The sequence below is a fragment of the Triticum urartu genome, chromosome 5A (genome assembly GCF_056163025.1).
Source record: "Triticum urartu cultivar PI428250 chromosome 5A, HENAU_Tu73, whole genome shotgun sequence".
NCBI classification, from domain to species: Eukaryota; Viridiplantae; Streptophyta; class Magnoliopsida; order Poales; family Poaceae; genus Triticum; species Triticum urartu.
The window spans coordinates 309,100,495-309,172,583 of record NC_141877.1 but is presented as its reverse complement, the minus strand read 5'-3'; the positions used below and the strand labels follow the sequence as shown (position 1 = coordinate 309,172,583).

At 45.6% G+C, this 72,089-nt stretch overlaps 3 protein-coding genes and 1 pseudogene across 3 annotated transcripts; 2 read left to right on the top strand and 2 right to left on the bottom strand.

The window, feature by feature from the left end:
- Positions 1 to 15,709: 15,709 nt before the first annotated feature.
- LOC147971182 (uncharacterized) lies at positions 15,710 to 19,027 on the bottom strand. Its single transcript, XM_087523856.1, has 2 exons — positions 18,292 to 19,027; positions 15,710 to 17,289 (listed from the first exon to the last, which is right to left on the bottom strand). The coding sequence occupies exons 1-2, from the start codon at positions 19,025 to 19,027 to the stop codon at positions 15,710 to 15,712; spliced, it is 2,316 nt and encodes a 771-aa protein (XP_087379982.1).
- A 13,016-nt stretch (positions 19,028 to 32,043) lies between these two features.
- LOC147971181 (uncharacterized) lies at positions 32,044 to 32,808 on the bottom strand. The gene is made up of 2 exons (XM_087523855.1): positions 32,659 to 32,808; positions 32,044 to 32,556 (listed from the first exon to the last, which is right to left on the bottom strand). The coding sequence occupies exons 1-2, from the start codon at positions 32,806 to 32,808 to the stop codon at positions 32,437 to 32,439; spliced, it is 270 nt and encodes an 89-aa protein (XP_087379981.1). The 3' UTR covers positions 32,044 to 32,436.
- A 5,769-nt stretch (positions 32,809 to 38,577) lies between these two features.
- On the top strand, positions 38,578 to 52,755 carry LOC147971180 (protein FAR1-RELATED SEQUENCE 5-like; the record flags this gene model as incomplete). Its single annotated transcript, XM_087523854.1, has 2 exons — positions 38,578 to 39,074; positions 52,338 to 52,755. Coding segments are annotated over exons 1-2 (915 nt in total), but the record flags the coding sequence as incomplete, so codon positions are not given.
- Positions 52,756 to 52,788: 33 nt separating this feature from the next.
- On the top strand, positions 52,789 to 54,120 carry LOC147971179 (protein FAR1-RELATED SEQUENCE 5-like; annotated as a pseudogene).
- Positions 54,121 to 72,089: the final 17,969 nt, after the last annotated feature.

The window sequence follows — 72,089 nt, the reverse complement described above, 5'->3', positions numbered from 1 at the left end:
ACCAATGAGGATGATGAACCACTCCGTGATGGTGTCTAGATTGGATCTGTGGTTTGTGGAACTTGCGGCGGCTGGAACTGATTTTCGTCGACTCCCCTAGGGTTTCCGGAATATTGGGGTATTTATAGAGCAAAGAGGCGGTGCGGGAGGCCACCGAGGTGGGCACAACCCACCTGGGCGCGCCTGGGCCCCCAGGCGCGCCCTGGTGGGTTGTGCTCCCCTCGGAGCCCCCCTTTGGTCCTTCTTTGGCCCAACATGTGTCTTCTAGTCCAGAAAAAATCTCCAAAAAGTTTCGCTGCGTTTGGACTCCGTTTGGTATTGATTTTCTGCGAAGTAAAAAACTAGCAAAAAACAACAACTGGCACTCGGCACTATGTCAATAGGTTAGTCCCATAAAATGATATAAAGTTGCTATAAAATGATTGTAAGACATCCAAGAATGATAATATAACAACATGGAATAATAAAAAATTATAGATACGTTGGAGACGTGTTAGCATCCTCAAGCTTAATTCCTGCTCGTCCTCGAGTAGGTAGATGATAAAACAGAATTTTTGATGTGGAATGCTGCCTAACATGTTCATCACATATTCTTTTCTTTGTAGCATGGACATTTGGACTTTTATATGATTTAAAGCAATAGTCTTGTTTTGACATGAAGATTTCAGTACTCAAGCATATCAACAAGCAACCATGTCTTTCAAAATATCAACACTAAAGCAAGTTATCCCTAGCCCATTATGCTCAATCATTGATCCATTCATGAAACATACTCGCATATTAGCTACACCCAATGTTCAAGTACGATCATAGTGCCCCTTAGTTGGTGCTTTATAAGATAAGATGGAGACTCAAAAATAAAAATTGCATAAAGTAAAAGAAAATCCCTTCGCATAGGGAAGTAGGGATTTGTAGAGGTGCCAGAGCTCAAAGCGAAAAAGATAGAGATAAAAACATTTTGGGTGGCATGCTTTTCATGTCAACGAAAACGATCAAGTATTTACAAATACTTTCCATGCTAGATATATCATAGGTGGTTCCCAAACAGAAAATAAAGTTTATTCCTTTTTCCACCATACTTTCACATTCCATGGCTAACTGAGTCCACGGGTGCCATCCATACCAACACTTTTCAAGGAATTTATTATTTGACAACATAAAGTAAATTCATTTTTCATTTCAGGACTGGGCATCCCTAATACCTTTGGCGTACTCTCGTACAATGACAAGTGAATAAACACTCATCTTGAGAATAACACATCTAGCATGGAAATATATCAGCCACCCCCTACCATTTCATGAGCGGTACGAGCACACACAAGAGAAGTTTATTTTGAAAAATTAGAGATGGCACATACAAATTTTCTTAGAACGGCAAAATAATACCGCATATAGGTAGGTATAGTGGACTCATATGGCAAAACTGGTTTAAGGATTTTGGATGCACAAGTAGTGATCATACTTAGTGCAAGTGAAGGCTAGCAACAGATTGAGAAGCATCCAACCAAGAAACAAAAAATCTCATAAGTGAGCATTAAGCATAACTAACACCGAATAGTGCACCACAAGTAGGATATAATTTCATTGCATAACTATTGACTTTCGTGCTTGCATAGGTAATCACAAACCATAACACCAATATTCTTACTAAAGCATAATTACTCATCAACATGACTCACATATTATATCATCATATCGCAAAACTATTACAAGGAATCAAGTTTATTTTGTCAAATGGTCTTCATGAAAGTTTTTATTATACCCCTCTTGAATATCTATAACTTTGGGACTAGTTTCATATGTTGCTTTTGATAGCTCAAACGAATCTAAGCGAAGAATGTGAGCATAAAAATTTCTTCTCTCAAAATAATTTATGTGAAGCGTGAGAGAATTTCTTCAAAGTTTTACTAACTCTCAAATAAATCTAAGTGAAGCATCACTGGTGCGCGTCGGTCCTAAACAAACGGTTTTAACCCCTTTCCGCGACGGCCTTCGGAACCGTTGCCAAGTGAGTGTGTGCGATAGGGGGTCCTTCCCACACGACCCAGAAACCGTCGGGGATATGGAACAGTGATCCAGAGGCCTTCCAAAATGTAATCGTGTGTGATGCAGCACACACTAAATTCTTTCGCACTTGTGGTATCGGTGATTAAGCATTTCTAATGACACAGTGAAACCATACGGTCTATCGTAACGAACCGTTTGGGAAACAATATTGTAACGCCCTCGATGCGGCTATATCTCCCACGTGTCGAAGCACGACTTAGAGGCATAACCACATTGAAAGCAATGTCGCAAGTGAGGTAATATTCACAACAACCCATGTAAATAAATAAAGGGTAAGGTACATAGTTGGCTTACACTCGCCACGTCACACAAATACATAAATAAGTCATTACATTCATCCAATACACTCAAGGTCTGACTACGGAACCAAAATAAAGATCAACCCCCAAATGCAACAAAGTCCTCGATCGCCCCAACTGGGCACCACTACTGATCATCTGGGAAAGACACGTAGTAACGATGAGAGTCTTCATCGAACTCCCACTTGAGCTCGGTCATATCATCTGGAGCGGTATCATCGGTCCCTGCATCTGGTTTTGGAAGTAATCTTTGAGTCACGGGGACTCAGCAATCTCACACCCTCGCGATCAAGACTATTTAAGCTTATAGGAAGGGTAAATGTATGATGTGGAGCTGCAGCAAGCGACTAGCATATATGGTGGCTAACATATTCGCAAAAGAGAGCGAGAAGAGAAGGCAAAGGCACGAGCGACAAACTATGATCAAGAAGTGATCCTAGAACAACCTATGTTAAGCATTACTCCAACACCGTGTTCACTTCCCGGACTCCTTCGAGAAGAGACCATCACGGTTACACACGCGGTTGGTGCATTTTAATAAGTTAAGTTTCAGGTTATCTACAACCGGACATTAACAAATTCCCATCTGCCCATAACCGCGGGCACGGCTTTCGAAAGTTCAAATCCCTACAGGGGAGTCCCAACTTAGCCCATCACAAGCTCTCACGGTCAACGAAGGATATTCCTTCTCCCAAGACAATCCGATCAGGCTCGGCATCCCGGTTACAAGACATCCTCGACAATGGTAAAACAAGTCCAACAACACCATCCAGATGTGCCGACAAATCCCGATAGGAGCTGCACATATCTCGTTCTCAGGGCACACCGGATGAGCAAGACGTCGGGTAGGCCAGCCCAGAGTTGCCCCTAGTAGCCCCGAACATCGCTCAGTTGGACCAACACTTAGAGAAGCACTGGCCCGGGGGGGTTAAAATAAAGATGACCCTTGAGTCTGTGAAACTCAAGGGAAAAGGCTAGGTGGTGAATGGTAAAACCAATGTTGGGCATTGCTGGAAGAGTTTTATTCAAGGCGAACTATCAAGGGGTTCCCATTATAACCCAACCGTGTAAGGAACGCAAAATCCGGGAACATAACACCGATATGACGGAAACCAGGGCGGCAAGAGTGGAACAAAACACTAGGCATAAGGCCGAGCCTTCCACCCTTTATCAAGTATATAGGTGCATTAAGATAAACAAGATAATATGATGATATCCCAACAATAAACATGTTCCAACAAGGAACGATCTCCAAACTTCACCTGCAACTAGCAACGCTATAAGAGGGGATGAGCAAAGCGGTAACATAGCTAAACAACGGTTTGCTAGGACATGGTGGGTTAGAGGTTTGACATGGCAATATGGGAGGCATGATAAGCATGTGGTAGGTATCGTAGCATAGGCATAGCAAAAGAGCGAGCATCTAGCAAGCAAAGATAGAAGTGATTTCGAGGGTATGGTCATCTTGCCTGCAAAGTTCTCAGAGTTGCCTTGATCCTTGAAAGCATACTCAATGGGCTCCTAGTTCATGTACTCGTCTCCCGGCTCTACCCAAGCAAGAACAACAAGCAAAAAGAACACAATCAACCACGTGCAATGCTCAAACAACATGATGCAAACATGGTATGATATGCGGGATGCGATATGTGATGCATATGCAAGATTTGGAAAGGAATGATTGAACCTGGCCTCAACTTGGAAATCCAAGAGTGCCACTGGAAAGGTGAGTTTATTTCAGTCGAAATCGATATAAAGATCACCGGAATCGGATGCACGGTTTGGAAATGGCAAGCAAAACAAATATGGCACCGGTCTGCGATAATCAGCATGAGACCATCTAAATGCATCAAGAACAACATGCTACAGCACTCCAACATGACAACAAAATACATGGCAGGGATCCACTCATGATGCTTGACAAAATATGAACACTGATCTACGGCTAATTCACTCAATAGCAAGCTCAAACAAGCATGGCAAAAGTGCAAAAGATAACAGGTTTCACACTTAGTGAAATAAACAGCAAGTCAGGAATTTATCATCAGGAAGCAATCTTTAGAGCATGAAAACTACATGCTACAGGAACATATCATGGCAAAGCAAGGCATGGCATGAAGCTACTAAACACATATAACAAAAGTCCCTTAGTGACCATGAGCCAAAAGGGATCATAAAATACAATCGCAAGCATGTGAACATAGCAAAAACATAAACAGATTCAGACTTAGTGAAAAACTGGAGCATGGCAAAACAGTTAACGAGTAGGCATATTTACGAGCTCAATGCACTCACTACGAGGCATTGCGTGACAAACTAAGCATACACCCAGCAAATAGACATGGCATAGAAGCTAGACATGGCAAGAACAACAACATAGCATGCACGGATCAACAACAATAAGCTCGGCAAAATCGCTAAACATGTTAACAATCTGCTAGGAACATTTTATAGCAAAAGTAGAGCTCGATTGACTCAAGCTAGGGTGCTCCATAATTGCAAACAAAGACATGGATGGATAGAGCATAACATTATCTACAAAACATCCTTACTGATCATGCTCAGAAGAGGCATGGATCACTAGGAAACAACATGAACATATGGCATAAAAATACCAGCAGGACAAGGACTTAGTGAAATTCTAAGTCCCTGAAATCAGCATCATTGAGTAAGCTACTTTGCATGCTTGTTCTAGTCACCAAAAAGATCACAAAAATACATGGACTACACCCCTGTAAAGATGGCATGGCATTCTTCAAAACACATGTAGAGCTCAGGATCATAGCATGCACACATTACTCGTGGAAAAAACGACAAAAGGCCATTTGCTGAAACAGTTCTGACATAATCATCACATAGCCCTCTTCCAACAGCATTTCGGGCATCAAGATGAGCTCAAATGAAAATGATGCAATGAGATGAAATGATGTACTCATCGAGACGGACATTTTGATATGCTACACGCACAAATCGGAGCTACGATGAGGAAGCTATGGCATGACGAAGTGTGCAAAATAATTAGGGTTCGGGCAAAATTAGGTCAACCTCACGATCCAAATCTGGATCCAGATCATGCACGGAAGCCGAGGATCGACGGAGAACACTGTAGCTGCCGGAGTTCGACGCGGGACGTCGCCGGACTTGCCGAGAAGGAGCTCACCGGGGTCGGGAGAAGGACGGGGCGGCCTCGGGCGTCGCCGGCGAGGGGCGCCGCGGTGGTGGCCGGCGGTGGCGCGGCGAGGCGCCTCGGCCGGTGAGCAGCTCCGGCCGGCGTGGGTGGCGGCGCGGCAGAGGGAGAGGTGGCGCGGCGAGGAGCAGGGTCGGGCGGCGGCTCCCCAGGCGGAGAAGACGAGGCGAAGGGCGGCGGCGCGGGGAACGGGCTCGGGGGCCGGCGCGGGGCCGCGCGGGCCTCGGTGGCGGCGGGTGGCGGGGAGCCATGTGGCAGCGCCCTATTGGCGCGGTGTGGCGGCGGCTGCGGTGTCCGGCGCGGCGGACATTGTCCGGCGGCAGAGAGGGGATTTGGACTAGGGTTAGGGGTGGTAGAGACCCGAGATTTTCGGGGAGGGACCTATTTATAGAGGTAGAGGGAGCTAGGGAGCTCCAAATGAGGTGCGGTTTGCGGCCATGCGATCGTGATCGAACGCTCTAGATGATGGAGGAGGTTTAGGTGGGTTTTGGGCCACTTTGGAGGGGTGTTGGGCTGCAACACACACGAGGCCTTTTCGGTCCCTCGGTTAACCGTTGGAGTATCAAACGAAGTTCAAACGACACGAAACTTGGCAGGCGGTCTACCGGTGGTAAACCAAGGCTGCATGACAAGTCTCGGTCCAATCCGAAAATGTTTAACACCCGCACATGAAAAGAGGTAGAAAGGGGCAACGGGTGACATAGGAACGCCGGAATGCAAAATGGACAACGGGGAAAATGCTCGGATGCATGAGACGAACACATATGCAAATGCAATGCACATGATGATATGATATGAGATGGATGAAAAAGACAAAAACACACGGAGACAAAAACCAGACAACGAGGAAATAAAATAACTTAGTGCCGGAAACGACAAGAGTTGGAGTACAAATAAGGTAAATTACGTCCGGGGTGTTACAAATATGTAAGGCACACGGGCCAACATATGAACTGTGTGCGATTTGTGCGCTATCGCACACGAGTTTTCTACATAACCCTTCTGCCATGCTAGACTCCATCGCACACGTTTTTCAACAATTACCATCTGCGATAATGTTCTATTGCAAACGGTTCAGGAGCCCCTTCGCACACATACTAGTGCTGCAGACCGTTTGTGATTTATTAGGTATCACCGACGGTTGCCACAAGAGTGATGTGTGCTTTTCGTTTGGGACCCCACGCGTTTCCTGAAAAAAATACGACTGGGATTGTATTTTGCATTGGGCATGGTTTACTCCCAGTTCTCGTGTGCGATAATGCGATATCACAAATGGTTCCGGAGAACCTGTGCACACGTAGTAGCGCTGCAAATCGTTTGCGATCTGATGTGTATCACCGACAGTTCCGCTACGTTTGACATATGCTTTCCGCTGTGGATCGCACACACTCATTTAGTTGAACTGTGTGCGGATCAATTGCCAGGTTAAAACAAAAATATCCCATTTTGAATCAGCACACAAAAAGCAAATTCACCACAATATTCAATTGAACAAGTAAACAAAAATATCTCATTTTGAATCGGCACACAAAAAGTAAATTTGCCACAATATTCAATTGAACAAATAGTGTCAACAGAAGAACATTCATCAGATTTCGCAACAATTGCAATTGAACATATGGTAGCTAAATTCCAATGATTTGTCCACACATATATGCATTACATAATTAATCATAGTGTACGAAATACAAAGACCTCATCAGATGGAAAACAATGGATCCATGCGTTATTGCGTTATATGTTTCGCGACTAACTCTTACTCAATGTTTCAGGAGAAGGCATGCTGAAATCTTCAATATCACCAGTGGGAGAGATGTAGTGATCCAGGAAGAAGTCGCTGATAAATCTCCAAACCATCAGCAATTCACCAGCCGGGAGCGGTTTAGGGGTCCTCGGTTTTAAGATGAGATGCAGTATTTTTAAGATCAGAATGTGTCGTATGAGTGGAGTAGAAGATATGAATTAAGATAGACTTATTGGTACTAATTCGCGAGGATCGTCACAACTATCAGTAGTTTTGTAGATGGAGATCATGTGTCTGCAAACATAGTATCCACAAAGGTTGGTCCCTGCTTCTTGCTAAGGACATTGAAATTTTTTGTACAAAATTAGTCATGTATTTGCCCTGATAGGAACAACCTAACCGGTGTTAGATGTATTATTTTTTCTTTGGACAAAATAGAAAGAGGTTTATTTAGAAGCTTGAACATTTGACTAGCGTAAGGAAAGGTATTTGCAGACTGTTGGATAAATTTTCTGAAAATAATGGATTTCGGTGTGTTATCGGAGAAACGATCTCGTGCTGCAGAGGTAGTTTCCTCTTGAATAGGTTCCCTATTAAAGTTTCCCATAATGCGAGCACACTGCAAATGATGATGAATTTTGACAACATCAATTATTGAACCATATATGAATGCAAATTAATTTCAACATCATAGAGTTCGATACCTATCCAAGAATTGTTGAAGATGCATCAGATCCTGAGCGTTTGTTGACTCTCTGAGAGAATCGATGTAGTAAACTGTGTTCTTGTTTGGAACAACGAATACCAATATCCAGTGATTGCTACATATTAATAAAGCCATGAACTTACGAATGATGTCGAAATCTGAAAGACAATGAGTGTATGCGTGGTTGTTTACTTGACTTACCGTTCATGATATGGCCAGAGAAATGATTCTGCATGGGACGTGTTTTCGAAGATACGAACGACCGTGTTAATGGCCCAGTCCCGTTGGTCCTTTTCATGTAATTTGTGCCATTTGCTAATACATGATCTATGAAATACACACTCTCACTTTGTCTTCTCTACGCGTTCAATCCCCTGAGAGGAATAAAATGCAGTTAGTTGTTTATCATTTACAGCCTTGTATGGAGAAGTTGATCAGAGTCTGTTAAGTACTTACAAAATCATGCATCTAACAAGAGTGGCATCGAGCACGTTGAAGATGAAGAAGAGATGTAAGTCTTCGAAACTCACAGTGATGGAACCAGCACCGTGTCGGAAATGATCTTTGTTGTAGTGGACTAGCAAATGGTGATGACCTTCTGACATTTGATCCATGCAATTTTCATGTAACTCGCGGCAACTGGAGCTGCACTCATCAAAGTATTCGCCAACAAGAAAATGACTGGACATGGACGTAATTGCGTGCTTCAAGTACGCTTGCTTTATTTTTAGCAAGCAACAAACGTACTTCTTCATCACCCATGGCGTCAGAAATAATATTACTCCCCGATTCGAACAATCTGCTGTTAATTTAGTTCTGGGCGATGAGTGATTTAAGTAAGAGGCAATCATTCTCTTTCCTCTTCACTCTCCCGCTGCGCTTCCTCGTGGTCGTCGGTGTAGCCTTTTTGGCCACTTCCTTCTTGGTACTTGAAGCATTTCTGGCAGAACATCTGGTTGCCTGCACGGTAGACTGCCGAGCAGACGGTGAAGCTTGGATGGACTGCTTAGCAGACGGTTTATCTATGCCGGACCGCTGAGCTGGCGGTGCTGCTGTGACAGACTGCTGGGCTGTAGGAGCAGAGGCATCAGACTGCTGACCATGCGTTGAAGCTATGTCGGGTTTCTGCGTAGTTGGTGCCAACTTTTCGGTGTGCTGAGGAGGCCGTGCCAACGCGTTGGTTTGCTGGGCAGGAAGTGTTGATGCATTGCTATGCTGATCACACGCCTGCGGACTGACGGACTGATGAGCAGTCGGTTCTGGACCTATAGACTGCTTAGCAGGCAGTTCCAAAGCATCAAACTGCTTAGCAGTCTGTTCCACCATGTTGGTCTGCTGGGCATGTGCTGCAGCTGGGTCTCCCCCTGTTGCTTCAGCGACCGGCATCTGAACCGATGGTGCGTCATAAGCAGTTGTAGGCCTTGCCATTGGCTGCTTTGGGGCAAAGGATGACATGGCTTGTACGCCATAAATTCGAGCCGGCTGATCATAGGTTGATGCATCAGCCCACGAGAGCTGTTGTGGCAAGGAGAGCGTCATCGGTTGAGGGGCGATAGTTGTTGCTCTTGGCGGGGCTTCAGGAATCTCATCGATGAACTCTATTTCCTTTCATGGCCACTCGATGTGATGTAACAGTGTTTCTCCGAAGGTCCTTTGCTCATTGAAGTCTCCTAGGACATTCTTTAGGGAAAAATTCATTGAATACATGCTTTACTTCAGTCATGTAGCACTTCACATAGCCCGGCTTCAATGGCACATTGTCCAAGAAGAGGCCATCTTCCAAGAAGGGTGCGCAAACCCAGGCTGTTGCACATTTTTAATGTACCTTCATAATGTGTAGGCACACCCTTCGGTCTGTCTTTCATTCCAGATAGATCAGATATAGTATCATCACGAGCAGCTGCAGTCTCAGTGTCGCTGGGGTCAGCTGATGCACAACTAATCTCGTGCAGTGTTGTCGCACAATAAGCAACATCATCCATGCCCGCCTCCCCTCCCATCTGCTGGCTATATGTCTGTGTTAGATACTTCTACATCATCATTGACTCCTCAACATCCTTTCGAACAGCCAGATAAATCTCCTTCTTCAACTTCTCAAACAATGCATTCTGCTTCATTTCACTCCTCGCTTTTTTCATGATGAGCCTCTCTTCTTTGCTAAGTGTGAAAGCCCTCTTGTGCGGGACATTAACACCTATACCCATTGCACAGCTAGGGGGCTCTTTTGTGTCCAGAGCAATGGACAGAATGTCACATGGCCCTAAGTTCTTGTAGAACCTTCCAAGGATCTTGGAAGCCTCTACCATCACTTCATACAGTTTGGCGCCACGTGCGTTTTCAAAGTAATAAGTTCCGTCATCACACCTCTTTGCACGTGCCTACAAGTAGTCTCTGGCGCGTTCGCCCTTGATTTCACTAAAGGCCGGATTCCCACCTTCCGATACTGATTCTTTGTCCTCCTGTTCCCATATCAATTTCATGTCGTAGTATCCTGCCACACCCATATGGTGGGGGTGTATGTTCTTCTTCTGAAGTTCTGATTGCTTGAAACTCTTCGCAGCAAACTCTGGATTTGCCCTGACCCTTTTGAATTCTGCCCAGTCTGCCTTTGTAATTTGGGGGTATGCGGGGATTGGGTCCTTGCCTTCACTCAAGTATTTCTTGTACAGCACGTGCTTCCAGTTTCTCCAAGCATCCCTAGCCTTCTTCAGTGCAGTGTGTTCCACCTGCATTCTCCACTGCTTTGGAACGTTGAAGTGATCCATGATCTCCCGGACTATCCTTTGCCGTGTTTCTGTGTCAGCCTTCCGAAACCCCAGCAAATTAGTGTTGAGCCTTGCCCTGCCAACAAATCCACACACACTCCTGAACCTCATGCGTGCTTTATCTGGTTTAGTTGGATCCCAAGACTTTAAATAAATCTCGGTTACTTCATATACACCTTTAGGCTGGTGTGTGGGCTTCCTTGGAGCGTTCCTCCGTGTCCTGGCCGGAAGGTTAATTACCGTAGCTCTATCTCGTTCAAGACTACTTGATCCCTCACAATCTGCTGAAGACCTAGGGTTGTCCGAATCAGATGAAGATACATGGCCTGAATGAGTGTTGTCGCTGCTACTCGGCATCTACAGAGAACACATGCGAAACTCAGGAAAGGAGGATAAGCATAAAACTAACAACTTGGTATCAAGCTTTCTAAACATGCCATGCAATAATTTAGAAAATGTACGGCTAATTTGTTAAGTTTGTGACACTCGGGCTCCCGCGATCTGTAAATAGGCAGTAACTTATTGGAACAAATACAACTTATATGTAGTAAGGAAGGTAGATAATGAACATATATACGCTCTCCGTTATTTATAGCCAATTTGGGAACATACAGAATGAAATTGAAAGAGGGATTGCGAGGAAATATGCCTCACCGCGATCGAGAGCAGTAACTAACAGGCTTCTTAATGCAAACCCAGCCGGACCACAGGAGAGGCAAGGGTCACTTCATCGATATGCTCGAGGGTGTCTGACGAGCAAACGAAGACGGCGAGGCATGGGCCGCCGCGTGTTGGGAACGGCAGTGGAGGTAGGCTTGACGCTGAAGAGCGGGCACACAACCGGGGTGAGCACAGCGGTGCCAAAGAGGGTTCTGCTGTGGATCTGGGGGAGGGGGAGCTGGCGAAGGAGATTGGGTGGAGTAGTTGAGTGAAACGCGGGCAGACGGTGGGGGGTGTTGGCAGCCTAGGTGAAAAGGGTGAAAAATATCCCCGGTCGCCGCGCGCGCGGAAAGGCCTATGCAAATGGTTGCCTCTAAGCGCTCGTGTGCACAAACAGAATAATTTCGTTTGAAATGAAGACGTACTAATTTTGAAATGAAGATGTGAGTTCATTGTTTCGCCTTTAAATTTTTCCCACGTAAACCAATCATAATTTTACCACAGGTTTGATTTGCTGGCGCATTTCAGGTCTCGTGTGCTATATGTAAGACATTTTTTGGCATTTACCATGCATGTTGGCATATAAATCAATTCCTAGACGGACTGCATTTCCTGTTGAAAGGGATGAGGATTGTAGTTCGATCTAGGAGCATCCAACGGTGCAGACGTACGATCTGTGGGTTTTGGGTTCTGGCCAATCAAAACGCACGACTCATATCGCGCGCGCAGCGAGGGGGGCATCGGCCACGGTTCGGTAGGCACACGGCTTTCGTGTGTGAACCGTGTGCTATTTGAAAACATTTTTTTGGGAGGGGATATTTGAAAACATGTACATGTGTTATCCAAAGGGATGAGGATCGCCGTTCGATCAAGGAGAATCCAACGGTGCAGACGTACGATCCGTGGGGTTTGGTTTCTGGCCAATCAAAACACATGACTCAGATCGCGCGCGTGGCAGAGGGATGGGGGTGCATCGGACACGGTTTATTGGACACATGGCTTTCGTGAGTGAACCGTGTGCTCTTTGAAAACATTTACATTACCTAACATCATATTTCTGTTCGAATGAAAACATGAGTTCATCATTTCGTCTCCAATTTTTTTCCACGGTAAGAAATCATGAGTATAGTGGAGAGTGTCATATACTAGTATCATGAATATACGGTACATATGATACTAGTGTATGATACTACCTTTAATTCATTATAGCGCATAGTATAAAACAAAGAGTATAGTATCATATGTAGATCATATTTATTGCCATGCATGACACAAATTAGCATCGCATTTAAAATGATACGGTATCTACCTACTATATGTTACTCTAACCCTCTTTATATATATTTAATTCTTTGCCACATCAGCATACTTGCTATTTCCGAGTGCATGACATCGTCGGCCACTATGGCCAGCCTTATATAGTGGGGAGTATCATATACTATATATATATATATAGTATTATGCATATGATACTAGTGTATGATACTACGTACGTACCTTCATAGTGCATATATAGTATCATAGAGTAGTACTAGCTCCCTCTGTAAAATAATATAAGAGCGTTTAGATTACTAAATAGTGACCTAAATGCTCTTATATTAGTTTATGAAGGGAGTATATATCATAGATGACCGTATTTATGAATTGAGCCCTATAAGGCTGGTTGTAATGGGGAGTATTATATATACTAGTAGTATCATGCATGCATATATATGATAGTGTAGCTAGGATACTACTTCCGTAATGCATAGTATCGTAAGTTAACATCTTAGTTTGCCTTACTAATTGTCATGCATCACACAAAGTAGTAGTACAACATTTAATATGACACGATACCACATCCTCTATTGTGTGCCACATCATCCAGAAATTCTAGTTGGCATGCATGATACCGCTTATGATAATACCATTACAACCAGCCTAAACCGGAAAGGAGGGAGTATGAGACTAGCCACAATGAAGAGTAGTACACTAGTAACATACACATATCCCTAGACTATATATGTTACTACCTTCATAGTGGGTAGTAACATAAGTACAGTGTCATGCAAAGCTTCATTTCTTAGGTTACAGACTCATATTGCATTGGGACATGTGATACAGTAACTAGCTAAGTTACTGAAACTATCTCTCTCCTCATTAACTTATTGCCACATAAGCAAGTTTGCTGAGTTAGAGTCGGTGTTACTGCTGAAGTTACTCCCACTGTGGCTAGTCTGATACTAGCTAGTCGTCTATGATATACTAGCTACCTCACTAAGAGCATGCATGGTTAATAATACAGCCAAGGGTCGGTTATAAGAAGTTGCCATGTCATATACAGCCAACCTCTTAGCGGGCATGTATAATAATAAGTTTTATATATGTACTAGTTTATCAATAGTTGGCCCACCTTACATCCTCACAAAGTCTCTTGGGTCTCGTGTTGCATCTGGCTCTACTAACCAAGAGCCCGCTTCTCTTCTCTTTCCTCCAACTAATAAGCATATATATTATTCTATTCCTTATAGCCAGACTACCCACAATGGGAGTAATATAGGTAGTAACATCACACATATCTAGATAAAATAGATGATGTGGCAAGCAATAAATGAAGAAATGGAGGAAAGTGGATATTGTGATGTTACTACCTATGTTACTCCCACTGTGGGTATAGTCTTACTATAGTATGAGACTACCCACAATGGGAGTAACATAGGTAGTAACATCACACATATCTACATAAGTTAAGTAGATGATGTGGCAAGCAATAAATGAAGAAAGAGAGGAAAGTAGTAACATAGCTAGTTACTAGTAGTATGAGTAACATCACATGTACATATCAAGGCAAGATGTGTCTATGGCCTAATAAATAAATTGTTGCATGTTACCACACATATATGTTACTCCCCACTATAGACGTGGTAACATAGACTAGTAACACATGGGCATGTTACTAGTCTATGTTACTACCCATTGTGGCTAGTCTGAGTAACATCACACATCTCAAGGCAAGATGAGTCTATAGCGTAATAAATGAAGTGTTGCATGTTACTACACATATGTTACTCCCCACTATAGAGGTAGTAACATAGACTAGTAACATTCTATGTTACTACCCGTTGTCGCTAGTCTTATGTCACTCTATTGTGTACTTATTGCTCTAATGCATAGTATCATAGAGTAGCTAGTATCATATGTAGTACTTTATTTATATTGTCATGCATGACACATAGTAGCATAACATTTATTATGATACGGTTTTATGATATGATACATAACCCTCTCTTTCTTCATTTAATTAATTCTATGACAACTCATCAAAATTGCCTAGTTGGCATGCATGATACTAGCTATGATACCCCCCCTTAATATTAGCCTAGCAAAGGTGTACAGATTACTTGTGCGTCGCTTTATGAGTTTTCATCCATTTGTTCGAGAAGCGGGGAGAACTTTCAAACATTTAGGCCGCGAGATGCGGCCACTCGCGTAGGCCTAGTTGGTATTTTAATTACAGAAAATTCAGATGGAGTTCGGCCATCATCAAAATCAATGTGTGCCCGTGGCGTGCTCTCACGACCCCGTGGAAAAAATTGGTAAATTTTGGCACAAGTTTTGATGACAGCTCCTTCCAAACCGGAGCATCTCACATGAAGGATCATGGTTTTTCAAAAGGAGACGTGTCAATTCAAACTCATGTGGTCGGTGACTTCATCGTTTGGCCTCATAAAAATTTCCACGATACGCAATCACCATTATACCACGGGTTTGATTTTCTGGCGCATTTCAGGTATCGTTAGCTATATTTAAGACATTTTCTGAGATTAACGTGTATTTTGTGCATAAAAATAAAATTACAACCGGAACTGCATGTGCTATCAAAATGGATGAGGATCGTCGTTCGATCTGGGAGCATCCAACGGTGCAGACATACGATCTGTGGGGTTTGGGTTCTAGCCAATCAGAAAGCACGACTCAGATCGTGGGCGGGGTGTCTGGGTTTGGTCGGCACACGGCTTTCATCAACGAACCGTGTGCTATTCGCAAATCAGATTGCATATTTTTGTTCACACATACTGTAGTGAGATCGATTGAGTGTCCTACCTCTATGATATAATGATATAATAATAATAATAATAATAATAATAAACAGTTCATATTCATTGCCTGAGCTGACAGCATATCAAGGTCAACGTATTAACGGTTCTTACATCAACAAAAAACCGGGCATAACTCACAAATTCAGTAGACGCGACAGTTCTAAATTGAACGAATCAAGTTGCAGGGTGGGCATAAAGACTAGTCTTACGTCTTAATTCCCATGTACATGGGGGAACTGGGGTCATTAAGTTGACCCCGAATGAACTTGGGGTTTTTGATGATTTTACGCTTCTCTGTTGCACTGGTGCATGATCCCTTGGCTAGCAACTCATCAAATTCATCATACTCGTACTGATCAGCAACATCATCGACACTCATTACCCTTATCTTTCCATGCATCGCTAAATGGTCATTCTTATGCAAGGGGTCTTCCACAAAGAAAATCTGGGTAGCATCGCTGGCAAGAATGAATGGGTCCGCGTGATATGCCATCGTTGTCCTGTTAACACAGGTCTTCCTGTACTCATCAATCCTTACTTGACCAAGAGGGATCCATGCGCACCTGAATAATGCCACATTAACTTTCACATAGTCAAGCTCCCAAATCTCTTTGATGGTTCCATAGTATACCCTTTTATCAGCTTCATTTACAGTCATGCATTTTATTCGAATAGATCTGTTCTGATACGAGGTCTTCTTATCACGTTCCTCAATATAGAACGTGTATCCATTTATGTCACATGCTTGGTACGTCAACACCGTAGGTGATGGCTTTTGTGCCAACCACGTAGCAATGTCATAGATGGATCCTTGTGCTAAACGATTCTTTAGCCATTCGGCGTACTTCTTAGTGTGCTCCTTCATCTCCACTTCTGATGAAGGCACCATTGGTAAGAAGCTTTGGCGTATCTCCGCCAAGTGTTCTTTGGCATAAGCGACGAGAACTGGGTTGTTAAGCAATACCGTCAAATGGGCTTTCTCTGCCAATTCTCCGGGTGCAATCATTTGCGTGACAACAAGGACCGGCTTACCTTTCAGCCTTCCCTCGTGGCGAGAGAGGGGCAAACCTATAGGTCTTTGTTTCATGTATTCGGTGCAAAACTCAACCACCTCCTCCATGGTATAACCTTGTAGGATGCTTGCCTTTGGATGGTTTCGGTTCCGACAAAAGCGCTTCAGTATTCCCATGAACCTCTTGAAGGGATACATGTCGCAAAGAAACACAGGACCACAATACTTTATCTCGTCGACACGGTGCACAGTGAGATGGACCATGACATCAAAGAATGACGGTGGGAAAAACACCTCTAGGTTGGACAATATTCTTGCAATATCATCTTGCATATTATCCAACTCTTCAGGATCTACAACTTTCTGCCATAGTTTGTTGAAGAAATCATAGAGGTCAATGAGTGTCTTTCTTATATCTTCGTCCATCAGATTCTTGATGGCCACCGGGAGGATTTGTGTCAACATCATGTGGCAATCATGTGACTTCATGTGTCCCAAATTCATTTTACCTGAGCTCACATTCATGAGACTTCTGATGTTTGCGCAGTAGGAAGAGGGTGTCTTAACTGACAACAAATAGGTGAAGAACTGTGTTGCTTCTTTTGTATTTAAATTGTAACTCTGGCGAGCTTTGATGAATTTGTCATCATCTTCTGCTTCACTCTTGCGTTGTGATTGATTAGCAAGCATATCGAGCCGTGAACCGTCACCATCCTTTCTTTTACCTTTAATCTCGAGCAGAGTACCAAGGATGCTTTCACATACGTTCTTCTCTACATGCATGACATCGATGCAGTGACGTACACGTAGAATCTCCCAGTAAGGTAATTTCCAGAACACCGATTTCTACTTAAACACTTGATCCTTGGGTGTTAGTTCCACCGTCAAAGGGTGGTTCTTTCCAAGCACAACATTAATTTTTTTAGCCATGTTATGGACCACCTCCCCATCATAGGGTCTTGGGGCCACACCTGCCTCTGCCGTACCACCAAATTCAGCTTTCATCTGTCGGTATGGCTGATTCATCAGCAAGAACCTACGATGACGCAAATACACTGTTTTGCGCGAGTTGGGAAGTCTTCTGCTAGCTGTCCTATCCATGCATGTGACACACCCTACATCTCCCCTTGTTTTCTGCCCCGATGTGTTGGCTAATGGTGCCATATCTTGAATGGTGTGCACCAGCATCGCATGTAGATCGAAAATCTCCTTTTTGTAAGCATCATAACATTTTACAACAGGCGCATCTATCCACACTGTCAGCAGTTCTTCTACCAGTAGCTGAAAGTAAATGTCGATGTCATTTCCAGGTTGCTTCGGGCCTTGGATAATCATTGACATCATAATGTATTTTTTCTTCATACACAACCAAGGAGCTAGGCTATATATGCACAGAAGCACCGACCATGTGCTATGATTGGTGCTCATATCGCCAAAATGATTTATCCCGTCAGTACACTCCCCGAGCCTTATGCTTCTAGGATCATTGGCAAATTTTTCAAACTTGTTGTCGATTAATTCCCACTGAGCCCCATCTTTCGGGTGCCTCATAAACCTATCCGCAATTCGCTCATCATGATGCCACCGCAACCACTTTGCCTCTCAAGGGTTTGCAAACAAACGCCTCAACCTTGGAATTAAAGGCAAGTACCAAACAACCTTGAATGGGATTCCTGTCTTGATCTCGTCATCCAATTTGTACTTGTCCTTTGCTCTCCTGCGCTTGTATCGTGCATGCTTGCATGTGGGACATGCATGAAAATCTTTGTACTCACCACGGTACAATATACAATCATTCACACAAGTCTTCATCTTCTGTACTTCAAGTTCCAATGGGCAAACAATTTTCTTCGCTTCATTCGTGCTTCTGGGGAGCACATTATCTTCCGGAAGAATATCTTTGAAAATACCTAAGATCTCTGTGAATCCCTTGTTTGACAGACTGTTTGCTGCTTTAAATCTGAGAAGCGCCAGGGTGGCACTCAACCTGGAATATTTCTTTTTGCAACCTGGATACAATTCTTTCTTGGAGCCCACATCAATGGTTGGCAGATCCTTGTACCCAATCATATCCTTTTCTGGGCCCTCGAAATCTGCAATCATAGCACCAAAATCTGGCATATCAAGATCATCGTCATCTGCGTGGACGTCTTGGCTTTCCAGTGGGCGTTTCGGCTTTCCGGTGTTCCATTGGTAGCTTGACACCTCTGCCCCGATGTTAGATTCAACATCCATGTGACACTGATCGGGGTTTGGTATCCCGCTTCCCTGGGTATCTTCATCCATGACCTCCTCTTCACCGTGTCTGGTCCAACGTGTATATCCATCCATGAATCCCCTAGAGACTAAGTGCATCTGGACATCTGCAACTTCATGTGACTCTGTATTGGCACAATCAGTACATGGACACAGGATGTAATCCACATCACCAGTTCTCCTCTTTGTACCTTCAGCCAAATTCATGAACTCTGTCACGCCACTGATCAAATCTGCGGTTTTCTGATTCTTCATCCATCGAGATCGTTCCATCTGCAGCAGACGAATGGTAATTAAAAACAAAACAACAACATTAATACACAGATTAACTACTGCCCAGAGATGCGTGCATAAATCACAAGGTTTTATTTTAATAATTACTAAGGGCGCTCCATGTTGTTATCCAGACGTGCAATGACAAAAATTAATGGCCAGCCAATTTACACGCAGAGTACTAGTACAACACTACACTTAGGAATTGAATACCTTAATTAAGCCACTCACAAAAAGAATACCTTAATTAATTAGCACGCGGCGACCTCCACCCAGCAGGCAGACAAGGGCGATGCGGCGGCACGGCGAGACAGCAGGGTCAATGAGCAAAGCTTAGTGTGGCTGCCGCCTGAAGTTCGACCTCCACTATCCCGCCGTCGACCGCGATGGATGTGCTCGAATCATGCCGCCGCCAACCTCGATGGTTGAGCTCCTCCTATCTCCCGCCGCAGACCGAGGATTGACCTCCTATGACGCCACCGCCGCCCACCGACCGAGGATTGACCTCTTCTCCGATAGCCGCTGCCTAGGCCGCCGCCGCCATCTCTATATGCAGAGCGGCTGTTTTTTTACGGATATCCGTGGAGCGGCTGTTTACACGATATCTCACCGTAACTCAATTATATTGACATGGTAGTACATCACATACAGTTATGTAACGGCAACCATGTCTAACCTACGTTGTCTTCTCACACGGTTTGGTGCGGAAATCGTGTTTGAAATTGTAATACCCAACACAAACGACATGTACAAACAGTGTGCTGTATACAGCATATATATAGTGCCATTAGTAGTTCCCGACCATTAGCTTATCTCCACAGTTTCCCCATTTCCCCCAAATCCCTACATAGCCTCCAAATTCCCTCGCGTGGCGCTAACATTGGGGGAATGCGGACGAGTGGTGCTGATGGTTTCGGTGCGGCTACTCCTGCTCGTATCGCCACCGAGCACTTGCCTAAGGTCATTAGAAGGCAGGTGTACTACAGATTCGAATCATCCTGTCAGGTTCCAATCTATCTCGATCTTTTTTAGCATGTCCAAAGTATAGATCCTTGCGGAATCCGTCCTGAATGACCCCCCCCCCTAGGAAAGCTATTTGCCGCCGGATCCGGAGCTTGACTCCAGACTCCCACAACACGAGTTCGACTTCGAGTTTTGCGCCACCGAGAAGTACCAAAAGCTGAGTTGTGTGCACGGGCACACTCCCGCTCAACCTGTATGCACGGAGGGATTCGACATTGGCAGGCAGTTTCTCAGTTGCCCCTTAGAGGTTAGTGCTAATTAAGTTCATAATTTTACTTCAGTTAATGCCACCGCTCATCCAGAATACTATTTAACATTGGCAGGGATATGAGGCTTGTGCCTTTGTTAACTGGCTGGATGAAGAATGGCATGGCAGGGCTCAGAGTGTTATCACCAAGCTTGCAGAAGATAACATAAAGCTGAAGAATAAACTGGCTGATTTGGAATGTACAACCAGTACGATGAAGCAAGAAAGAATCAATCACAGGCAACAGATGAAAGCAAGAGACAAGAAGAAACTAGCATGTGTAGTGGTGGTTGTCGCATTAGCCATGTTCTATGCGCTGTTTGCAATGATGATTAGGGGTTTTGTTTCACAGTATTGCTAAAGCACATCTAGATGTGCTCTAAGTAATGCACATCTAGGTCCTATGCCATTGATGTTACGCGAAGATTCATGCAGATATTTTTCTTTGTCTTTTTTCTTTTCCTTTCTAGTTTGATTATTACTGGATTTATCAATAAGAAGAGCTCAATGTATTGCTTGCCAACTGTCCTACTCCGTTCGTACCGGTACCGATGCATAATCCCAAAACTCGTTCCTTGTTTTTGTCCTGAAAAAGGAAACCAGCCAAATAGCCAATAGGAGTCCTGCGCAACCCCGGGAATTTGGAGCGACTGGGTACAAATAATTGCAGTTCATTATATCAGCGGTTAGATAATACGTCAACCCCCGCTTCAATCCCCACTTCAATTGGCAGTTCCACTTCTTTGCATACCCCGCTTAAGTGTCCACCATCTTCATCGTCCCCGGCAGGCTGCGCTTCACACTGGCACACACTCTGCAGCCATGTCGAGCGATAGCGAGGACAACAGTTCGGCCAGCAGTCTGGCACCCGATGATAGGTTAACATCAGAATCATCCCGCTCGTCTTCCATGAGTCCGGCATCTAGCCCAGACCTCGATTATATCCGGTTCATGGAAGGGACGCCGCCTCCGGAGTCATCAGACGACAACCAGATGGACGAGGAGCCGTCAGAGGACGAATAAGAGGACGACGATGGTGATGACGAGGAATGGTCGAACGAGGAGGAGGAGGACGACGACAGCAATGACGATGACGACAGCGGCGGTGATGAAAAGCCAACGGTCAGTGGCAAGAAGCGTCCTCGCCAAGATGATGTGGCGGGGCATTGAACAAGAACAACAAGAAGAAGAAGGACTAAATTAAGCAGACGGTATATATCTCTGTTTATCCTGTCAATCTCATCGCAGATGGTTAGTCATATGTATTCGACAGAGATCTTCTACATTATCGCCAACAGGTTGGTTTGTTGAACTGTGTGCCCTAACGAGCACACAATTCACAAAAAAAGACCGTATGGGCTGTCTATAATGATCGCACACAATTCTGATTACCGGCCTGTTTGTCGGGTATCACACACAACTTGTTATGCCGAATCGTTTGTGTTCACCTCACTCATCGCAAACGGTTCATCGGAGTGAACTGTATGCCGTATATCGCACACACCTTGATCTGGCTGCCCGTTTCTGTTGTTCTGTCTCATCGCAAACAGTCCGTACAGATCAACCGTATGCCCCTCATCGCACACGCAACTATAATCTGAACTGTGTTTGATGTATCATTCATCGCAAATGTTTTGCATCATTTCTGACGGTTTTCATACAGCACCATTTGCGATTATTGCATCGCACACAGTTTCTCGAAGGGTCTCTGATCGTAGTGTCGCGTTAGCAGCATCCTGCAGTAGTGATTATAAGATGACCTCTCACTAAATTTCAAGGTATAAGTGTTCTCCCTAAGTATGCACCGTTAGTTCGTCGTGCCGAGACACCACGTGATGATCGGGTGTGATAAGCTCTACGTTCACATACAACGGGTGCAAGCCAGTTTTGCACACGCAGAATACTCGGGTTAAACTTGATGAGCCTAGCATATGCAGATATGGCCTCAGAACACTGAGACCGAAAGGTCGAGAGTGAATCATATAGTAGATATGATCAACATAGTGATGTTCACCATTGGAAACTACTCCATCTCACATGATGATTGGACATGGTTTAGTTGATATGGATCACGTGATCATTTAGATGACTAGAGGGATGTCTATCTAAGTGGGAGTTCTTAAGTAATATGATTAATTGAACTTTAATTTGTCACGAACTTAGTCTTGATAGTTTTGCATATCTATATTGTAGATCAATAGCTTGCGGATATCTCCCATGTTTTATTTTTGTTATGTTCCTAGAGAAAAATAAGTTGAAAGATGATAGTAGCAATGATGTGGGCTGGGTCTGTGATCTGAGGATTATCCTCATTGCTGCACAGAAGAATTATGTCCTTGATGCACCGCTAGGTGACGGACCTATTGCAGGAGCAGATGCAGACGTTATGAACTTTTGGCAAGCTCGGTATGATGACTACTTGATAGTTTAGTGCGCCATGCTTTACGGCTTAGAACCGGGAATTCAAAAACATTTTGAACGCCACGGAGCATATAAGATGTTCCAAGAGCTGAAATTGGTATTCCAGACTCATGCCCGAGTCGAGAGGTATGAGACCTCTGACAAGTACTTTGCCTACAGGATGGAGGAGAATAGCTCAACCAGTGAGTATGTGCTCAGAATGTCTGAGTACTACAATCGCTTGAATCAAGTGGGAGTTAATCTTCTAGATAAGATAGTGATTGACAGAGTTCTCTATTCACTATCGCCAAGTTACTGGAACTTCATGATGAACTATAATATGTAAGGGATGACGGAAACGATTCCCGAGCTCTTCGTGATGCTGAAATCAGTGAAGGTATAAATCAAGAAAAGCATCAAGTGTTGATGGTTGACAAGACCACTAGTTTCAAGTAAAAGGGCAAGGGAAAGAAAGGGAACTTAAAGAAGAATGGCAAGCAAGTTGCCACTCCCATGAAGAAGCCCAAAGCTAGACCCAAGCGTGAAACTAAGTGCTTATACTGCAAAGGAAATGGTCACTGGAAGTGGAACTGCCCTAGATACTTGGCGGATAAGAAGGATGGCAAAGTGAACAAAGCTATATTTGATATACATGTTATTGATGTGTACTTTACTAGTGTTTATAGCAACCCCTCAGTATTTGATATTGGTTCAGTTGCTAAGAGTAGTAACTCGAAATGGGAATTGCAAAATAAACAGAGACTAGTTAAGGGCGAGGTGATGATGTGAGTTGGAAGTGATTCCAAGGTTGATAAGATCACCATCACACACTCCCTTTACCTTCGGGATTAGTGTTGAACCTAAGATAAATGTTATTTGGTGTTTGTGTTGAGCATAAATATGATTGGATCATGTTTATTGCAATATGGTTATTCATTTAAGTCAAAAATAATTGTTGTTCTATTTACATGAATAAAACCATCTATGGTCTTACACTCAATATAAATGGTTTATTGAATCTCGGTCATAGTGATACACATATTCATAATATTGAAGCCAAAAGATGCAAAGTTAATAATGATAGTGCAACTTATATGGGGCACTACTATTTAGGTCATATTGGTGTAAAGCGCATGAAGAAACTCCATGCTGATGGACTTTTGGAATCACTTGATTATGAATCACTTGATGCTTGCGAACCATGCCTCAAGGGCAAGATGACTAAGACTCTGTTCTTCGGAACAATGGAGCGAGCAACAGACTTGATGGAAATAATACATACTGATGTGTGCGGTCCAATGAGTGTTGAGGCTCGCGGCGGGTATCGTTATTTTTTGACCTTCACAGATGATTTGAGTAGATATGGGTATATCTACTTGATGAAACATAAGTCTGAAACATTTGAAAAGTTCAAAGAATTTCATAGTGAAGTGGAAAATCATCGTAACAAGAAAAGAAAGTTTCTACGATCTGATCGCGGAAACAAATATTTGAGTTACGAGTTTGGTCTTCATTTGAAACAATGTGAATAGTTTCGCAACTCACGCCACCTGGAACACCACAATGTAATGGTGTGTCCGAACGTCGTAACCACACTTTATTAGATATGGTGCGATCTATGATGTCTCTTATCGATTTACCACTATCGTTTTGGGGTTATGCATTAGAGACAGTTGCATTCTCGTTAAATAGGGCACCATCTAAATCCGTTGAGACGACACCGTATGAACTGTGGTTTGGCAAGACACCTAAGATGTTGTTTCTTAAAGTTTGGGGTTGCAATGCTTATGTGAAAAAGGTTTTAGCCTGATAAGCTCGAACCTAAATCGGACAAATGTGTCTTCATAGGATACCCAAAGGAGACTATTGGGTACACCTTCTATCACATATCCGAAGGCAAGATATTCGTTGCTAAGAATGGATCCTTTCTAGGGAAGGAGTTTCTCTCGAAAGAAGTGAGTGGGAGGAAAGTAGAACTTGATGAGGTAATTGTACTTTCTCTCGAATTGGAAAGTAGCTCATCACAGAAATCGGTTCCAGTGATGCCTACACCAACTAGAGAGGAAGCTAATGATAATGATCATGAAACTTCAATCAAGTTACTGCCGAACCTCATAGGTCAACCAAATATGGTCCGCACCAGAGTAGTACGGTAATCCTTTCTGGAAGTCATGTTACTAGACCATGACGAACCTACGAACTATGAGAAAGCAATGATGAGCCCAGATTCCGTGAAATGGCTTGAAGCCATGAAATCTGAGATGGGATCCATGTATGAGAACAAAGTACGGACTTTGATTGACTTGCCCGATGATCGGCGAGCCTTTGAGAATAAATGGATCTTCAAGAGGAAGACGGACGCTGATAGTAGTGTTGCTATCTACAAAGCTCGAATTGTCGCAAAAAGTTTTCGACAAGTTCAAGGTGTTGACTACGATAAGATTTTCTCACTCGTAGTGATGCTTAAGTTTGTCTGAATCATGTTAGCAATTGCCACATTTTATGAAATCAGGCAAATGGATGTCAAAATTACATTCCTGAATGGATTTCTTAAAGAAGAGTTGTATATGATGCAACAAGAAGGTTTTGTCAATCCTAATGGTGCTAACAAAGTGTGCAAGATCCAGCGATCCATCTATGGATTGGTGGAAGCATCTCGGAGTTGGAATATACGCTTTCATAAAGTGATCAAAGCATATGGTTTTATACAGACTTTTGGTGAAGCCTGTATTTACAAGAAAGTGAGTCGGAGCACTACAGCCTTTCTGATAAATATATGTGAACTAGTTGACCCGTTGCGCCAAATGGCGCAGAGACCTGCTGAAGACATGTTGTCGATGAAAATAGTTTCATGCTGCAAGAACCTTCAACTAAATCATGCTATTTTTTAAACATGTTTATTATGTTGTTAGATAATAGTCTGGGAAAAGGGAAACTTTGCATAATATGCATATGTTCAGTTTGAAAATATGGGCACTATGATGAGAGAGTAAAGTTGGCATGGTTGTATTTTTTTAGCAAGTTTGGAAACATGGTTATCATGATGAGAAACCTGGCCATGCATATTTTTCCTGCAAAAAGAGAGGGAAAAGATAAGAAACCTAAGAAAAAAACATGTCTTTGTTGTGCATATTCGGAGATATAGGGATCAGGAGGGATTAGGATAGCCCATATGTTATTTAGCCCAACCCACGTAGAGCGATGCCTGTGGCCCGTGAGGAGCTAAATATGAAGCAGCAGGGGGCAGAGCCAGCGAAGACTGCCTATCCCCTTTCTTTCTTTCTCAGTTCGTCAGTTGGGTAACAAAGTGGCGCAGAGACCCACTGAATCCATCTTCAGTATGAAAAGAAATTTCATGTTTTAGTTGTTTTAGTAGCAGGCAAGCATATATGATAACCAATTTAACCCCCTTTAATAAAAAATAGAGACTTGTCATCTACAATGAGATATACCTACACATTTTAATTTGATAGTAGACTCCCATTTCAAGACCATGTCATGTTGAAAAAATGTGTATTTTTCAGTAATCTCCCGTTGCGCCAAATTGCGAACAGACCCACACCATACGTGCTTTGAAAATATTCCATCTATCAGTATTGAGCAAGCACATATGGTTACTATTCTAACCACTATATAAACAAAATGAACAGGGGGGCTTGTATAAGGGTAACCAAAGTTCAAAAGAAAAAAAGTGTTGTATGTGTTGTTTTTCTGATGATTTGGGTCTTGGAACACCTGAATAGGCAAGCACAGTATTGCATGTAAGAAAATGTGAAACATTGCTAATAACTTCCATCATATACATGATAGTTTTAGGTCATACAAGCAATGGGGAAAAGAAAAGCAGTCTATATGTGATGAAGCAAGCCTAAGTCAAATAGGTAATGCCCATACAACCAAATTCATTACAATGGATGGATTTCAGTCCTAAAACTGGAAAGTAAATATGTATAACAGAAGTGAATCATAGAACGTGGTTTATACACAGCACGATAGTCTTCCTGTGAGTACAACTTCTACCACACATCGCCTGTAAACAAAAGAAAAGATAACCATACCATACTCAAGTTGACCAGTGCAAAGAGTCGCTATAAAATAGAAACTTCAAAGACCATATCAGGTAATATGTTGATAGGATTTAGAAAACAATGTCCGGAAAACAAAAATATTTCTCAGTACATAGTAGGATATCATGCATGCAGCAATCATGTACATAGGTGTTCTCATCAATGAACTAACATCAAGCAGAAAAACTAAAAGGCGCCATTCTAGGAAAGTCTGTATATTCTACATGCATCGACCACCTCAAAACTGAAAGGGAAAGCAATATTATTAATCAACAAAAAACAAAAATATTTTTTTCAGAATCCATGAGAACGAATGGAGTGGAAACAGAAAATATTTATAAATCTTTGAAGGATACGAAAGAACTGCAATATTATAGGCTAACGGAATTGATCTTTTCCAATGATCTTTGCTAGAAGGAAAAAAACAGGTTTAACCTTGGAAGAGGATTATTTTTGTTTATGGTGCAATGTAGCTTGCTAGCATTATGCAATGCAATAAAGGAGAAACTACTCTATTAACGGCAAATTATACAGTGATAGGTGGTGTTGAAAACAAAACTGATATAAAATGTACATGCCAATGTATCTTAATCATAGCAAACAACAAACAGCCAACAATGAGAAAATGCATACCACATAGCAACAACCAACAATAAGCACATGCATCACCCGCTGCTGCGAAAACAGACTCATCTCGTTGGAGAGAAGCATGGTGGAGAAAATCAAAATCCACCAGAACCAAAAAGAAATCAAGCACGCATTACACATAAAACATTTACCCTAAGTTCATGCATTAGAAAAATAAGCGAGGGCACCACATTTTCTAAAACTATAGTTTAAAGTTAGCAATCTAAACATATACACATATCCTAGGTGCGAAGAGTATCTTAACCACGGCTCTGGTTTTAGCTGAAACTTGCTTTTTTAGATATAGCAGTACATAAAAACACAATGAACATCTGAATAAGAAATTATTCTTATGAAATTAATATGGCATGGGACTACTATGGACAATGATGGAACATTTATGGTGACACAGTTTTCAGAAATCTTTTTCATTGTCATAGTGGATCTTAGGGGAAATGGACTTTCAATCAACTTCATAGTGGATCTTAGGGGAAAATTTCCTATGCCACTACAACACCGACAAGTGCGACCATGTGTTCATCAAAACAATATTACCAATTCTTTTGGTTGCAATGAAACACCGAAAACCTGGCTCGAGTACATTTGAACAATAACATTTTCGACTATCTACATACCTGTAAAATTACATACTCATATATAAAGCTTTCAAAGTATAAGTATTTTTCAGGTCTGGACAGATTCAAGCGACTGAAAGAATATTATCCTTTTTAGTTAAAATTAAATAGCTTAATCTTCTATCAGATTTACATGGGCCTTAGGGTATAGAACAGACTTACAGTTGGATAGTAATTCGTGAAAACAGAGTAACCAGTGATAATCAAATCCATTACTGCATCAAGGTACTTTTTTCACATGATCATGCCATAAAGGCATTCCAGATTTGCAGAAGAAAGGTAGGAAACTCCTACAAAGCAGCAAGCAAAACACCCAGATTCAGAGCAGCTGGGAACGAATAAATTCAGAAATAGATACTTAGTAAACATTGAGATTGCACGTGTTCTATTGCTACCTGCCTTCTCTTGTTAAGTAACTCATTCAAAGGCGGATAGTAGCTCACTGATTAGTAGGTGGTGGTGTTCTAGATGCTCGTCCCTTCTCACCTTGGGCTCTCTGAATAAGTGATTATGTATTACCAAATCCAATGATGGCTAGCTCCATGAAGATCACACATGTACCACTTCAAGCAAGCAAGCCAGCTGTTAGATCTATTTGTCCATATAAGATAGGAGTAGGAATACATGCATATCCTGCTATATGTCATTCAAATTTCATTTTTCGAATATGCTAGCCTGCTAATTGCATTGGGACAAATTTGTAGAAGCTAATCAGGGCATCTCCAATGCAAGAGTGCTTGTTCGGCGCTTAGGAAATAAAAAATAATAATAACGGAAGTAGCATCGATCTAGCAGTCTACAACAAATGATGCATGTCAAAACGCAAAACAGATTAACGAAATGAACTACTTACGCTCTGGCAAGGTCAAGAGCTATATGTATACCCTGTCTTGGGATATATGGGCCAGCAACAGCGTACCACCTGTAGTATTGTCTAGGCTAATGAGGTAAGATTATCCACTGTTGAGTTACTTTTCATTTTGCCCTTCAATTCAAGTGCTTACAGAACAACACATGCATTTTTTTCAACCTTACAACAGTCCAAATTTTTTCGAAGAGGATTTAAATCGTTTCTTTTGCGAGTGATGCGTACGTACAGTTTGGGGAAATAAGTGAACGCGGAACAACAAATCCTTGATGAATCAGTAATCAAATGTAACAAAATGATGAGGTGAGAAAGATGGTTCAGCCTGTGTCTGAATCATTCAGCCTCTCATTATTTTGAGAAAATAGGCTCAAGACAAGACATCATCTATCAGCCTGCTTAAGTGAGTTTCATAGTGGAGTGTTCCTTGCACTTCAGGAGCACACCACGGATTCTTGGTCATTCAAATAAAGAGCTTTTTCTCACCTACTCTATTATAATGTGATTGCTAGATCACGTACTAAGTGTGTTGAAAAGAGAAGTTTTTTTGCAGTCAAAATAAAAAACACGAGTAATCCAACCCAAACCAAGAGCTGATGTGGTGACGAACACTCAGCTCGACCTTGTCGAGCTTGCCCTTATTCAGAACCTTGAAAAGGGTGAATCCAGCGGGTGTCTCCAACGACATCAACATCTCCAACCAAGCAGCAACTCAACTCACCTAGATCGAAGCACACCACACAATGAAATCAAAATGTAACGAAATGATGAGGTGAGAAAGATGGTTCAGCATGTGTCTGAATCATTCAGCCTCTCATTATTTTGAGAAAATAGGCTCAAGACAAGGTATCATCTATCAACCTGCTTAAGTGAGTTTCGTAGTGGAGTGTTCCTTGCAGTTCAGGAGAACACCACGGATTTTTGTGTTGGAAATATGCCCTAGAGGCAATAATAAAATGATTATTATTATATTTCTTTGTTCATGATAATTGTCTATTGTTCATGCTATAATTGTGTTATCCGTAAATCATAATACATGTGTGAATACATAGACCATAACATGTCCCTAGTAAGCCTCTAGTTAATTAGCTCGTTGATTAATAGATAGTCACGGTTTCCTGACTATGGACATTGGATGTCATTGATAACGGGACCACATCATTAGGAGAATGATGTGATGGACAAGACCCAATTCTAAGCATAGCACAAGATCGTGTAGTTCGTTTGCTAGAGCTTTTCCAATGTCAAGTATCATTTCCTTAGACCATGAGATCGTGTAACTCCTGGATGCCGTAGGAGTGCTTTGGGTGTACCAAACGTCACAACGTAACTGGGTGACTATAAAGGTATACTACAGGTATCCCCGAAAGTATCTGTTGGGTTGACACGGATCGAGACTGGAATTTGTCACTCCGTATGACGGAGAGGTATCTCTGGGCCCACTCGGTAATGCATCATCATAATGAGCTCAATGTGACCAAGTGTTTGGTCATGGGATCATGCATTACGGTACGAGTAAAGTGACTTGCCGGTAACGAGATTGAACGAGGTATTGGGATACCGACAATCGAATCTCAGGCAAGTAACGTACCGATTGACAAAGGGAATTGAATACGGGATTGATTGAATCCTCGACATCGTGCTTCATCTGATGAGATCATCGTGGAACATCTGGGAGCCAACATGGGTCTCCTAGGGCCGGCGCCCCCCCTAGGGGCCCTATATATAGTGGGGGGAAGGAGGGCAGCCGCACCAAGTCTCTGGCGCCTCCCTCTCCCCACGTAACACCTCTCTCTCTCTCGTTGGAGCTTGGCGAAGCCCTGCCGAGATCACCGCTGCTTCCACCACCACACCGTCGTGATGCTGGATCTCCATCAACCTCTTCTTTCCCTTGCTGGATCAAGAAGGAGGAGACGTCTTCCCAACCGTACGTGTGTTGAACGCGGAGATGCCGTCCGTTCGGCGCTAGGTCATCGGTGATTTGGATCACGACGAGTACGACTCCATCAACCCAGTTCTCTTGAACGCTTCCGCTCGTGATCTACAAGGGTATGTAGATGCACTCCCCTCTCCCTCGTTGCTAGATGACTCCATAGATTGATCTTGGTGATGCGTAGAAAATTTTAAAATTCTGCTACGTTCCCCAACATCTTGGTCATTCAAATATCACTTACTCTATTATAATGTGATTGCTAGATCACGTACTAAGTGTGTTGAAAAGAGAAGTTATTTGCAGTCAAAATAAAAAAACACGAGTAATCCAAACCATGTACAGGTATCATTTTCCTCAGGACCTTCTGTATATTCCTTTATCGCCCTCTAAATTTCTCTTTCACTTCTACCAGTGCACGCACATATATTGATTGAGTGCAAATAGAGCTGGCAATAGCAAACATATCCAAACCCAAAATGCAAAAAATCAGATTCAGTATAGAGAGAAGGATACCTTTGGGGCTACGACGTCACAAATAGGAGGCTGCAGCCACTGTAAACCTAGGAGAAAGCAAATCGCTGGCCTAGGAAAAGAAGGGCATGGTCAGGAAAATATATTACTTCTACTTACTACAATGGAAGAAGGAAACGGTTGCCAATACATAACTAAACAAAAAATGACATTTGGGGGAACAATATATAAAACACTAATAACAGATTCCAAAAGAAGTTGCATTATCAAAAACCCTAATAATCAACAAAATCAAAGTAATCTTCCTTGCCTCTATAGCACATGCCTCAACCTTATAAGGCATAACAAGAAACCATGTCTTCGAAATTGAAACATAATCATACCGCTCTTAAATATCTGAAACACACATCGTATTCCTCCCCAAGACTGCTATTATCCAACTATGATGGTCTAATCAGATTCACATGCCACGAGCACACACAACAATCACATAGTATGTTACTTGGCCCTAGTTACTTCAAGCAGTTTTAACAAAATACATGTTACCTCCTCTGATCCATATTAATTGTCATTGATTTAGTACACTACTAAATCAACGACAACTAATATGGATTAGAGGAAGTACTTTATTTTGACTACCTTATGTGGAGCAAAGGCCACACAGTCCTTTATTTCAATAAAAGGAAATATATACAAACAGAGAATAAACAGTCCCAAGAGAAAAGAAAGAAAGAGAAAAAAGAACCCTGAAGTTCTTACCATTTGAGTTGCTTAACTACTTGCGGAACTAAAGGTGCGAAGGCCAGAGGTAGGAACCACTATCTCAGGCGTTGGCAACTTCGCCTCTTGTTTATCGAATTAGTATGTACTCCTATACCATCACGAGGAAGAGCGGAATGGTGGTAACCTGTTTAACAAATGATTAATGTAATCACATTTGTATCCTCAACTGCAGTTAAAGTATTAACAAGTATCATACATACACAGATTGATTTTCTTTCATAGGAAAACTGATAAGAAGTTCATGAGCCGAAACCAAAATAACAATGGCACCCCGCCTTGTAGTACAGCCAGCCTGCCTTCGCCATCGATAAATCAAATCTACCAAAACATACAGACAAATTTACAGTTTAGAGAGGGATGATCTTGCACACACCTCAACCAAAATGACATGTGCAAACACCAGACAGGTTGATATGGTCGTTGAGGAAAAATATTCTAATGGAGAAAGCCACAGAAAAATCTGAAAGAAACGAAGTCAACCACCAACTTAGCATTTGTAAAATTGGGAATAGAGCAATAGGAGGAAAGTAGAGAAAACATACACATCATAGCAAGGATGTACTTCTGACAGCCGTGCATAGAGCAACACATCCTCAGCACCGTTCTCTTTGCCGCTGCAAAACAGGAGCCAGTGGTGAGGCGCCAGCCGGCCGGCATCACCTTCACCTTTCCCACCCCTCGTATCCCCTCTCCTCGATCTCAACCAATACATCAGCCTGAAGCTTAACACCTAATAATAAGATTTCAGAATAATCAATAATTTTTACAAAGGAACCTGTAGCTGCAGCAAGAGGTTTATGAGTAAATTAACATGTAGTTAAATGAGCTGAAGCACACAAAAATAATAGTTTGAGGTGAGTACATCTACCTAGTTGCTGATAGATCATTAAATTCTCAGATATGTCAGTTGTTGGGGAACGTAGTAATTTCAAAATTTTCCTACACACACGCAAGATCATGGTGATGCATAGCAACGAGAGGGGAGAGTGTTGTCCACGTACCCTCGTAGACCGAAAGCAGAAGCGTTAGCACAACGCGGTTGATGTAGTCGTACGTCTTCACGATCCGACCGATCCAAGTACCGAACGCACGGCACCTCCGAGTTCAGCACACGTTCAGCTCGATGACGTCCCGCGAACTCCGATCCAGCAGAGCTTCACGGGAGAGTTCCGTCAGCACGACGGCGTGGTGACGGTAATGATGTTGCTACCGACGCAGGGCTTCGCCTAAGCACTGCTACGATATGCCTGAGGTGGAATATGGTGGAGGGGGGCACCGCACACGGCTAGGAGAGATCAACTGATCAACTTGTGTGTTTAGAGGTGCCCCCTGCCCCTGTATATAAAGGAGCAAGGGGGAGGCCGGCCGACCCTCTATGGGCGCGCCAGGAGGAGGAGTCCTCCTCCTAGTAGGAGTAGGACTCCCCTTTCCTACTCCTACTAGGAGGAAAGGAAGGAGGAGAAGGAGAAGGAAGGAGAAGGAGGAAAAGGAGGAAAGGGAGGCCGGCCCCCTAGTCCAATTCGGTTTGGGCTAGGGGGGCCGCGCGCCCTGCCTCCTCTCTTCCACCACTTGGCCCATGAGGCCCATTACTTCTTCCTCGTATTCCCGTAACTCCCCGGTACCCCCGAAAATACCCGAATCACTCGGAACCTTTCTGATGTCCGAATATAGTCGTCCAATATATCGATCTTTACGTCTCGACCATTTCGAGACTCCTCGTCATGTCCCCGATCTCATCCGAGACTCCGAACTACCTTCGGTACATCAAATCACATAAACTCATAATACAATCGTCACCGAAACTTTAAGCGTGCGGACCCTACGGGTTCGAGAACTGCGTAGACATGACCGAGACATGTCTCCGGTCAATAACCAATAGCGGAACCTGGATGCTCATATTGGCTCCCACATATTCTACGAAGATCTTTATCGGTCAGACCGCATAACAACATACGCTGTTCCCTTTGTCATCGGTATGTTACTTGCCCGAGATTCGATCGTCGGTATCTCAATACCTAGTTCAATCTCGTTATCGGCAAGTCTCTTTACTCGTTCCGTAATACATCATTCTGCAACTAACTCATTAGTTGTAATGCTTGCAAGGCTTAAAGTGATGTGCATTACCGAGTGGGCCCAGAGATACCTCTCCGACAATCGGAGTGACAAATCCTAATCTCGAAATACGCCAACCCAACAAGTACCTTCGGAGACACCTGTAGAGCACCTTTATAATCACCCAGTTACGTTGTGATGTTTGGTAGCACACAAAGTGTTCCTCCGGTAAACGGGAGTTGCATAATCTCATAGTCATAGGAACATGTATAAGTTATGAAGAAAGCAATAGCAACAAACTAAACGATCAAGTGCTATGCTAACGGAATGGGTCAAGTCAATCACATCATTCTCTAATGATGTGACCCCGTTAATCAAATGACAACTCATGTCTATGGCTAGGAAACTTAACCATCTTTGATTCAACGAGCTAGTCAAGTAGAGGCATACTAGTGACATACTGTTTGTCTATGTATTCACACATGTATTATGTTTCCGGTTAATACAATTCTAGCATGAATAATAAACATTTACCATGATATAAAGAAATAAATAATAACTTTATTATTGCCTCTAGGGCATATTTCCTTCAGTCTCCCACTTGCACTAGAGTCAATAATCTATCTCACATCGCCATGTGATTTAACATCAATAGTTCACATCACCATGTGATTAACACCCATAGTTCACATCGTCATGTGACCAACACCCAAAGGGTTTACTAGAGTCAATAATCTAGTTCACATCGCTATGTGATTAATACCCAAAGAGTACTAAGGTGTGATCATGTTTTGCTTGTGAGGGAAGTTTAGTCAACGGGTCTGCCACATTCAGATCCGTATGTATTTTGCAAATTTCTATGTCAACAATGCTCTGCACGGAGCTACTCTAGCTAATTGCTCCCACTTTCAATATGTATCCAGATTGAGACTTTGAGTCATCTGGATCAGTGTCAAAACTTGCATCGACGTAACCATTTACGACGAACCTTTTGTCACCTCCATAATTGAGAAACATATCCTTATTCCACTAAGGATAATTTTGACCAATAATGTCCAGTGATCTACTCCTAGATCACTATTGTACTCCCTTGCCAAACACAGGGCAGGGTATACAATAGGTCTGGTACACAGCATGACATACTTTATAGAACCTATGGCTGAGGCATAGGGAATGACTTTCATTCTCTCTCTATCTTCTGTCGTGGTCGGGTTTCGAGTCTTACTCAGTTTCACACCTTGTAACACAGGCAAGAACTCTTTCTTTGACTGTTCCATTTTGAACTACTTCAAAATCTTGTCAAGGTATGTACTCATTGAAAAACTTATCAAGCGTCTTGATCTATCTCTATAGATCTTGATGCTCAATATGTAAGCAGCTTCACCGAGATCTTTCTTTGAAAAACTCCTTTCAAACATTCCTTTATACTTTGCAGGATAATTCTACATTATCTCCGATCAACAATATGTCATTCACATATACTTATCAGAAATGCTGTAGTGCTCCCACTCACTTTCTTGTAAATACAAGCTTCACCGCAAGTCTGTATAAAACTATATGCTTTGATCAACTTATCAAAGCATATATTCCAACTCCGAGATGCTTGCACCAGTCTATAGATGGATCGCTGGAGTTTGCATATTTTGTTAGTACCTTTAGGATCGACAAAACCTTCTGGTTGCATCATATACAACTCTTCTTTAATAAATCCTATTAAGGAATGTAGTTTTGTTTATCTATTTGCCAGATTTCATAAAATGCAGCAATAGCTAACATGATTCGGATAGACTTAAGCATAGATACGAGTGAGAAATTCTCATCGTGGTCAACACCTTGAACTTGTCGAAAACCTTTTTGCGAAAATTCTAGCTTTGTAGATAGTAACACTACTATCGGCGTCCATCTTCCTCTTGAAGATCCATTTAATCTCAATGGCTTGCCGATCTTTGGGCAAGTCAATCAAAGTCCATACTTTGTTCTTATACATGGATCTCATCTCAGATTTCATGGCCTCAAGCCATTTCGCGGAATCTGGGCTCATCATCGCTTCCTCATAGTTCGTAGGTTCGCCATGGTCAAGTAACATGACCTCCAGAATAGGATTACCGTACCACTCTGGTGTGAATCTCACTCTGGTTTACCTACGAGGTTCGATAGTAACATGATCTGAAGTTACATGATCATCATCATTAGCTTCCTCACTAATTGGTGTAGTAGTCACAGGAACAGATTTCTGTGATGAACTACTTTCCAATAAGGGAGCAGGTACGGTTACCTCATCAAGTTCTACTTTTCTCCCACTCACTTCTTTCGAGAGAAACTCCTTCTCTAGAAAGGATCCATTCTCAGCAATGAATATCTTGCCTTTGGATCTGTGATAGAAGGTGTACCCAACATTTTCTTTTGGGTATCCTATGAAGACGCACTTCTCCGATTTGGGTTTGAGCTTATCAGGTTGAAACTTTTTCACATAAGCATTGCAACCTCAAATTTTAAGAAACGACAGCTTAGGTTTCTTGCCAAACCATGGTTCATACGGTGTCGTCTCAACGGATTTAGATGGTGCCCTATTTAATGTGAATGTAGTTGTCTCTAATGCATAACCTCAAAACTATAGTGGTTAATCGGTAAGAAACATCATAGATTGCACTATATCCAATAATGTACGGTTATGATGTTCGGACACATCATTATGCTGTGGTGTTCCAGGTGGCACGATTTCGTGAAACTATTCCACATTGTTTTAATTGAAGACCAAAATCGTAACTCAAATGTTTGTCTCTGCGATCAGATCGTAGAAACTTTATTTTCTTGTGACGATGATTTTCCACTTCACTCTGAAGTTTTTGAACTTTTCAAATGTTTCAGACTTATGTTTCATCAAGTAGATATACCCATATCTGCTCAAATCATCTGTGAAGGTCAGAAAATAATGATATCCGCCGCGAGCCTCAACATTCATCGGACTGCATACATCAGTATGTATTATTTCCAATAAGTCAGTTGCTTGCTCCATTGTTCTAGAGAACGGAGTCTTAGTCATCTTGCCCATGAGGCATGGTTCGCAAGCATCAACTGATTCATAATCAAGTGATTCCAAAAGCCCATCAGCATGGATTTTCTTCATGCGCTTTACACCAATATGACCTAAACGGCAGTGCCACAAATAAGTTGCACTATCATTATTAACTTTGCATCTTTTGGCTTCAATATTATGAGGAGGTCTGCTTCGGTACACCCCCCCCTCGCTTAACATATAAGGGCATTTTGGGCATACGGTGCTTAACGTATCCCGCGCCGTATGCGGCGTGCCCATACAGGTAGAGCCGAGCGCACGGCTCGAGCCGATACGCCGGCTCGCATCTACCCTCTCCCCGTCGTGTGAAACAAAAAAACCACGACCTCCGTTGATCACGCGGCCCATTCCAACGTCGCCCCGCCCCGCCGATCGCCGCCCTTACCCGTCGATCGCCACCTTTCCCCGCCGATCTAGCCGTGATCACGCTGCCAATTCCAACGTCTTCCCGTCTGGCCGATCGCCGCCTTTCCCCGCCGATCGCCGACCATTTTCCCCGTCTTCACCCGGGATCTGGCCGGCGCGGACGTTGTTGGAGTCGCCCGCCGTATGTGATGTCGCCTCCGTGCAGGTCGTCGCGGTGACGTGGCCTACATGGACGCCGTCGCCGCACGCAACTCCATGATCAACCTCTCCGGGAACGTCCTCGCCGTCCGCAGCCACGCCAGGCCGGCCGAAGTGCTGGCCGAAGTGCACGTGCACGCCATGTAAGTCGTCTAGTTTGTCAAAAAAATTGTATCTGTAAATAATTATGTGCAATCACTTGTTAGATAAGAAGTTGTCATCTGTATGATCGTAGTACATTTAATTTGATTTAAAATTGATAGATCAATTTTTATTATAATATTGCAGTGTTGGTAGTGAGATCATTCAATGGATAAAGAAACTGCATTTACGGATCTGTTTTTGGACACGAGTGAGTGGGATGGTAGCGATAGTGTTGATCGTACGAATGGTAATGATAGGAAAGATGATGATGATGGCAGCGACAATGAATCCTGGTCGTCGTACGATAATTTACCTGAGGAGGATTTTCAAAAGAAGGAGGAGGGTGCTTGTAGTGAAAACGTAAGTGTCGTGTACAATCTTTTCGTCGGATGAAGAACCATATGGTACTTACATGTGCATATGATATTTTTTATGTGCAGGAGGATATTGACGTCCAGAACGAGGAAAATCATGGTGTTGAATCTTTCGCGGATAACATAAGCCAGGTTCGGTCCAAAATTTAAGATGTCATTGAATAATAAAAACTTGTTGATGACAACTTACACTTGCTTATGTGGAATATTGTAGGCTAACTTTGATGGTTGGAGTGGTGATGATGAATATGAGCATGAGGATGGAGCTAATATGGACATTGAGGAAGCTGAAATCCAGCAACGTGCACTGGAGACACAGTTGAAGGTTATGGGTATGACATTTGCATCACAATGGGAGGCCTACATGTTCTATAATAACTACGCCAAAGACCGTGGATTCAGTATCAGAAAAGATAAGGTGAAACGAGGAAAAGGACTTTCAACCACTGTTCGGTATAGGCGATACGTTTGCTCGAGGGCAGGAAAACGTCTCAGTAAATTTTTAAACCCTGAGGGCCGTACCCGCAGGCTAAGACCTGAGACTCGTTGCGAGTGTGGCGCACATTTAGTCGTGAAGTTGGACAAAGGACGTGGAGTTTGGTTCGTGGCAGCTTTTATGGATGATCACAACCATTTGTTAGCGAGACCAGATGAGGTGGTATTTCTGCGGTCACATCGAGTGATGGGAGATCACCAGATAGCTGAGATCTTGGCGATGGAAGGAGCTGGGATCAGAAAGCATATCATCGTCGACAACTTCATTAGCAGGTATTGATGAAGCTATGTACCTAGGGTAGGGGCACGAACCCGTCCAAAGAGCCCTGCCCAAGGACATCCCTAGAAGAAGTCACCTTTCAATCGACTCGAAGATATCCCACTCGACGGATTCAAGACACTCGACCAAGAAGCTATCACTCGACCATGAAGCTAGCCACTCGACCATGAAGCCAACCACTCAACTGCCAGGAGACCTATAGTCACTCTGCAGGCAAGCGGTCAGCCGTTAAGTAGTATTTATGGTCATTATAGAACTTTATTAGGGGCGTTACCAGTAACGCCCGACCTTAAATGTACCTTAAACCCTGCATTACTGAGGGCAGGAGGGGGGCCGGCGAACTCTATATAAGCCACCCCCCCTCCTCAGTATGAAGGGTTCGCACCCCTGTAATCCATACACGCATAATCCAGTCGACCGCCTCCGGGCTCCGAGACGTAGGGCTATTACTTCCTCTGAGAAGGGCCTGAACTCGTAAACCTCGCGTGTAACAACTTCCCAATAGCTAAGATCTAGCCTCTCCATATTCACCCCCCTATATCACTGTCAGAGTTAGAACCACGACAGTTGGCGCCCACCGTGGGGCAGGAGTCTTAGCGCCTGATTGGAGAAGTTGCTATTTTTCCGATCCCTTTGATCATGGTTTCGTGCGGAGTTTTGGTGGAGGGCCGCGAGATCCGCCTCGGCGCGCTCACGTTCATCGCCGACGATTCCGCCTGGCTTCAGGAGGCGCCACTCGACATCGACGCGCTCCCTGTCCGCGGTGCGACGCATTTCCGCGCATGCGTTCGTGGCGTCCTCCTGCGGCAGCCGTCGACCCAGTATCAGTCGGCCCCCGTATCGTCCCCCCGCTCTGTCTCCCACCGGCGCAAGCGCTCCGGTCGGTCGAGACTTCAGAGGTGGGTGAGACATGCCGTGGCTCGCCAGTCGGCGCCCCGCAAATCGCGGCAATTGAGCCCGACGAATCCCTCTGCGGCCTATTCGACCTGTCGACTGGCTCCGCGGAGACCGCATCCGAGTGCGACAGCAGCGACCCAGCGGCTGAGATCCTGGCAGTCGATGGAACGCACAGTCCTCCTGGTTTCCCTCGCGCTGGTGGAGGCGCGGGTGGGGGCGACCCATCGCATCCCCACGATGAGTATCTCCCCGAACCTCTCACGTCATCGCAGCGAGAGGAGCTTCGCCGCCGGAACACAGACGCACTCCGCACTCCTATCATCGGAGAGTCCCCCGAGGCCCGGGCCTTGGAGGACGCGCGCTTGGCTAATTTGGCCGAGTGCACTCGACTGGAGAATCTCCAGCGAGCACTCGACGAGCGAGTGCGTCAGCGGGCTCCCGAGTCTAGTCGACGTCAGCTCTTCCCGCCGACGCAGGTATATCGAACCCCAGTTCAGAATTTGGCCGCCGCGGCCCGTATAGCAGAATCGATTCAGCCCTCCCAGTCGGGGGCTGGCAGGGGCTTGTTACAGATCAGAGTGTTGCTCCGAGCGGCGGGAAACCAGAATTCCACTGTTTCTCAGTCGCAGAACAGGATCCACAGTCGATTCATTGCAACAAATACAGTCCAGTCGGCTCACAGCCCGCGGTCGCCCCCGAGGCGTGAGGGATGTGGCGACCGACATGATCAGTACAGAAGGAATGAGCAGTACGATCACCGATCCGATCGTGATGATCGACGTCGAGTGCCAACCCCTCCCCCGAGGAGTGGGTCATATGCGCCTCGACATCGAGATGATAGACGCCCCCATAGCGTTGGGCAGAGGATTCCCGTCGACCCCAGGGACCCAGGATTTGACGCGAGATCTGTCCTCGTTCAAGGCTTGGTTGACAGGAACATGGCTCATCGGGAAGGCCAGAACAGAGATGCGCCCGCCAGCAGCAGAATACGTGTTTCAGGGCCAGAGTGTTTCAGTCGAGCCATTAGAGCCGCAGTGATTCCTCCCAATTTCAGGCTGGCGACTGGAATCAGCAAGTTCACCGGTGAATCTAAGCCTGACACTTGGCTCGAAGATTACCGAGTGGCTGTACAGATTGGCGGTGGCAATGATGAGGTGGCCATGAAGCATTTGCCTCTCATGTTAGAGGGCTCAGCCAGAGCGTGGCTAAATCAGTTGGCACCCAACAGCATTTACACTTGGGAAGACCTCTCCCGAGTGTTTATCACAACCTTTGAAGGAACATGCAAGCGACCTGCAGGCCTTACAGAGCTGCGGTCTTGCGTGCAGAAACCGAATGAAACTCTGAGGGAATACATCCAGAGGTGGATCACACTGCATCACTCGGTTGAGAATGTGCCAGACCATCAAGCAGTTTGTGCCTTCAAGGAAGGCGTTAAATACAGAGAGCTGAATCTGAAGTTCGGTCGAACTGGAGAGATGTCTCTGAATCGGATGATGGAGATTGCCACCAAGTACGCTAATGGTGAAGACGAGGACCGACTCCGGAGTGGCAAGCACAAGGCAGTCGCCCAAGAAACCGGAGGAAACTCCAGTCGGAAACAGAAGCGGAAGGCCGAGCCAGCCGCTCCTGGGGAGGCCCTAGCCGTAGCCCAGGGAAACTTCAAGGGAAAACCCAAGGGCACCTGGAAGCCCAAGAAAGTCAAAGATCAGGATGGAAACGATGTTTCGGATCTGCCATGTCACATCCACACCAAGAAAGATGAAGAGGGTAATTTTATTTACCCAAAGCATACCACTCGACAGTGTCGGCTCCTGATCCAGCAGTTTCAGGGCAAACAGTCCAAAGATAAGGAAAAAGAGTCGGACAGAGTTGAGGACAAGGAAGATAGTGATGAGGGATACCCCCAAATCAATTCCACCCTGATGATTTTTGCTGATGTCGAAAGCAAAAGTCGACTGAAAGTCATCAACCGTGAGGTGAATATGGTTGCTCCGGCAACACCCAGTTATCTGAAGTGGTCTCAGACTGCCATCACGTTCGACCAGTCTAACCACCCTACGCACATTGCCACCCCTGGGAGGCAGGCTTTGGTGGTCGATCCAATTTTCGAAGGCACTCGACTGACCAAAGGCCTAATGGATGGTGGCAGTGGCCTGAACATACTGTACGCCGAAACTTTGAAAGGAATGGACATTCCAATGTCCAGACTAAGTACCAGTAACATGAGCTTCCACGGAGTCATTCCTGGCAAGAAAGCCGAATCACTCGGCCAGATTGCTCTTGATGTGGTTTTCGGCGATTCAAAGAATTACCGCAAGGAAAAGTTGACATTCAAGGTTGTGGACTTCCAAAGTGCTTATCATGCCATTTTGGGCAGGCCAGCTTACGCACGCTTCATGGCTCGACCATGTTACGTGTACCTCAAATTGAAGATGCCTGGCCCTAAAGGTGTAATCACTGTTACAGGCAACCGAAAGAAAGCAGAAGAGTGTTTTCAGAAAGGCTCAAAGATCGCTGATGCTCAGATGGCAGTGGTCGAGCTGCAAGAGTACCAAAAGACTGCCGATCCGAGTGAATTGCTACGGGCCAAGAAGCCTGCTTCAGAATCAGCTTTTCAGTCGTCCGGTGAAACAAAGCCAGCCCACATTCACCCAACCGACCCCGATGCTGCCCCGACTCACATCTCAATGACGCTCGACTCCAAATAGGAAGAAGCGCTCGTCCAGCTCCTCCGTGAGAACTGGGACGTCTTCGCATGGAAGCCCTCTGACATGCCTGGAGTTCCCAGAGGGCTGGCCGAGCACCGTCTACGAGTCGACCCAAAATTCAAGCCTGTGAAGGAACATCTTCGACGGTCCGCCGTCCAGAAGAAGCAAGCCATTGTCGAGGAGGTAGCTCGGCTCTTAGCAGCGGAGTTCATCCGAGAGATTTACCACTCCAAGTGGCTCGCCAATGTCGTCATGGTCCCCAAGAAGGACAAGTCACTTCGCATGTGCATTGATTTCAAACATATCAATCGGGCCTGCCCGAAAGATCATTTTCCTCTCCCTTGCATCGACCAAATAGTCGACTCGACTGCTGGGTGCGAGAGATTGTCTTTTCTAGATGCCTATTCCGGGTACCATCAGATCCGTCTGTATGGACCCGACGAGATCAAAACAGCTTTCATCACTCCTTTCGGATGCTTCTGTTGCGTCATCATGCCGTTCGGCCTCAAAAACGCCGGAGCCACGTTCATGAGAATGATTCAGAAGTGTCTACTCACTCAAATCAGTCGGAATGTGGAGGCATACATGGATGATATTGTGGTCAAGTCACGGAAAGGTTCCGACCTGCGGGCTGACCTTGCTGAAACCTTTGCCAACCTTAGGAGGTATGATATCAAGCTCAATCCATCAAAGTGCACGTTCGGAGTTCCTGGTGGAAAGTTACTCGGTTTTTTCGTTTCCAAACGGGGGATCGATGCCAATCCTGAAAAAGTTGGCACCATACTCCGGATGAAGCGCCCTGTACGCGTGCACGATGTCCAAAAGGTTACAGGCTGCTTGGCCGCTCTAAGTCGATTCATTTCTCGTCTCGGTGAGAAGGCGTTGCCTCTTTACCGACTGATGAAGAAGTCTGACAAGTTCGAGTGGACTCCAGAAGCTGACGCAGCATTTGCAGAGCTCAAAGCTCTGCTCTCCACCCAGCCGGTGCTTGCTGCCCCAATCAGCAAAGAGCCTCTGCTGCTTTACATTGCAGCCACAGGACAAGTTGTCAGCACAGTACTTACGGTCGAGCAGGAAGAAGAAGGAAAGGCCTTCAGAGTTCAGCGCCCAGTCTATTATCTGTCTAAAGTTTTGACCCCTTCAAAACAAAGATACCCTCACTATCAGAAGCTTGTATATGGGATTTTCATGACCACGAAGAAGGTTGCGCATTACTTCTCTGACCACTCCATTACAGTCGTCAGCGACGCCCCACTGTCAGAGATTCTGCATAACAGAGATGCAGCCGGTCGAGTGGCCAAGTGGGCGATTGAACTCCTTCCCTTAGATATCAAGTTTGAAGCAAAGAAGGCTATCAAGTCCCAAGCAATCGTAGATTTCATCGCCGAGTGGATTGAACAGCAACTTCCGACTCAAGTTCACTCGGAGCACTGGACCATGTTCTTCGATGGATCTAAGATGCTGAATGGTTCCGGTGCTGGGGTAGTTCTAGTCTCCCCCCGAGGAGATAAGCTCAGATATGTTCTCCAGATTCACTTCGATTCCTCCAATAATGGAGCAGAATATGAAGCACTTTTGTACGGGTTGCGCATGGCCATTTCACTCGGCGTCCGTCGCCTCATGGTCTATGGCGACTCAGATCTGGTAGTTAATCAGGTGATGAAGGAGTGGGATGTCAGAAGTCCGACTATGACCAGTTATTGCAATGCTATGAGAAAGCTAGAAAAGAAATTCGAGGGGTTAGAGCTTCATCACATCCCCCGACTGAAAAATCAAGCAGCTGATGATCTGGCAAAGATAGGCTCTAAGAGAGAAGCCATTCCCAGCAATGTGTTTCTGGAGCACATCCGCTCGCCGTCAGTCCAGGAGGATCCTTTCACAGAAGAAGCCCCACAACCGAAAAGTGCCACAGATCCGACTGAAGTCGAGGTTCCTGCTGTGGTCGACCTGATCACGGAAGTCTTGACGATCACTCCCGATTGGACGATACCGTACATCGCGTATATCCTAAGGAAAGAACTCCCAGAGGACGAGGAAGAGGCTCGACAGATCGTCCGCCGATCCAAGGCCTTCACAGTCATAAAGGGGTAGCTGTATAGGGAAAGCACGACTGGAATTGGTCAGAAGTGCATAACACTAGAAGAGGGTCGGATAATCCTTGATGATATCCACTCGGGAACCTGTGGTCACCATGCGTCCTCTCGGACCATCGTGGCTAAAGCATACCGAGCGGGATTTTACTGGCCTAGAGCAAATGAGATGGCAAAAGAGATAGTCGACAAGTGTGGAGGGTGCCAGTTCTACTCCAACATGTCACACAAGCCTGCGACAGCCCTGAAGACCATTCCACTCGTCTGGCCCTTTGCTGTCTGGGGACTAGACATGGTTGGTCCACTGAGAACAGGTAGAAGTGGTTTCACTCATGTGCTTGTGGCAGTCGACAAGTTTACCAAATGGATTGAAGCTAAGCCTATCAAGAATCTTGATGCTTGCACTGCTATCAGTTTCGTCAGAGGGCTAACATTCAGATATGGAGTCCCACATAGCATCATCACTGACAATGGGTCAAACTTCGATTCAGACAAGTTCAGAGCTTTTTGCGCCTCTCAAGGCACTCGAGTCGACTACGCATCAGTCGCCCATCGCCAGTCGAATGGACAAGCCGAAAGAGCAAATGGTCTGATTCTCAAAGGACTAAAGCCTCGACTGATGCATGATCTCAAGCACGCAGCAGGTGCTTGGGGCGACGAGCTTCCGTCAGTTCTGTGGGGATTGAGGACCACCCCTAACCGATCGACCGGAAGAACTCCATTCTTTCTGGTTTATGGAGCCGAAGCAGTTCTGCCAAGTGATCTTCTTCACAACGCGCCCCGAGTCAAACTTTACACCGAACATGAAGCAGAACAGGCCCGGCAAGACGCAGTCGACCTCCTAGAAGAAGAGAGGGAGATGGCCATGATCAGATCGACCATTTATCAGCAAGACTTGCGTCGATTCCATGCCAGAAATGTGAAGAGCCGAGCCTTCCAGGAAGGAGATTTGGTCCTCCGAGTGGATCAACAGAATCCACACAAGCTTACTCCTACTTGGGAAGGCCCCTTCATCGTCACCAGAGTCCTCCACAATGGAGCATATCACCTCTACAATGTTGATCACCAGATCGACGAGCCACGAGCTTGGAATGCGGAGCTACTCCGCCCATTTTACACTTAAGTTCTCCCTTGGACGAGATGTAATAAGAAAAATTTCCGCAGTTCATTTTTATCAAAGGCAAGAGTGTTCCAATAATTACTGTCACTTTTGTTTACATACGAAATCCCCCAGTGGGTGACTTAGCCGCGAATCCATTTCGCCTAAGTCTGAAAAAAATCCTACTGAGTGGAGAGCGATCCTCCCACTCGGGGGCTTAGCTGCGGTCCAGCACTCGCCTAAGTCCTCTCACTTAGAGACTTAGCTGCAGTCCGGCACTCGCCTAAGTTTGAAAAATCCTACCGAGTGGAGAGCAAACCTCCCACTCGGAGGCTTAGCTGCAGTCCAGCACTCGCCTAAGTTCTCTCACTTGGAGACTTAGCTGCAGTCTGGCACTCGCCTAAGTTTGAAAAATCCTACTGAGTGGAGAGCGATCCTCCCACTCGGGGGCTTAGCTGTAGTCCAGCACTCGCCTAAGTTCTCTCACTAAGAGACTTAGCTACAGTCAGACACTCGCCTAAGTTTGAAAAATCCTACCGAGTGGAGAGCGATCCTCCCACTCGGGGGCTTAGCTGCGGTCCAGCACTTGCCTAAGTCCTCTCACTTAGAGACTTAGCTGCAGTCCGGCACTCGCCTAAGTTTGAAAAATCCTACCGAGTGGAGAGCAAACCTCCCACTCGGGGGCTTAGCTGCAGTCCAGTACTCGCCTAAGTTCTCCCAGTAAGAGACTTAGCTGCAGTCAGACACTCGCCTAAGTTTGAAAAATCCTACCGAGTGGAGAGCGATCCTCCCACTCGGGGGCTTAGCTGCGGTCCAGCACTTGCCTAAGTCCTCTCACTTAGAGACTTAGCTGCAGTCCGGCACTCGCCTAAGTTTGAAAAATCCTACCGAGTGGAGAGCAAACCTCCCACTCGGGGGCTTAGCTGCAGTCCAGTACTCGCCTAAGTTCTCCCAGTAAGAGACTTAGCTGCAGTCAGACACTCGCCTAAGTTTGAAAAATCCTACCGAGTGGAGAGCGATCCTCCCACTCGGGGGCTTAGCTGCAGTCCAGCACTCGCCTAAGTCCTCTCACTTAGAGACTTAGCTGCAGTCCGGCACTCGCCTAAGTTTGAAAAATCCTACCGAGTGGAGAGCAAACCTCCCACTCGGGGGCTTAGCTGCAGTCCAGTACTCGCCTAAGTTCTCCCAGTAAGAGACTTAGCTGCAGTCAGACACTCGCCTAAGTTTGAAAAATCCTACCGAGTGGAGAGCAAACCTCCCACTCGGGGGCTTAGCTGCAGTCCAGTACTCGCCTAAGTTCTCTCACTAAGAGACTTAGCTACAGTCAGACACTCGCCTAAGTTCGAAAAAATCCTACCGAGTGGAGAGCAATCCTCCCACTCGGGGGCTTAGCTGCAGCCCAGCGCTCGCCTAAGTATTTAAAAATCCTATCGAGTGGGAGCAAACCTCCCACTTGGGGACTTAGCTGCGGCCCAGTGCTCGCCTGAGTACAGACACAACCCAATCCGCAAGGACGATGAGGCACAAGTCGACTGCTACTTTCTCCTTCGGAGTTGCGCCGCAAATACAAGGTTATTCCGAGTGAAGATCAAGTTCCACTCGACGAATCAAACCATGAAGGTAACCAACGAGAAATCAAGTTTGGATAAAGCCTAAAAGGTCCCAGACCTCAAAGTACTCGAGCCATCGGCTCGGCAGAGTTTAACTGTTACAAGTCCACTCGGCATTCCAAGGTAAATTCAAAGTTTTTCACTCCTCAGGAGGAGGACTAGAAGGGGTGACGAACTCATCCAAGTCGATCCCGTCGGCAATATGGGTGGCGGCGGCAATAAAGGTCTCCATGAAGTCTTGAAAGCTGTGCTTCCTGGTATTGGCAACTTGGATGGCCGCCAGCTTTTCTTCTCGCGCCTCCTTGCAATGGACGCGGACCAGAGACAGAGCGACATCGGCACCACATCTGGTAGAAGATTTCTTCCATTCCGCCACTCGACCTAGGACTTCGTTAAGTCGAGCCATCAGAGACTCGAGGTCATTCTGAAGCGTCGTCCCAGGCCAGAGTGATGTGTCGATCCGCGACATCGCAACTTTCAGCCGAGCCAGATAGTCAACGACGCTGGCAGTACGAGACTCCAGACGGAGCACGTTCATTGCAGCCTCGTCCTTCACAAGAGAGTTAACAGGGTCCAAGCTTGGCTCCACTCGACTGGTCTCCTCTTCAAAGTTCTGGCAGAATTCTGCAAACACAATTCGAGAGTAAGTCAGTGGCCCTACACAGGCTTGGTAAACTGCAAGACAGTCGGGGCAGAGTAATTACCTTCGAGCATGAGGAACAGCTTCTTGGTGAGTCCACCGAGATAAGCCTCCAGATCTTTTGCCTTCCCCGCCAGCTCACCCGCCTTGTCTTGCAGAGCCATCTTCTCCTTCTTCAGTCGACTGACATCTCGATTAGCTGCCTCGAGAGCAGTTTTCAGTCTGGAGTTCTCCTGTTCAAGAGCTCCGACCGAAGCCAGCTTCTCTTCCGCGAGCTTCGTTTTGCTCGAGGCCTCCTTCTGTGCCTCTGCAAGGTCTTGGTCCTTCTTCTTCAGAGCTTCCTCCAATTTATCTGCGGCGCGTCGAATGGAACCGACATCAGGAATGGGCAAGAAAGAAAAGCCACCCGTTAAGAATGGAGAACCTCACCAGCCATACCTTTTGCTTCTTCTTGTGCCTTCTTCAAATTCTCCTGAGCAAGCTTCAAGTTAAGGTTGAGCTGGATCTGCTGATTCTCCAACTCAGTATAGAGAGCTACAAGTTCACAAGATTTCTGCAAAAAGAAAAATCAGTCGACAGACGTCCAAGACATGTTGCTTCCGAGCAACCAAGAGACAAGGATGACGTTTCTAAGACCACAGCCGAATCAAAAACATTCGACAGTAGTCTCGGGGACTACACCCAGTGGGTGCACTCAGCGTGCCCCCACTGGTTTGACCAAAAAAAAGAGAAAAAGTCGACTGCCCGCAGTCGACCGGATACAGCTACTCGACCTGGCCCGACCAAACCGAGTGAAGAAATACAGCTACAGCAACGCAATGTAAAGACTACAGTCGACTGCCAGCAGTCCACCGTAGTCTCGGGGACTACACCCAGTGGGTGCACTTAGCGTGCCCCCACTCGTCCAAAGATTGGCAGACACACCCAGTGGGTGTACAGAGACAAAAGATCTTTGGAAAAGAGACTCTTCAAACAGCATATCATAACAGACCAAGCGTTGAGTCGACTGACCTGGACGTTGCTCTGAAGAGCCGAGCTCGCGTCATAGGCTGCTTGGCTGGCCTCCCGAGCCATCTTCACTTGCTCCATCATGATACCCGCCTGGCGTATAGCCTCTCTTGCGGCAGCCGCTTGGTCCTCAGGAACAGGGTACGCAGCAAAAAGTGAAGGCGGATCCGCGGTCGACGTCGAAGGTCGCGCACTCGCTAGAGGAACGGCGAAGGTCACAGAAGCCCGAGTGGTGTCACCACCATCCCGAGCTACGGCCTCAGACGCCGGAGCGGATTGGGGGGTCTTGTCAGCCGACGCCTTCTTGTGCCTCCTCACCCTCAACGGACCGTCGTCGTCATCATCCGGGAGGTCGATAACATGAGGAGGGGCTGCAAGGGAAACATTCAATCGACCAGAGTTACAATAAATGTTCAGTCGACCCGAAAGCAGAACGTCAGCAGTCGTACCAGGGTTGGAGGTGACAGCATCCTCCATCTCTTGGTCGCCGTCCTTGGCAGAGACCTCAGAAGTAGCAGCGCTGCAAATCTCAAAAGTCAGTTGGCTCAATGAATCGACCAAGGATCTATCCATGGTCGACGAAGGAAAGAAAGTTTTATCATTACCCGGAGATGGTAGGGACAGCTATCTTCATCTTGGGCAGAGCCTTGGGCGGCTTGGACGGCGCTGCGCGTGGGTGCTTGGGAGCCTTTCCAGTCAGCGTAGGAGAAGAGGTCCGAGGGCGTTTCGACGACTGCCCAATAGGAGCAGTCGCCTTGCCACGTTCCTGCGCCGGATCGTGCGCGAGCTTGGATTGCCCCTCCGGGTGAGGGGGTTCAACCTCCTCCTCCTCCTCGCTGGAGTCGACATCGTCGCCTCCCTCCCCTTCTCCGTCGGACTCCCACTCGCCTTGGTCGTCTCCGCTCTCGCCCCCACTCGCCTCCCCTTCCTCAGTCGGCTCCTGTGCCCCGTTGGGCGTCGAGTACATCTCAGTAGTCGCCTGGAAAACAACAGACAAGACAAAAGTCAATCGACCAACCCAAAGAAGACCAACGGAGAAAACAAGACTTCAGTCAGAAGCATAGGGACATACCTGGTCCATGTCGTACGAGTTGTCGAGTGGAATCACCCTCCTGGCTCCTCGGGGGTTGTCCTTGTTTCCTGTGATGCTCGACAGCCACCCCTCCAGCATCTCGTCGGTGACCTCCTCTGGATGGACCCGAGTGGTGTCGTCGAGCCCCGAGTATAGCCACATCGGATGGTCACGGGCCTGGAGTGGTTGGATACGCCTCCGGAGGAAGGCCTCCAGCAGGTCCATACCGGTCACTCCCTCACGGACGAGCTCAACCACTCGACCGGCCAGCACTTTGACTTGGGCCCTTTCCTCCGGTGTCACTTTCAGAGAAGCAGGTTTTTCAGCTCGGTCGAGTGAGAAAGGGGGGAGACCAGTCGACTGTCCTGGGGTCGCCTGGTCCTGGCAGTAGAACCAGGTCGACTGCCAACCACGGACCGACTCCGGGAAAGTGATAGATGGAAAACAGCTCTTTCCCCTCGTCTGGATCGCCAAGCCCCCGCACAACTGGATCACCTGCGTCCTCTCGTCACTCGACTTGGCCTTCTTGACCGATTGGGAACGGCAGGTAAAAATGTGCTTGAAAAGTCCCCAATGGGGGCGGCAACCCAAGAAAGCCTCACACATGGAGATGAACGCGGCAAGGTACACGATGGAGTTGGGAGTGAAGTGATGGAGCTGCGCTCCGAAGAAATTCAAGAAACTCCGGAAGAAAGGATGAGGCGGCAGAGAAAACCCGCGGTCGATGTGGGTAGCTAAGAGCACGCACTCACCATCGCGGGGTTGAGGTTCGATCTCCCTCCCTGGGAGACGCGCAGCTTCGTGGGGAATGACTCCCCCCTCGACCATGTCATCGAGGTCCTCCTGCCGAATCACTGATGGCATCCAATCCCCCTGGATCCAGCCTTTGGGCAGAGCGGTCCTGGAGGAGGATCCGCCCCGAGCGGACCTCTTCCCTTTCCCCGCCGCCGCCGCCTTCTTCGCGCGCTCCAGAGCGGAGGTCTTGCCCTTCGTCATCGTCGCCGGCAAAAGTCTCGCACGGGCCTGCTGCGCTGGGGCGAGAACGGAGGTGGCGGAAGGACTTGCGAAGGGAGAGAGGAAGAAAAAGAAAGCAGAAGGGAGCGCACGGCTTGGAAACCCCGAGCCGGCAACTTATAAGGGACCGCTTCCGAGTGGCTGACTGGTAGGCCCAGGCTATCCAGTCAAATCCCGCAGCAGACGCGCGCGCGGTACGTGGCGAAAAAGGCGTCGCGAGGATCGAGGAGCCTCCGCTTTATCGCTTCCGATTACTGCGGCCGCTCCCGTCCCGCGCGCTTCCCAAAATCCGAATCCCGCGACATTCGCGGGCCGCAGAACGACTTGCCAAAACAGAAGACCCCGCCCGCGCCGGCACTCGGTATGTCACAAGTAAAGAAATTCACTCGATGAAAGGCCTGGAATGGATCAAGGCGACTGAAAAAAGGTTGGCAACATCATCCGTGACGATTGACCCAAAGCGAGGCACTCATGTAGCCCAAAGAACCAGTCGGAAAGATCCCCAACTCTTTCCCCACTCTAACCTCGATCCATTCGGGGGCTAATGATGAAGCTATGTACCTAGGGTAGGGGCACGGACCCGTCCAAAGAGCCCTGCCCAAGGACATCCCTAGAAGAAGTCACCTTTCAATCGACTCGAAGGTATCCCACTTGACGGATTCAAGACACTCGACCAAGAAGCTATCACTCGACCATGAAGCTAGCCACTCGACCATGAAGCCAACCACTTGACTGCCAGGAGACCTATAGTCACTCCGCAGGCAAGCGGTCAGCCGTTAAGTAGTCTTTATGGTCATTATAGCACTTTATTAGGGGCGTTACCAGTAACGCCCGACCTTAAATGTACCTTAAACCCTGCATTACTGAGGGCAGGAGGGGGGCCGGCGAACTCTATATAAGCCACCCCCCTCCTCAGTATGAAGGGTTCGCACCCCTGTAATCCATACACGCATGATCCAGTCGACTGCCTCCGGGCTCCGAGACGTAGGGCTATTACTTCCTCTGAGAAGGGCCTGAACTCGCAAACCTCACGTGTAACAACTTCCCAATAGCTAAGATCTAGCCTCTCCATATTCACCCCCCCTATATCACTGTCAGAGTTAGAACCACGACAGGTATGGCTCGTATGATAAGTGTGGGTTTCTGAGACGAGATGTGTACAACCTATGTTGCCGAGAAAAAATGAAGTTGATTGCGAAGGGTGATGCTAACACGGCAATCGGGATTATGAGGAGCAGAAAGGAGAAGGATCCAGACTTTTTCTTTGAGTACGTGCTCGATAAGGAGGGCCGTTTGAAGAGCATGTTCTGGTGCGATGCACAGTCGCGGCGGGACTATCAGTTGTATGGAGATGTGACTGTGTTCGACAACACGTATAAGATGAACAAATATGGTATGTGGTTTATCCCCTTTGTTGGTGTAAATAATCACCGTTGCACCACAGTTTTTGGTTGTGACATTGTGTCCGACGAGACCGAAGCGACGTACGTGTGGCTGCTCCAGACATTTCTGAGGGCCAATTGTCAGAAAAAGCCAAGGTCAATCATCACGGATGGAGATGCTGCAATGATACGAGCTATTCGGTTGGTTTTGTTTGATGTGTTGCACCGTCTCTGCTCATGGCACGTGGAAAAAAACATGCAGAAGCACCTTAATTACAAATCGCTAAATGAGTTCAGGGGACTCTTGTACTACTCCACCTCTCCAGCCAACTTTGAGGCGAGATGGCACGCTTTCGTCCATAAATGGAAGACTGATAAAACAGAAGAGTGGCTGAGTAGGATGTACAGGAAGAGGAGTCTGTGGGCAGCATCATATCTGCCAGATGGTTTTTTTTCTGGGTATGCGCAGTAATCAGAGGAGTGAAAGCGTTAACTCTTGTCTTCACCTTCACCTGGACGGCGGTATGACTATTGTTGACCTAGTTGTGCATTATGAGAATTGCATAGTTCGACTACGTGAGAACGAGGCGCATGATGACTGTGTTTCAAATCAGTCATTGCCACCATCAGTCACAGAATATAAGGATATTGAGAAGCATGCTGCCCAAGTATTCACTCATTCCAATTTTTATATTCTTCAACAAGATCTGAAGAAGATGGGAGAGCTTGAGATTTTTGAGATGCTAGTGGGATTTGACTGCCACACCTTCATCGTGACATGGAGAAATAACCGCACATTTTAGTTCGGCGTGAATTATCAAGCTGAAAACTCTGAAAATACGATAGACTGCAGTTGTGGACGAATGCTTCGGAAAGGATTGCCTTCCAAACACATTATGTATGTGTTGGTTCATCTGAAAATATCTAAAATACCTAAGTGTTGCATCCTTAAGAGGATGTCGAAAGTTACGAGAGGTGGGCTGCCTGCACAACGAAAGAGTGACATGTTTGGCTGGGGTTGGACAGGGGCAGAGCAGCGTGCTCGCTATAGTCAACTCAGTATAACAGGAGCTAAAGCTTTTCATGTTGCTTCAAATGATCCATTCGTGTTTGATGAGTTGATGCAGTGTCTGCAGAATATAATAGCGAAGAAAAAGGTCCCTGATAATTATGCTGTTGGTAGTAGAAGAAATGTGCATGAGGAGCCACGTCAGCCAACAACATGTTGATGTCATAGGTGATCCCGTGAAAGTTTCCACGAAGGGCGCCCCTAAACAGAGCACGACAAGGCGGGCAAAGAAAGATCCAAATGTTACAAAAAATGGAAGATCAAAATCATTTTCTAAGAAAAAACCCGGTCCTCTTTGTGGCATTTGTAAGAAAGAGGGCCATAGACGGCAAACGTGCGCTGAGAATGAAAAGTAAGTTTTACATTATTTTTAATTATTTTTTGGGTTCTCTCTTTACAATTATCTGATGAGTTGTTTACAATTTGTTATGTAGGAACCGGGCATAAAGATGAAGTATTCATAATCAATTGAAGGAACTCGTAATTTCTGTTTATTTGTTTAAGGATAAGAGACATGGCACTTTGAGTTTATTCTTTAAGCCACCTTATTCGATGGAAGGCACTGGCACTTTCAGTTTATTTGTTTAAGGATTGGAGACATGGCACTTTGAGTTAATCTTTATGCCACCTTGTTCGATCTTATGAGACACGCGATTTCTATTATTATGTGTGAAACATGATATGTTTATATGAGTGTGTTACTGCTGTCATGACTTTGTCAACTGATTAACATTTTTTAAATTTAATGTATGTGAAAAAAATATTTGAAAAAAAGCCCAGCCATGGCCGGGCGCGCGCCTTCTGGGAGGCTTTTCGGCCGGCGAGCGGGGAGGCCACGGCGTACAACAGGGCATTCATTAGTGTTCTGTAGCGAGCTTGTGAGAAGAAGAAGATGGGAGTATATAAACCGGCCGGCGCGTCTCTCCGCGGGCGAGGTGGGACTAAACTTAGTCGGCACAACGCGCCAGCGTCCCCATCCGCACAAGAAGAGGATCGGCCCACGCGCCCGACGCGCGTCGTTTATGGGCCGACAGATCGCCATATTCCCCCTCGGGTTCGTTGCATGTGCCCGCTGGGTGGGGCGAGACGAGACCTGTGCCACCGGGCGCGCGGCTGTCGGTCGGTCGGCTGCTGGGCCAGCAGACCCGCGCATGGCGCACGGCGAATCACGCCAGCCCGCACTAGCGGGACTGCGCGGGCCTGCCACTGCCTCGGCTGTCGGCCACCACACGGGCTGGGCTGGAATATTCGTCGGATCCAGCGCCGCTGCTGCCAGCACAATCGATGTGGGAAATTGTGCAGGTTTTTTCCACATCGCACCAACTCAGGATGGCGGTGATATTTTCTAATAAATAAATGACCGCCGCGAGTAGAAAAAACAACAGTACATATAACATCGCAGCCGCAAACCGATACATTTTAGGACAGCAAAAATATTACTTGCCCGCACGCATTTAAATGTTTAGTCTCACACGAAAGCGATAAATAAAACGTGAAAAGTTGTCAAAATCTATCCCAATGCCATGTCGCATTACAATCGTTCAAAGTATCCAACAACAGTAGGGAAACCTTCTACGGGACTAAAACCCTACCGATGCTAATACCTATTCCTTCTCCATGATTTTAACAATTTTCATCTTGACCTTCTCTAATTTCTTCACCTCTGAAAAAATAATTTCCGCGATAATACGTGGCCTTGACTCATTAATCTCTTCCTGGTCAAATTCATGTGTCCAGCGATCTCCGTCCCAGTATTTTATGCACCACATCACAAAAAGTCCACAAGACACTCTGCAATAAACATGTGTGATCAGCTTAGGATATAGCATGTACTTCCTTGTAATCATTTAACTTACCCATCGTTTTGTCTTGGCATTTTATACTCATTAATTGGCCACGATGAGACATCTGGAAATTTTTTTGATTCAAGAGTTGAGTTGGCCTCCATAATATCCTTAGAAATTCCAGCTCTCTGAAACAAATTAACAAACCAGAATTTAATGTATATACTATGGTTATTCAAGAGTTGAGTTGAGTTGGCCTCCATAAGAGTTGAGTTGGCCTCCATATATGACTCAATATTTTTCTGAATGCGAGTGTGAAAATTATAGCGTACCAGGGTGGCAATCATATTGCGAATTCTTTGGCTAATTGCGCCTTTAGAATTTGAGTCAAGAACTTGAAACTCCTCCTTGACGGTGTGCATCACTATGGTTATCCAATGATTATCATTAACGTGCATAGGAAAATACGCCTACATAGTAACCAAATGATGTTAGTGCAATTAAATAGTAATGTCTAATAAAAACAAATAAATATGAAAGAAATACCTTGTCCCGTCTAAAATACTCATCCATTACTCTTGCGATGACTTTTGTTTTCTTTGTAACATGTTTTGAGTCATTTACTGACTTGGTCTTTCCCCTTGCCCAACTCAACATAAATTTGGGAAACCACGTTGTTGATATATAACGATCAGAAAAATCACGGTGTTGTAGGTGTTTACAATATGCATTGATGATCTGCATACATAAACAAAAAATTTCTATCAACTTGTGAAGTACAAATGAGAGATATGTTAAAACCAAACTCATACTTACAGCGCCATGCAACCATTTAAATGTCAGGACATCATTAAGCATAGCTGGCGTGCATATGTCCCCATCTGGTGGCAGCATATCGACCACGGTTCGGCGTGCATGCTTCTTTGTTGATGCTAGAGTCTCAACAAAAACTCTCGCTGCCTCTATGTGATCCGGAGTCATATTAAGAGAACTTGCTAGAATTGAATGTGGTGACGATGCAAACAGATCTAAAACAATGCAGCTACAGTCATTAAAAATAATAAAAAAATTACATAACGCGTGAATGAATTATAAAGTAGTACTTGACTTACTTTTTTAACACGTTTCTTGCGGGTAATGAGAATGTCATAGGGGTATTGGCAATATTTCAACTTTTTTCTTTTGCTCTTACCATCATTTTCCTGACTGCCTTCACCATTACCTATGTTGCTATCTGCCGGGAAACTCTCAAACGTGTCTTCGGACTTTGTTGGTGACAAAGCATCCATAGACTCACCAGAAATATCAGCATTCCGCGGGGTTCGGGACATAGACGGAAAGTCTTTTGTACTTACAGTTGATGCCGAAGATGGAGAGTTTCCATTATCATCTATAATGAAAGGATCAGTAGCTTCACCTTTACCCGGTGTCGTCGCCGGAGCACCCGTGTCATCAACGGGCACGGAGGTATCATTGATACCCGTGAAAGATGTTCGTACCTTTACGTCGGTAGGTGAATCAATATCTGGCCAATATTTTGATGACTTGTACTGGCCATTCTCCATCCCAACTCCTTCATCTACATTATCAAATTCGTCATTGTTGTCCCTCTTATTGGGTTTGTACAGCACACCTTCCGTGTTCAACCTTTCCATTACCATCTACAAACACAAATGAAACACGATAAGTAGTTGAACAATTAAACCATGTTCAATACAACTTCTAAATTACCTGTGCACATCTTTCGGGTATATTGAGAACCTCCTTGTGAAGCAGCTTTATGTATGTCATCACACGGTCCATACTACAAGTCGTGTTCGATGAAACCGCGGACGTGCTTGGCTTTCTACTCCCGCCACCACCTTTCCGTTTAGGTTTCTTCGTTTCTTCCTCTGGGACAGTCCCTTCACGTTCTACCTTAGCACGTCTGTACTCTCGCTAACGCAGTTTTCAATCTGTACAACAAACAAAAAAATAAATTAAATAACAAATATAATTAATTACTATGTGCAACCAATAAGGACTTTACTTATTGACTTACATTGCCGGTGCCACGCCCGTGCATGTTGTCATAGTCGTCTCGCTTTTTCCCTTCCGTTTCTGGCCAGTTAAGCATTAGTGGGTATTCACGAGACAAAGGATCAAATGTATCCACACCAATTGACTCAACTTTTTCCCAGTATATATACTGCATGATAGTAAACACAACTAGTCAGACACATAGATCACATAAAAATCATATGTACATACAACTATTACGAAATGACTTGTACCTGAAGAAGAGCGAAGTTCCCGATAGGCCACTTGAATTTTTCAAGATCTTCGACCGATTTTTTAATAGCATCCATGCACACCCCCAACGTGAAATCGTTCCAATTGTATGACTTGATAGCGTTCACGTCCTCCACCATTTTGTAATAACGATAAGGAACAAACTTGGTGGATTGTGGTGCTAAGACTGTACCCATAAGAACCAGTACGACCCTTCTCACAAAATCATCATCATATGACTGAGTATCAACAATATTTTTTATCAACTCATCGATGAGGATTAGGCCTATTCTTTTGTCTAGAAACCGATTCGGAACAATTTTTTGGCATCTAGTTGTACTATTGCTATCATGCTACTGACATCATCACCCTCGTTCCGTATCCCGAATATGTCATAAACATCTTCATTAAGCACACTGATGCCGTCAGTATTTGGCCGAATAATAAATCGCTTTCTACTACTATCATACGTTGTAATCATAAATTCCAATAAAAAATTTCCTCATTTTTACCGAAGGAATTCTCAACATACTGTCCAAATTTGTGCCACGTAGAATCATGCTCTGTCTGGGTGTGAATTTTCCCACCAATTCGCACCACTTCTCAACCGAGCAGTACACATCTCCCAATTCTTGCATTCTAAATAAGATGCACAAATTTGGTTACGAGATTCAAAAAACATTACATATGGTTTAATACCATACCTTCCGGCGTCTCGACATGCACCGGCAGCCCCCGTTGCCTAACCCCACCAGGTGTGGATTAGTCGTGGCAGCCGCGCGCCCTGTGCCCACACCAGCGCGCTGGCCGACGGCCCGTCCTAGGTTTAGGGTGCCGGCGACTTTGTCGAGACGGCACGGCCGGGCTGAGATCCAAGTCGCGCGCAGATGCCGGATTGTATGGCCGCCGTCAAGCCGGCAGGGAAGGGAGTTGGGACGGCCACGGCGGTGCGACCGTCGGATCGGGGAGGGGTGAGGACGTGCGTGGAGGCGGCGGGGTTAGGCGGTCCTGGGGCGAGGTAATGGCGGCGTGGTTTCCATGCCATGCACGCACGTACGGCGTCATAGACGTGGTCACGCCATAGTGGGCCACTTGGCCCGTCCCGTAAAACTACCGTCGGCTGGCCCACGATGCATTTATTAAAACATGCATTGTACTTCAACATTTCAGTTTAATACCACATCGCTAAGCCGGCGCGCCGTTGACTCCTTTATATAATTTTCTTTTGGTCAATGCACAAACATCTCAGTTTGTGGGACTCTATTTGGAGGATATGCAGGATCGATGTGAGTCTTCACCTGCTCTGAGCTTGTGAAGGTTCACATGGATCATGCATATTCTTCAAAAAGAGAGCCATTATCTCCGATGTTTTTTTAACGTCAGAAAATATTAATGCATTTTTTAATGCGTTCTCTTTTCGGACTCAGCCGGTGGACCCCAAACTTTTTGCACACGCACTCATCGACAGGTCCATCATGCGTGCAAGTTTTCATAATTTTCCGGCGCCGTATGAATTTCCTATGGTTTTCTCCGTGAAACGCACCAAAAACACTGACCGGGTGTGACGCAACATGCGTTTGGTGTCCGACGTCGTTCAAATCTTGCGCGGGGCCCTAAGGTGGGCATGCCCACTGCCTCCCAAAATTGGGTGACGTTTCGTGCATGCCACCTCGTATCACCAATGCAACCGACACTGATCGGATATGAACGATGTCAGTCCCGTACTGCGTTCTCTTTTCGGACTCAGCCGGTGGACCCCAAACTTTTTGCACACGCACTCATCGACAGGTCCATCATGCGTGCAAGTTTTCATAATTTTCCGGCACCGTATGAATTTCCTATGGTTTTCTCCGTGAAACGCACCGAAAACACTGAGCGGGCGTGACACAACGTGCGTTTGGTGTCCGACGTTGTTCAAATCTTGCGTGGGGCCCTAAGATGGGCATGCCCACTGCCTCCCAAAATTTGGTGACGTTTCGTGCATGCCACCTCCTACCACCAATGCAACCGGCACTGATCAGATATGAACGATGTCAGCCCCGTACTGCGTTCTCTTTTCGGACTCAGCCGGTGGACCCCAAACTTTTTGCACACGCACTCATCGACAGGTCCATCGTGCGTGCAAGTTTTCATAATTTTCCGGCACTGTATGAATTTCCTATGGTTTTCTCCGTGAAACGCACCGAAAACACTGACCGGGCGTGACGCAACGTGCGTTTGGTGTCCGGCATCGTTCAAATCTTGCGTGGGGCCCTAAGATGGGCATGCCCACTGCCTCCCAAAATTTGGTGACGTTTCGTGCATGCCACCTCGTACCACCAATGCAACCGACACTGATCGGATATGAACGATGTCAGCCCCGTACTGCGTTCTCTTTTCGGACTCAGCCGGTGGACCCCAAACTTTTTGCACACGCACTCATCGACAGGTCCATCATGCGTGCAAGTTTTCATAATTTTCCGGCACCGTATGAATTTCCTATGGTTTTCTCTGTGAAACGCACCGAAAACACTGACCGGGCGTGACGCAACGTGCGTTTGGTGTTCGACGTCGTTCAAATCTTGCGTGGGGCCCTAAGATGGGTATGCCCACTGCCTCCCAAAATTTGGTGACGTTTCATGCATGCCACCTTGTACCACCAATGCAACCGGCACTGATCGGATATGAATTTTTTATGATTTTTTCCGTGAATTCAATTCTATATTAAGTAGTGTTTTTAATATAATTACATAATAAATTATATATTAAGTATTGTTTTTAACATAACTACTAAATAAATTCTATATCAAGTACTGTTTTTTAAAAAGGGTATTTTCCAAATTATTATTACTTCTAGATTATAACAAAAACCTCTTTACTATTATGAAAACTACTTTAGCCATTAATGCAAAACACATAAAAAAAATAATGAACATTACATAAATTATTGAACATTTATACAATACGTAGGACTTTTCATTATTATTTATACAATACAACATTTATTAAAAAAATTACTATTATTTTTTAAACAATAAACACATAACAAAAAAACAATGACACCGCGCGTTGGACGGCCCAGTGACTGTGCGCGATGGCGCGCGTGGGCCGGCCCGTTGAGTGTGCGCGCGGTGCGGGAGCAGGGTCGGCGGGGGTGACGACTAAAGTTTAGTCCCTCCTTGCCCGCCGAACGATGCCGCGACCGACTTATATACCAACCTCCCACCACCGTTTCGAACGCCTCTCATTCCCGCCCCGTCCCACCACTGCCCCGTTGGCCTGTGTTGTAGGCCGTAGCTGGGCCGAAAGGCCGGCCGTTTCGCCACCCGGCTTGATCGGGCCGGACCGATTAAGCACAGTTGCGGCATGCAAGCACAGGTGGGCATTTTTTTGCATCACAATTTTATTGCCTTCTATGAGTCACGGCGTGGGGGGAGGTGGAAGGGGCGCTTTTTTAGTCCCACCTCGCGCGCCGAGGGACGCCACGATCGGCTTATATACCCGCGTTCGTGCACATTGTTATATGAGACAGTTAGTAATAATTTGGTTTGACTTTGCACTGCTAGCGGCGGCACTGCCGCACTGCCCGGTCAGTGTAAGCTCATTACACTGTCCGGGCAGTGCGGCCGTGTACTGCTAGCAGTGTAAACTCAAATCATATCATTACTATCTGTCTTATTTTTTATTATTTGCCACACTATGCAAATTTCATGAGTACTATCTACAATTTTTTTTGACATCCTTCAAATGAACCCAAATTACATTAGTAATATCTACCATCATATGTATAATGTCAATACGAAATAAATTCTGTATTAAGTACTCTTTGTAATATAATTACTTAATAAATTCTGTATTAAGTAGTGTTTTTAATTCTATGTGAAGTACTGTTTTTTATTAACGGTCGTTTCCAAATTATTAGTTATAGCAATAAACTTATTAATTTATTTTCGACATCCTTGAAATGAACTCAAATTTTTTATAATGTTCCACAATCATCACTAGGATGCATGCCAAGTTTTCTATATTTTTTATCGCTTTATCAATTTTCTATAATTTTTTTCTGTGAAAACAGCACATAGCACACCCCGGACGTGACACAACATGTTTTTGGTGTTCAAATATGTTCAATTCTTGGATTGAATGTCAGGGTGACCATACCAACTCACTTGCAAAAGTTGAGGTCATTCAGAATATGTCGAAAAATTGACCTCCTTCTCCGGAGACCGTTCGGGCAGGACTGAAGGACCCGTCTGAAAGGAGTTTTTTTTTTCGAAATCCTTGAAATGAACTCAAATTTTTTTATAGTGTTCCTCCATCATCACTAGGATGCATTCCAAGTTTTGTATCTTTTTTATCGCTTTATGAATTTTCTATAATTTTTTCGGTGAAAATAGCACATAGCACACCCCGGACATGACACAACATGTTTTTGGTGTTCAAATACGTTCAATTCTTGGATTGAATGTCAGGGTGACCATACCAACTCACTTGCAAAAGTTGAGGTCATTCCAAATATGTCGAAAAATTGATCTCCTTCTCCGGAGACCATTCGGGCAGGACTGAAGGACCCGTCTGAAAAGAGTTTTTTTTTCGACATCCTTGAAATGAACTCAATTTTTTTATAGTGTTCCTCCATCATCACTAGGATGCATGCCAAGTTTTGTATCTTTTTTATCGCTTTATGAATTTTCTATAATTTTTTTTGTGAAAACAACACATAGCACACCCCCGACATGACACGACATGTTTTTGGTGTTCAAATACGTTCAATTCTTGGATTGAATGTCAGGGTGACCATACCAACTCACTTGCAAAAGTTGAGGTCATTCCGAATATGTCGAAAAATTGACCTCCTTCTCCGGAGACCGTTCGGGCAGACTAAAGGACCGGTCCGAAAGGAGTTTTTTTTCTACATCCTTGAGATGAACCCAAATTTTTTCCATAGTGCTCCACCATCATCACTAGGATGCATGCCAAGTTTTGTGGATTTTTTTTACTTTATGAATTTTCTATAATTTTTCGGTGAAAACACCACATACCACACCCCTGGACGTGACGCAACATGTTTTTGATGTCCAAATACGTTCAATTCTTGTATTGACTGTGGGGGTGGGCATACCAACTGACTTGCAAAAATTGAGGTCATTTCGAATATGTCGACAAATTGGCCTCCTTCTCCGGAGACCGTTCGGCCAGGACCGAAGGCCCCGCACGAAAGGAGTTTTTTTTCCGACATCCTTGAAATGTACCCACAATTTTTTATAGTGTTCCACCATCATCATTAGGATGCATGAAAATTTTTCTGGATTTTTTATCGCTTTAAGATTTTTTTCATAATTTTTTCGTGAAAACACCACATACCACAGCCCGGACGTGACGTAATATGTTTTTGGTGTGCATGCATGACAAGTTCTCCGGAGACCGTTCGGGTATGAGGGAAGGCCCCATGCATGCATTTTGCGACTGATTTTTCTACAATTTCTGTGTCGATTATCGTCTCGTAACGTTGAAATGTATCTTTCCGTTTATTTTTTGAAGTTGCACGACTAACATCAAATTAAACATATGGATTTTTTTTCAGATAAGCGATTCCGAGTTCATTCATAATTCAAAATATTTTACATAACCCTAAACATAACCGAGCACTGCTCTTACATAACTTAGACCGAAATTTAAATAAAAACCCTAACACTAGACTACTCGTCGTCGCTGGCGCCAGTGAGGTCGACGACCGGGGCCATACCGCCGGCCTCTCCTTCGCCGCCGTTGCCGCCATCGTCGCCACCGTCGTCGTCGTCGCTGCTGAAATCTCACCAGTTGTCTTCCCACACCTGCTGCTCTTGCACCGCCACTATGGCCGCCAGCCGCTCTTGTTCCTCACGAGTGGCCACCGCGACCTCCTCCTCTGCCGACCAGGCCAGCACCGCAAGTAGCCCCGGCGTGTCGTCGGGGTCTCCGTCTTGCGCGAGGGCGGCCTGCACCGGCAGGATCTCGACCAGCGCCGGGGCAGGGGGTGCCTGCTGTGCCGGGGCAGTGGGGGCGGCTGGAGGTGGGTCGTGGCGGCGGCGACCACGGGAAGTGCCGGCCTCGCCGGTAATGTCCCCGATGGTGCGACCGGACGCCGCGTCCCTGAACGCGCCGAGGACGATGTCGATGTTCTTCCCGTGCCAGAACCTGCGCCGGGCCCTCCAGTTGTACCGGCCGCCAGGGAACGCGTGGAGCTGCTCCCTTGTCGGCGGCGGTCCCATGGTTGGGATGCCGTCTGCCCCGATCCGCCATGGCCTTGGCAACTTGGCTGCCGGTCGTCGATGGTCAGGCTCAGCGGCCAGACTCCGCTCGGCCACGCGCCCTCGTCGGAGTCGCTGGAAGACATTGCCGGCGAGGAGGGGGAGATGGGCGGGCGAGGAGAGGAAGAGAGATGGGCGGGGCGAGGGAGATGGCACGTCATGGTGAGGGGCTGGCGCGGCCTTTTATAGACGGCGGGGGAGGGAGGTGGGTGGGCGAGCCATCGGCGGCACGCGCCCCGAGGGAGAGGCGGGCGGCTGGCGGCACGGGCGGTGGCGTGTGAAAGCGAGGCAGCGGTGGCGTGTGAAGGCGCGGCACGGCAGCCGAGGCATCCCTGGCATCTGGGCGCGGCAGCGGTGGCGTGGGAAGGCGTCAGGACGGTAGGCGCGGCAGGCGATGCGTCGGTGGCGTGTGAAGGCGGGCGGGCGGTCGCCGCAGCGGCGGCGGCCGACTGGTCGCGTCAACTGCCGGCCCGAGGCGGAAGGCGGGCGGCAAGCGCCCGGTCGCTGCACGTGCGACAGTGGAGGGCGCGGACTACGAGGGTAGCAGGAGGGCGGCAGAAGATCAACCGCGAGCAGTCGGCGCCTGCATGCACGCCGCCATTACTGCAAAGCAGTTAATTGCACGGCGATACGGCCGTCCGCGCCACATCCACACGTACGCCCCACCGGTCAATGCCGACTTTTTTTAATAAAACACGCCCTACATCTGACATACTGGGCCCGTGGATGCTAACTGCTCGGCTCGGCTCGCGTGCTCACGACTGCCAAGCGGCTCGGCTCGTCCCGCAGCCGCGTACACACAGGTACGCGGAGTATCGGCGTGGACGCGCGGGGGGTCATTTTTTTAAATAAGACGATCGTGCCCCTGGCAGCGAAGGGGTATGGGGGAATCTCAGCCCTTGATGTGTTTAAGGGGAGTGTACCGAAGCAGAAGTGTATTATGAGAATGTGTATCACCACAATCGAGATCCAACAAACCATTTTCATTGGGTGTATGACCATAAAAGGTTTTATTCATGTAAACAGAACAACAATTTATTCTCTTACTTAAATGAATAACCGTATTGCAATAAACATGATCAAATCATATTCATGCTCAATGCAAACACCAAATAACACTTATTTAGGTTCAACACTAATCCCGAAAGTATAGGGAGTGTGCGATGATGATCATATCAATCTTGGAACCACTTCCAACACACATCGTCACTTCACCCTTAACTAGTCTCTGTTCATTCTGCAACTCCCGTTTCGAGTTACTACTCTTAGCAACTGAACCAGTATCAAATACCGAGGGGTTGCTACAAACACTAGTAAAATACACATCAATAATCTGTATATCAAATATACCTTTGTTCACTTTGCCATCCTTCTTATCCGCCAAATACTTGGTGCAGTTCTACTTCCAGTGACCAGTCCCTTTGCAGTAGAAGCACTTAGTCTCAGTCTTAGGACCAGACTTGGGCTTCTTCACTTGAGCAGCAACTTGCTTGCCGTTCTTCTTGAAGTTCCCTTTCTTTCCCTTTGCCCTTTCCTTTAAAACTAGTGGTCTTGTTAATCATCAACACTTGATGCTCTTTCTTGATTTCTACCTTCATTGATTTCATCATCATGAAAAGCTTGGGAATCGTTTTCATCATCCCTTGCATACTATAGTTCATCACGAAGTTCTACTAACTTGGTGATGGTGACTAGAGAATTCTGTCAATCACTATTTTATCTGGAAGATTAACTCCCACTTGATTCAAGCGATTGTAGTACCCAGACAATCTGAACACGTGCTCACTGCTTGAGCTATTCTCCTCCATCTTTTAGCTATAGAACTTGTTGGAGACTTCATATCTCTCAACTCGGGTATTTGCTTGAAATATTAACTTCAACTTCTGGAACATCCATATGATCCATGGTGTTCAAAACATCTTTGAAGTCCCGATTCTAAGCTGTTAAGCATGGTGCACTAAACTATCACGTAGTCATCATATTGAGCTAGCCAAACGTTCATGACGTATGCATCTGCTCTTGCAATAGGTCTGTCACCTAGCGGTGCATTAAGGACATAATTCTTCTGTGCAGCAATGAGGATAAACCTCAGATCACGGATCCAATCCACATCATTGCTACTAACATCTTTCAACTTAGTTTTCTCTAGGAACATATCAAAAATAAAACAGGGGAGCTAAACGCGAGCTATTGATCTACAACATAGATATGCTAATACTACGAGGACTAAGTTCATGATAAATTTAAGTTCAATTCATCATATTACTTAAGAACTCCCACTTAGAAAGACATCCCTCTAATCTTCTAAGTGATCACGTGATCCAAATCAACTAAACCATAACCGATCATCACGTGAAATGGAGTAGTTTTCAATGGTGAATATCACTATGTTGATCATATCTACTATATGATTCACGCTCGACCTTTCAGTCTCAGTGTTCTGAGGCCATATCTGCATATGCTAGGCTCGTCAAGTTTAACCAGAGTATTCTGCGTGTGCAAAACTGGCTTGCACCTGTTGTAGATGGACGTAGAGCTTATCACACCCGATCATCACGTGGTGTCTGGGCACGATGAACTTTGGCAATGGTGCATACTCAGGGAGAACACTTTTATCTTGAAATTTAGTGAGAGATCATCTTATAATGCTACCGTCAATTAAAGCAAGATAAGATGCATAAAAGATAAACATCACATGCAATCAAAATATGTGACATGATATGGCCATCATTATCTTGTGCCTTTGATCTCCATCTCCAAAACATCGTCCTGATTTCCATCGTCACTGGCATGACACCATGATCTCCATCATCTTGATCTATATCAATGTGTCTTCACATGGTCATCTCGCCAACTATTGCTCTTGCAACTATTGCTATCGCATAGCGATAATTGTAAAGCAATTATTTGGCGCTTGCATCTTATGAAATAAAGAGACAACCATAAGGCTTCTGCGAGTTGCCGATAACTTCAACAAAACATGATCATCTTATACAACAACTTATATCTCATCACGTCTTGACCATATCACATCACAACATGCCCTGCAAAAACAAGTTAGACGTCATCTACTTTGTTGTTGCAAGTTTTACGTGGCTGCTATGGGCTGAGCAAGAACCGTTCTTACCTACGCATCGAAAACCACAACGATAGTTTGTCAAGTTAGTGTTGTTTTAACCTTCTCAAGGACCGGGCGTAGCCACACTCGGTTCAACTAAAGTTGGAGAAACTGACACCCGCTAGTCACCTGTGTGCATAGCACGGCGGTAAAACCAGTCTCGCGTAAGCGTACGCGTAATGTCGGTCCGGGCCGCTTCATCCAACAATACCACCGAACCAAAGTGTGACATGCTGGTAAGCAGTATGACTTATATCGCCCACAACTCACTTGTGTTCTACTCGTGCGTATGACATCTACGCATAAAACCTGGCTCGGATGCCACTGTTGGGGAACGTAGTAATTTCAAAATTTTCCTGCGCACTCGCAAGATCATGGTGATGCATAGCAACGAGAGGGTAGAGTGTTGTCTATGTACCCTCGTAGATCGAAAGCGGAAGCGTTAGCACAATGCGGTTGATGTAGTCGTACGTCTTCACGATCCGACCGATCCAAGTACCGAACGCACGGCACCTCCGAGTTCAGCACACGTCTCGATGACGTCTCGCGAACTCTGATCCAGCAGAGCTTCACGGGAGAGTTTCGTCAGCACGACAGCGTGGTGACGGTGATGATGTTGCAACCAACGCAGGGCTTCGCCTAAGCACCGCTACGATATGCCCGAGGTGGAATATGGTGGAGGGGGGCACCGCACACGGCTGGGAGAGATCAACTGATCAACTTGTGTGTTTAGAGGTGCCCCCCTGCCCCTGTATATAAAGGAGCAAGGGGGAGGCCGGCCGGCCCTCTATGGGCGCGCCAGGAAGAGGAGTCCTCCTCCTAGTAGGAGTAGGACTCCCCTTTCCTACTCCTACTAGGAGGAGGAAAGGAAGGAGGGGAAGGAGAAGGAAGGAGAAGGAGGAAAAGGAGGAAAGGGGGGCCGGCCCCCTAGTCCAATTCGGTTTGGGCTAGGGGGCCACGGGCCCTGCCTCCTCTCTTCGACCACTTGGCCCATGAGGCCCATTACATCTTCCTCGTATTCCCGTAACTCCCCGGTACCCCCGAAAATACCCGAATCACTCGGAACCTTTCCAATGTCCGAATATAGTCGTCCAATATATCGATCTTTACGTCTCGACCATTTCGAGACTCCTCGTCATGTCCCTGATCTCATTAGGGACTCCGAACTACCTTCGGTACATCAAATCACATAAACTCATAATACAATCGTCACCGAAACTTTAAGCGTGCGGACCCTACGGGTTCGAGAACTATGTAGACATGACCGAGACATGTCTCCGGTCAATAACCAATAGTGGAACCTGGATGCTCATATTGGCTCCCACATATTCTACGAAGATCTTTATCGGTCAGACCGCATAACAACATACGTTGTTCCCTTTGTCATCGATATGTTACTTGCCCGAGATTCAGTCGTCGGTATCTCAATACCTAGTTCAATCTCGTTACCGGCAAGTGTCTTTACTCGTTCCATAATACATCATCTCGTAGCTAACTCATTAGTTGCAATGCTTGCAAGGCTTATAGTGATGTGCATTACCGAGTGGGCCCAGAGATACCTCTCCGACAATCAAAGTGACAAATCCTAATCTCGAAATACGCCAACCCAACAAGTACCTTCGGAGACACCTGTAGAGCACCTTTATAATCACCCAGTTACGTTGTGACGTTTGGTAGCACACAAAGTGTTCCTCCGATAAACGGGAGTTGCATAATCTCATAGTCATAGGAACATGTATAAGTTATGAAGAAAGCAATAGCAACAAACTAAACAATCAAGTGATATGCTAATGGAATCGGTCAAATCAATCACATCATTCTCTAATGATGTGACCCCGTTAATCAAATGACAACTCATGTCTATGGCTAGGAAACTTAATCATTTTTAATTCAACGAGCTAGTCAAGTAGAGGCATACTAGTGACATACTGTTTGTCTATGTATTCACACATGTATTACGTTTTCGGTTAATACAATTCTAGCATGAATAATAAACATTTACCATGATATAAGGAAATAAATAATAACTTTATTATTGCCTCTAGGACATATTTCCTTCATCAGTACAATACTTTCAGATATGTCAGTACAATAATCTTAATCCCCGTCAACAACATATCAGATAGACTTATATCCTCGAACCTGCACCAATCCAGAAGTTAAATGAAAATCTATATTGGCCTATAACACATGAATATTCCAATGTTAGTCCTATCTGAAGCCATCTTCAGTTGAACAGAGAACCACAAAGGCAAAACGTGAGAGAGAGAAAATGAGTGCCGGAGAGAGAGATGGTTGGGGGCTCACATACACTCCTGCAGTCGTGAAGACACCTGAAGGATGGCGCTAGGGTCTCCCACGGCCCATACATGAAGGACGGCGTCAAGACGAGCCAACTACCTGGCTGGCATCTGCTCCTCTCTGGTTGAGCCCCTCCTCCCGAGATTCTCGAGACGAGGTCTCTCCTCCTCACATGGCTTCCTCGCGGCCTGAGCAGATGAGAATCTCGGGCAGCAAGGGACGGAGGATGAACTGGGGAGACAGTGGAGAAGGTTGGGGCGGAAGGAAACTGGCCACCTGCATGGACAGAGTCGGTGGACGGAGGAGCATAGTAGTCGGGCGAGACGAAGACGGGCGTGTCGGCCGACAGGCGGCGTGCACCGTCCCCCTGGCGGCGGGAGAGCGGCACGAACTCCTCCGCCGAGGGGTTCAACACGTCACTCTTGTACTCCCTAACCTCGTCCTCCCTGGCCTTGGCCGCCACCGCCCCGCCCGCGGCTACCGCATCGGCCCTCTCCACGCCCACCCCGGCCGCCGCCTGCACGGCGTCGGCGCGGATCAGGCTCTCGGCCGCCACGGAGGTCGGATGGAGCAGGGGCAGTGACCACATGATCGTAGGAAATGGACCTAGGGTTTGTGGCGGCTGAGGGAGAGAGATCGAGGAGGGAGGGAGGGTTGTAGAGTGCGGGCGATTGGATTGGGCCAAGGGGCTTTCGATGGTAGGGTTACCCACGCCCCCGCAAATGGCGCGACGTGCACGCGGCGTGCGGGGAGAGGGCGCACTCGCACCTCGAAACGGCTTACCCAGCCAATAGGCACAGAACAAGAGCCCACCGGTCATTGGCCATGCAAACTTACCACGCGGTCAAAACCAGCAGCGAACATCTAATAGTCGAAACAAAGTCGAAGACCAGTTTGACCACGATCGAACAGCCAACGAAGTAGGAAATCGAGGGAGCTCCCTGCGAGCGAGTTGGCTAGCCTCTGTATTGTTTTAAATGACATATTGTTGATCGGAAATGATGTAGAATTTTATGGAAAGCATAAAGTAGTGTTTGAATGGATTTTTTCAAAGAAAGACCTCAGTAAAGCTACTTACATATTGGGCATCAAGATATATAAGGATAGATCAAAACGCTTGATAAGACTTTCAATGAGTATGTACCTTGATAATATTTTGAAGAAGTTAAAAATGGGTCAATCAAAGAAGGAGTTCTTTCCTGAGTTGTAAGGTGTGAAGTTGAGTAAAGACTCAAAACCCGACCATGGCAGAAAATAGAAAGAGAATGAAAAGTCATTCCCTATGCCTCAGTCATAGGTTCTATAAAGTATGCTATGCTATGTACCAGACCTATTGTATACCTTAGCATGATTTTGCCAAGGGAGTACAATAGTGATCTAGCAGTAGATCACTGGACAGCGGTCAAAATTATCCTTAGAGGACTAAGGAAATATTTCTCGGTTATGGAGGTGATAAAAGAGTTCATCGTAAAGAGTTACGTCGATGCAAGCTTTGACACCAATCTGGATGACTCTGAGTCTTGATCTGGATACATATTGAAAATAGGAGCAATTAGCTAGAGTAGCTCCGTGCAGAGCATTGTAGACATAGAAATTTGCAAAATACATACGGATCTGAATGTGGCAGACCCGTAGACTAAAACTTCTCTCACAAGCAAAACATGATCACACCTTATTACTCTTGGGTGTTTAATCACATAGCGATGTGAACTAGATTATTAACTCTAGTAGAACCCTTTTGAGTATTGGTCACATGGCGATGTGAACTATGGGTAAAGATGTTAACTATTGGTGTTAAATTACATGGCGATGTGAACTAGATTATTGACTCTAGTGCAAGTGGGAGGCTGAAGGAAATATGCCCTAGAGGCAATAATATACTTATTATTTTATTTCCTTATATAATGATAAATGTTTATTATTCATGCTAGAATTGTATTAACCGGAAACTTGATACATGTGTGAATACATAGACAAAACAATGTGTCCCTAGTATGCCTCTACTAGACTAGCTTGTTAATCAAAGATGGTTAAGTTTCCTGACCATAGACATGTGTTGTCATTTGATTAACGGGGTCGCATCTTTAGAGAATGATGTGATGGACAAGACCCATCCGTCAGCTTAGCATTATGATCGTTGAGTTTTATTGCTATTGCTCTCTTCATGACTTATACATGTTCCTCTAACTATGAGATTATGCAACTCCCGAACACCGGAGGAACACCTTGTGTGCTAACAAACATCACAACATAACTGGGTGATTATAAAGATGCTCTACAGGTGTCTCTGATGGTGTTTGTTGAGTTGGCATATATCGAGATTAGGATTTGTCACTCCGTGTATCGGAGAGGTATCTCTAGGCCCTCTTGGTAATGCACATCACTATGAGCCTTGCAAGCAATGTGACTAATGAGTTAGTCACGGGATGATGCATTACGGAACGAGTAAAGAGACTTGCAGGTAACGAGATTGAACTAGGTATGATGATACCGATGATCGAATCTCAGGAAAGTAACATACCGATGACAAAGGGAACAATGTATGTTGTTATGCGGTTTGACCGATAAAGATCTTCGTAGAATATGTAGGAACCAATATGGGCATCCAGGTTCCGCTATTGGTTATTGACCAGAGAAGTGTCTCGGTCGTGTCTACATAGTTCTTGAACCCGT

Bases quoted from the DNA above. Each gene is read 5' to 3' on its own strand.
- LOC147971182 (XM_087523856.1), bottom strand. From the start codon at position 19,027: ATGAAGAATCAGAAAACCGCAGATTTGATCAGTGGCGTGACAGAGTTC. The intron at 17,290-18,291 runs GTGAGTACAAAG...TCATGCATGTAG, and splicing joins TGATTGTATATTGTACCGTG to AGAAGAACGTATGTGAAAGC.
- LOC147971181 (XM_087523855.1), bottom strand. From the start codon at position 32,808: ATGTATTGGTTGAGATCGAGGAGAGGGGATACGAGGGGTGGGAAAGGT. The intron at 32,557-32,658 runs GTACATCCTTGC...CGTTTCTTTCAG, and splicing joins TCTATGCACGGCTGTCAGAA to ATTTTTCTGTGGCTTTCTCC.